The sequence below is a fragment of the Lynx rufus genome, unplaced genomic scaffold, assembly GCF_022079265.1.
Source record: "Lynx rufus isolate CCGP_SWC_20201006 ecotype Redwood Valley unplaced genomic scaffold, mLynRuf1.p SCAF_1, whole genome shotgun sequence".
Classification (NCBI taxonomy): domain Eukaryota; kingdom Metazoa; phylum Chordata; class Mammalia; order Carnivora; family Felidae; genus Lynx; species Lynx rufus.
This window is the reverse complement of record NW_025814823.1, coordinates 207,370,616-207,442,704: the sequence shown is the minus strand read 5'-3', so window position 1 is coordinate 207,442,704 and position 72,089 is coordinate 207,370,616. Positions and strand designations below refer to the sequence as shown.

Below are 72,089 nucleotides of genomic sequence, written 5' to 3'. Positions count from 1 at the left end.
GGCTCTGATTTCTTTCTTTACACTCTCAAACGTGAGCTCCAAAGTATTCGTATTTTCCACAAACCCAGCCCAGAAAAAAAAAAATAATATTAGAGGTTCATGAATGCCCTGGCCCATAGAATAGGGAGTAATGTTTTAAAAAATCTTTCAGGGCTTAAAATGCCTTATCAATATTTCTTTGCTGTTTGTACTACCCACCTCCCACATTTGTGGCTGTAACTTTATTGTGGTATAAAGATAATGGAAAAAATCTTGAGAGGTTTCATTAAGTATTGGATCTTTGAGAGAAAAATATTTCCACGTTGACAGAGAAAATATAGAGTTCAAAAATAGCATTTCTCTAATTGTCACTACAATGGCCATGTTTGCGGTCTGGTAAATACCATGGAAACACATAAAGCTTAGGCAGTGCCTGGAACATGCTAAATTAACTTAGCCCCTTTCTGTACTTGAAATTTTGTCTCCATTTATTTGCAACTTCTTGTCTTTGTGCTTCAGATTCCCTAGTGTCTAAGAGATTTTTATAAATGCTTCATTTATTCCTGAGACAGAGCATTTCACTATGGATGCAGGGTACCCAGCGTATCCAGAACGTCCCTCTTTACCATCTTATTGAGTCATATCTCTTCAACTAAGCAGCAATATGTTGAAAAGTCTGCTGCCTTAGAGATAGTGCCAACCTCAGTGGGTCAGAACATAAATACAGCTTTCAAAACTAGTCTTAACCCAGAGTTCAGTTTTGCCAATCACGCATCATTCTTTTAGTCCGCCTGGTTCTTGCAAGTCTAAGCTGGGCTACAATGAGGGCCTGATGGTCAGTAGGAGTGATACCTTCCTCTGAGAAAGGTTTTGTGATTATTATTTTTTAATTTATGTATTTATTTTGAGAGAGAAAGAGAGAGAGCAGGGAGGAGCAGAGAGAATCCTAAGCAGACTCCAGTAGAGCCACCCAGGCATCCCTGATTATTATTAATATTGATTGAAAACTTATAAAGTAACAATAAGAGGTTAATATTTATTTCAATCCCCATAATGATCTTTGAGGTAGGTGTTATGATTATGGCCATTTGATAGATGAGAAAATGAAGGTTTGTCCAAAGTCATACAGCCACTAAACACCAGTTAATAGAATTCGATTTCTGATGTGTCTGGCTCCAGAGTTCATGATCCTCATTTTTCTACTCCTCTCCTTCCCTCTGCATGGGAAGGAACAGATTCAGGCTCATTTTTCTTAGTGCCTCTGCTTTTCTAGAAGAGATGAAAGAGAGACACTCTGGCATTGCCGGAGCTTTTCTGGTTTACTCTTTGTTTAATAATGTTAAAGAAAAATTATATACCAGACACGTGTTACAAATGTCAAGGAAGACGTTGCTCAAGACAATGACAATAAAGTTCAAAACTATTGTAATAATGGATAGAGATTGAATTAAACTCTGAATACAGTAGAGACCAGTGCAGATTCATAGCCAGGGGACAGGGTGAAGGAGAAGATGGAAAATGAGTAAAGGGAACTTGGTTAGACATCAAAGATGGACAAAGAGGAGCCTGACAGAGAGTCCTCGTCAAAGAACAACATGCAACAGAAGGCTTCTTAACTTCTTGATCAGTTCACTACTTGTCTCTGCGAGGAAAACAAAATGTAAGATATCAGTACTAACTTAAAAATAAGAGAAGGGACACAGTAATGGTATTCCTTTATAGTAATTCATCTGGACTTGAATAGAAGGCCTGAGCCATATTCACTGTGATTAAACTCTAAACTCTCTGAGCTTCACTTTCCTTCAAAGGAAACACCCATATAGAAGGTAACTCCTGCCCCTGGTCTTTTCCATTCCTTCCTTAAACTTAAAAAATAGAGGCTCAAAGGGGGAAAAGGATCCCAAAGATTATCATCCAACCTTCTTGTTTTATAGATCATATAGATATCATGGGTCCCAGAGCCATGCCCAGTGCATTGTTCCTTCTCTAGCAGGAAATATTTGAAGACAAAGATTTTTCCCTTAATCATGGTTTATTCTGAACATTATTTAAATAACATTATTGACCTTTACAAATGCTTTCTTAGATATGTCAGAATCATTATTATTTTTATAGAAATATTTTTAATAATATCATATTTCAATTCCCTACATTTTAGTTTAGTCCTGTTTCTCATTATCAATATTGCTAAGGGCTCCTTCAACTGTTTAAGCAGCACAAATCTAAAATAATTTGTGTCCAAGTCTATAATGCAACTCTATTTTGAACAATCTGAACATTGGGAAAACAAAAGGAAATAAACATCTTAAGAGTAACTTGAGTTTACCTTAGCCCAATTTTCCAAGAAAGTTACATGTATATTTCTCTAAGGATTAATTAGACTTCATGAGTTTTTACATTTGTTTTTTACTTTGTTACTAAATGTCAAAAAAATATGTGATTAAATCTCATTATCTCAGGGGTAAAATCCATAATTTTAAGGTTGGCAGTCAATTTATAATTTAAAAAAAGGAAAATAAATCTTATTGGATACAGAAACAAATTTAAGTAAAATATTCCAATGCAAAAAAAAAAGTGCCAATTCAGAGGAAAAACTCTTAACAAAATTTTGATTTTTTCCAAATGTCCCAAACATGAGAAAAAAATTTGAGTCTGGATATTTGACTTTGGCCCTATTACTACCTCCTCATACAACCTCAACCTATATGTCTTTGTCACTCTTTATTTTTGTATTATTCTTCGTGACTCTCCTTCCCAAACCCTGGTGTTCTTCTTAGGATCAGCCAGAGAACAAGGAAGTGCCTTGAAGGGGAGGTAAGTCTTTCATACCCAAATACTTGACAAATAGTTCTGTATATTCATATGGTTACCCACTTTCTATTAGATTCAAATAGCTGCCTCAGGATGACTATGATGGATGAAATGGCTTGAAGAGGTATGCTGGTTCTTTCTGGAGAATTTTAACTCACTTCTGTGCAGATAATACATGTTTATTATTTCTTCACTTTTCCCCTATTCTATTTTGTCCTGTCTCTTCCTTTCAACTTTCTTTTTGTGCCTACCCTTCACCTCTCTTCCTTGATTAAAGAACATGTGGAGAGGGGTGAGACTTTCAGCTGTGAACTTTGGCCCCTTCCTGTTCCCTGTCTGGCCATGGCTTATGTGTGGAGAGTGGGGCCAGAATCTCAGGCAGGGGCCCAGTGATTAAAACATGGACCTGCCGCTCTTGGCACCTGCCAATGGTACTGTGGTACAATCATTATGTTTGGATTACTTTGAGTCCAGTGGTGCTTGGACCTCATGAAGTTCTATAATTATAAAATGCGCTAAAGAAGTGTCCAAGGACAGTTAGAGACTTCAATAAAGTACCATTATTTAAAATCAGTTTATCCTCCACTTTGTTCTATTGCCAACTCTCAGGGCTGGGCTGGTTGCTTTGTTTAAAACTGACAGAAGAAAGCTTAGACTCTGGCTCAGGCCCTGGGCATGGTTCTGGAATTCATGGTTGTAAACTGAGTCAAGTACTATAGTTAAAAAGAATTCCTTTAAAAATTCTACCTCAGTCTGACTAAAACCTTTGAAACTTTCACCATCATAGTAAGATCTGTGGTCCCAAATCTCTAAGTCAAATTTTCTAAAGGTAGAAACGTATGTTTTCTTATTGCACACTCCCCCCCCCCCCCATCCTGCCCCGGGGCATGTTTCTCCATTGATACGTCAACTTTAAATACTTCACTTAATTTTAAGATCTAACCCAACCACATAATTACAGGGAATAAGACATGCAGCATTCCTACAAATATCAAAATGTAGGCCAAATTTGATTTCAAAATAGCATTTTTGTAATTGAATCTTTATTTTTGTCACATTGCCCAAACTATTCATGAGGGAGAGATTAAGAAGTCCTAATTTCTTGTGAGAGTTTATATTTTTCTTCAAACTCTTGTCTACAATGTTATCAAATATTTTAGAATTTATAATTTTAATACTACATGTGTACCAAGAGACTAAAATAGGGGATTGGTGACTTTTATTTAAGGCCATTATTTTTCTAACTGCACTTCCTCAGCAGAAGATTTGTCATGTCGGGTTATATTGGCATGTCTTACCTACACCTGCCACCTGGAAGCCCAGTATAGAAGATGCAAAATCATATAAACTCTTTCACTTCTCCAAGTTAAATGCCCTTATGGCCAGTTCCACAAAACAATGATTTAGTTAAAGACGAAGACATTATTCAGAGGGTTTAAGTGAAAGGGCTGTCCTCTCTCTCAGGCTTAATAGTCTATTAGTTTGTGGAAATGAAAGAAGTTCTTCACTGAATTTTTTTGGTTCGTGTATTTATGAGTGTATGTGTACATGAGATCTTGCATATAATTTATATTTTCCTAATTTAAAGGCTTTTAAATATTTCCATCAAATATATGATAGAAATTTGATATTGAAATTCATTCATAAATGCCAGTATCAAATCTTTATGAATAGTCATCATTTATCCAACATATATGAATGTCTGAGCCAGCACAGTTCTCTTAGCACTTTAAATCCATCTATAGTGGAAACCAATGACATCTTTTCCATGGAACTTATATTCTAGCAGGCAGAAAGCATAAATAAGCAATGAACATGATACATACATTAAATAGTATGTTAGAATTCAGTGACTACTATAAAGCTAGAGCAACTTAAAAGTGTGGAGAATGCTGAGGGGCATAGAAATGTAATTTGAATAACATGGTCATCGAAGGTCCCAGTGAGAAGAGGACATTTGCAAAACACTTGAAGAAGGTGAGAGAGTGAGCCACGTACATGTATGAAGGAAGGTCAGTTCACACAGAGGGCAAACTACATACAAAACCCTAATGTTGGAAATTCCCTCTAGTGTTCCAGAAACAAAAAGAAGGAAAGGGGGTCTGGAAAGGAGTGATCAAAGGACAAAGATAATGGGGTGGCTGGTAATAGGGGCTGTTCTCTGAGCCCTCTGTATTCTCTGACTCTGTATTCTCTTACAGTGGCTTGTAGGCGATTTTAATGAATGGAATGAGGAGCCATTGAAAGGATCTGAGCAGGGGAGTTCCATGATTTGACTTAGCTATTGAAAGGATCACTTAGTAACAAGACTAAGTGTGGCAGGCAAAGATAAAAGCAGGGAGATAGGAGGACTGTTTAGACTCCATATGATGATGGCTCAGGTAACTGATGATGGCAGCAATGGAGATGGTGAGAAGTGGCTTAAGTAGGCTTAGTGGTAGTTTATCAATCAGAAGGCTGAGCCTGTGGGGACAGATGGCAGTTAGAGGGTAGATATGGTTTGCTTCAATTTTCTCAGGTAGGTAAGAAGAAAAACCATCAGCTGAGAGTGAGAATAGGGGAAAAGGTCTTGGGAGTTTCTAGAGAAATGAGAGGATATGAAATAGTCCTTGAAGAGAATAAGATATTGACATGATTAGGGGACACTAAAATGATTTTGTGAAAATATTAAGGGCTCACTGTGAGTTTCATGCTCATGAATGTCAAGTGGAACAAGCTTATCATGGTTGTATATTTTTCCACAAGAATAAGCTACACAGGGGCTGGCACAAGGGGGCTGAGAGTTGGACTGAACCAGGGTTTTGGTTTTGCCAAGTGTGTAAGGCAAAGACAAAGAGTAATCCTGGAGTCAAAAGTATGTGCCAGAGACTAATTATAGCGACTGACCATGGAACTTAAGCTTGCTAAGAAAAACAAGAGTGTATCAAGTGGATGAAGAATATTGAAACCGATAATATATCAATGAAGCATGCGAAGGGGTTGAAAAGTTTGAGGTAATAAGTTGAAAATTTAGGAGAAGGTTGTCAGAGTGTAGGATGAGTGAAATTGAAATTATAATTATAATGTGTTGTATTTATTGGTCATGACTGGCTTTAGAATATGACCAGAGGAGGGATTGTCTAAAATAGGGTGAAAGACAAGATTAAAGGATTGAGAGGAATTCAATCTGATGACAAGAGATTCAAACTGCTTTCTTTTGGTGGGTGGGTTGTGTTTTTTTTTTCTTTTGTATTTGTTGTCCATGTATATAGTGAAAAAGGAGAATGGCAAAAAATCATTATGAGGAGCAAGGGGGAGACTGAGCCCTCCTCCACGTAGAGTGGCATTGCTTTAAGTCTTAAGTGTGGCTCACTTTTGACCCTCTTTGGCAAAGGGATAAGTGGATTATCTTTTGACTTCTGTTGATAGAGCCAAGATTTACGGGGAAGCAAGATCTGGATCTCTTATATCACACCCAGTGCTTTGTTCTCCACAGAGCCTATCAGATGACTCCAGTTTTCCTATGGGAAATGATAATACATGTTTAAAACAGCCTTTGGATCATTAAAAAGTTGACAACAAACAAAATGTTGTTAAACCTTTATTTTAAAAGAGCATTTATTTAATACTAAATTCATGTCTATTTCATTTGTCGGGAAGACATTATTATAGCCAAAAATGTGATTCTGATTTAATTAATTTTGTTGAATGTCAATGTCGATAAGATATGTTTTTCTCAAGATTCTGGTTTAAACTGTTTTCATAACAAATGTGATAGCAATTTAGTGAGGCTAAAATCACCTTCTACTTGGACAGGAACAGATGAAGTTCTGGAAATCATCACTTACAAAATAGAAGCCACTAAGTAAGACTCACAGAAACATTAAAGACAGAACACCAGTGCAATTCCAACCTTGACTCCTTTTCCTAATTGTAGAAGGAACTAGCTTGCTTAAATGGCCAGTGCAAAAAGGGGAACTGTGTTTTTCAGCAGAATTGTGATACTTTGAGTTAAGATGTGGAGTATTAAAATGGCTAATTCAAGATAGAGTTTTTCCCCCCATAAACTAAAATACTTGAAGATCAGGAGAGTTTTTTCCTCCCAGAGGAATGAGAATTTTCTAGTGTTTACCTGTGAATTGCTTCTATTTTAGCTCAGCAAGTTCTACAGCTCATTTCTATAATTCACTGCACTCTGTGTGGAAGTTTTCTTTCACCTCCTGGTTATAAGTTGTATTTTGAGACATTCCCCTGAGCCAACACACCCACACAGACACATGTGCATCCATACTCCTACTTGCAAGGAAAGAAAAATAAATAAACTTTACATTTTAGTGCAGTCGGGCTAAAGGTTAAATGAAAAATTAATAGTATAAAAGAGAGAAAGATAAGAAAACAAAAAATTGAGAGAATCAAACTCATTAGCAAGTATGGTTTGCTTACAGGTTTACAGACACAATGTTTCTGTTCTTACTACTAAAAACCAGGTGGGAATAAAAGCCACTGAGGAGAAAGACAAGACTGGAGCTAGAGGGGAAATAAACTATAGCACAATCTGTTTTTCTCTTTTTTTAAAATTCTAATCTTTTTTGCAATATTCTCCTCTACCTTTCACATCCAGGGGCCACCAAGTTCTCTGCTAATTAATCAATCCATCTCTTGGGAAATATATGTCAATTATTAAAGAAGAATTTTTCTTAGATTTTTTAGTTCATTTGTTGTAATAATAAGGATATAGTTCCTCCAATACAATTAAATGATGTTTTGTTTATTGCCTAATTCACACATTGATTCTACAAATAATGTATATCACTGTAAGGATATGACACTTTAAAAATAGGAAAGTCCATATTAGCTAGTATAATAACTGATAGAATTTTTAATGTCTTCATGAAAAGTTCATTAAGTAGGAATTTGGATGAAGAAGAACATAGCAATGACCTGCTATATTTTGAGCCCTTGAACTCAAGAAGAAAAATAACTGATAAATTAATTTACTATAAGGTTATTTAATTAGTAAGAAATTATACGATGTTTACGATGTAGCTGGCATTATTTTAGAAACATTAACTGATTTAAACCTCATAACAATTGTATAAGAGAGGGTCTGTTATTTTTACTTAATTAAAAAGAAGACAGGGGCGCTGTGTGGCTCAGTCAGTGAAACATATGACTCTTGGGTTTCGGTTCAGGTCATGATCTCGTGGTTTCATGAGATGGAGCCCACCTCAGGCTCTGTGCTGACAGTGTGGAGCCTGCTTGGAATTCTCTCTCTCCCTCTCTGTCCCTCCCCTGCTCTAAACAAACAAACAAACAAACAAACAAACAAACATTAAAAAAAGAAGACAATACTGAGACATCTCAGGGTTAAGGAACTTACTCAAAGAGCACCTGGGTGGCTCAGTTGGTTAAGCATCCAACTCTTGATTTCAGCCCAGGTCATGATCTCACAGTTGATGAGTTCAAGCCCCACATTGGGCTCTGGGCTGTCTGTGCAGAGCCTGCTTGGGATTTTCTCTCTCCTTCTTTTTCTGCCCCTCCCCAGCTCATTCTCTCTCTCTCCCCCACCCCTCTCTCTCTCAATATAAATAAATAAACATTTATAAAGAAAAAAAGAAGAAACCAACTCAAGATCACAAAGCTTGGTGCTGACAGTCTTTGAGGCCATGATCTTGACCCCTGTGCTATATACATCCTTGAGATAAGTCTAAAATAGGGTTTCAGGTGATTTCAAAATTCTTGAAATCCCCTGAATTTGTACAAAGAATCATGTACAACTACACCTATAAATATTTGATTAGAATAAGATTGGGATTTGGTAGTGATGAGCCATAGCTTTGATCAGTTTTATAGAAAAATCTAGACCAATAAAATTCACAATCCCTAATAAAGATTTTTCTTATCTTCAATCAAGAAAACAGTATAATAACCAACCTTACTTTGTGTTTTTTACCCTAGAAAATGGAAGCCAAAACCATTTTGTAACTATTGTTTTCTCAATTCATTTATTTTAATCCAGAGAATGGCCAACTCTGGGATTGACCACCCACATGCATTTTTAGCAATTATATGCAGCATGTCATTGACCAAGAGTTATCATACAGGAAATAGTTGAGAAATCAGGCTTGACCACATAGAAGCCCAGGGAATTATTCCAAAGTCTCCTGCCTGATGCAGTCATTGAATCTTTATGTGTTTATTCAAATTGGCTGCCCTGCATAAGGAAGAAAGGTAAGGTCTTAAGGAAATGTTTTTATTATAATCTGATTTGTCAGAGTGGATGAACTGATATTAGATATACAATTTAAAGCAACACAAAAAATTAAGAAGTGGAAGAATCCGGGGAAAATTGAAACCTACATTAAGGTGAGAAATAGTAGGAGAAAGGAGAGAAGGGAAGGTAACTTTGTTGGAGCTACCAGATAAGAATGAAAGTGTTCTCACAGTGGAGGAGTCCAGCCTTCTGAACTTAAAGAATACAGAAATCTAACATTCTATGGGGCAATGCCGGGGAGAGAGATGAGAATGAAAACCAGATGTATTGTATGATATGTTAAAGAATATGTCATACAGGAGAGATATGTGTAATCCACACGTCTCAAACCACCCCATGGGCATGCACCTCTCTCCACTCATATGAAGACAGTGCAGAATTTCTGGGGAAGAATCATAGAGAACTAATAAAGATCTTGATAGTGGGTACTGGATATGAAAGGCAAAGTATGAGGGATAACAGAGCCAATCAAGAATGTGCTATGACTGAGATGGCTAATGGTCTGCCCATGTTCATGCTCTCCCTTCCACAGTATAGAGTTGTCACTGGCAAGCAGCTGTCTACTCTCGAACTGTATTTACCAAGCCTTTATCTGTGGCCATAGGGCTAGTTCATACCACCAGAATCTGAGGATAAATTATATGTGTCACTCCCAGGTTAGGTTCATTAAAAACTCCTATGCATTATATCCCCAGTACTCCCTTCTATTGAGGTCTATTGAGGACTTCAAGGCCTTACTGACTGACAGAGCTCCAGGGGGAAGGAACTGGGGTCCCTGAATTACCATATGGAGGACAGTTATTTGCCAATCAGGAACAATCATACTGTATTATTTGCTAGTGAGATATAAAATTCTAAAGTTGAGACAATAAAAATTTGAGGGTTATCTATTACAAAAACTAGTGTTACCCCCTCTCCACACACACATATATACAAAAATACCAGGAATAAAAAAATAGAAGGTGACAGTAAGTAGATTGTCAATTAATTAAAACTTCTGTGTGCTACCCTTTACTTCTTATTTGAGGACTCATGATTGAAACCTTCCAAAAATAAATGATTAAGGTCAGGAAGGTTATTAAGAGCATCTAAACTTTTTTTTAAGTTTATTTATTTATTTATTTTGAGAGAGAGCACGAGTAGGGGAGGGGCAGAATGAGAGGGAGAGAGAGAATCCCAAACAGGCTCCGTGCTGTCAGCGAGGAACCCAACTTGGGGCTCAATCTCATGAACTGTGAGATTATGACCTGAACCCAAATCAAGAATCAGATGCTTAACTGACTCAGCCACCCAGGTTCCTCAAAAGCTTCTGAACTGTTGGAAGAAAAAGAAATGGAAAAATGGAAAGGAATGATAAAAATGTTATTTTTATTTTTCACTAAATATTAGTACTTTAACAAGAAAGGGGAATGGATTACAAGAGAAATAAATGGATAGCCAAATGGAAAACTGAAGCCCAAAGCCCTTCTTAGGACTGAGATCTCTCGAGCTCTGGGAGAAAGTCATTTGCCCAAATGAAGCTTTAAAATAAATGCAAGGGAGAGAGAAGGCTCCCAAAGTTGGGAAGCAAGTGACCGTGGAAAACATGTTACTACAGGAACAAAGGGCTGTGAGGGAGGCGCCAAGGGTTTCTAATAAGAACACTGTTAGGTAAAAAAAAAAAAAAACCAAAAAACATACAAATAAACAAAAAGTGATACCAGCATGGTAGGCAGAATAATGGACTCCCAAAGATATACCCGTGTTCTAATTTCCAGAACCTGTGTTTAAGTTATGTTTTGTGGCAAGAGAGGATTAAGGTTCCAGATGGAATTAAGGTTGATAATCAGTTGACCTCAAGATAAAGACATTATCCTGAAGTATCCAGTGGGCCCAGTGTAATTATAGAGTCTTTTGAATGTGGATGAAGGAGGCAGAGGAGCAGAGTCAAAGAGAGATTTGGAGATGCTATCCTGCTGGCATTAAAGATGGATGAGAGAAGAAGAACTGTGAACTACAGATGGCCAGCAGAAGCCAGAAGAGACAAGGCAAAGGATTCTCCTCTAAAGACTCCAAGAAGGAATACAGCCCTGCAGAAACACTGATTTTAATCCAGTAAGACCCATTTCAGATTTTTAACCTCCAGAACTAAAAGATTACAAATTTGTATTGTTTTTTTAGCCGCTCAGTTTGTGGTAATTTATTACAACAGCAGTAGGAAACTAAAGCAAGTGGTTTCTTGCATATCTCCATATGCTACTAAACAGGGTAGGAATAATAAACAAGGTACATTGGAGATTAGAACACATTTTAGTAACTGTAACTCCATGGATACAATGCAAACTTGAAGAGATGAGTCTAATAATGGGAATAAGGTGATGGATGAGAGTTCTGGATCAAAAAAAAGACATGTTAAGAGGCAATTGTGCAATATTTCATGTAGACATACACCTGTGTGGATCAAGACATTGAGCATGGAAGCGTTTTGAAGACCATCTGAGAAAAATGCAAAGAAAAAAAGGGTATGTGATATTATTACTGATAGTATACATTCACAATGCTTCACATTTGTTAGGTTTTAAGAAAGGATGTTGCCATACATTCTCCCCCACCCCACAAGGTTGTTGGGGTTGTCAGGGAAACAAGTTAGGAAATGAGGACTTTGAAAATCATAATGGGGCACCTGGGTGGCTCAGTTGGTTGAGCGTCCGACTTCATATCAGGTCATGATCTCTCTGTCTGTGAGTTGGAGCCCTGCGTCGGGCTCTGTGCTGACAGATCGGAGCCTGGAGCATGTGTCTCCCTCTCCCTCTGCCCCTCCCCCACTGATGCTCTCTCTCTCTCTCTCTCTCTCTCTCTCTCTCTCTCTCTCAATAATAAATAAACACTAAAAAAAAAAAATTAAAAAAAAAAAAAGACAATCATGGCTCAAGAGACAAAGATGGGGCTAGAATGAGCATCTTTTGTCCAGTTCACTTTCCACAATATTGACTGCAGAGAAAGAAAATCATTATGTTCACAAAATGTATAAAAACAACAAATAATAGTAATGAAGGATTTAAACCATCATAACATCTTCTAAAAGTCCTGTATGAAAAATTAAGTACAAATATATCCTCCCTCAAAGATTTTCATGGCTTTTCTCTTATTTCACCAGGTAAATTTTACAGTTCCTTTCTCTTGCCTTCCTGTTCCATATATATGCAACCAAAATGGTATCTATAATCCTTAAACATACTTATTTACACATCTGCCTCTTGTTAAGACCACTGAGGGCAGAAATTATGACATATTTATTTAACCATCAAGCTTGGGAATTTTTCTAGACCTTTTTAGGTACTCACAAATGCTTTTTGAATCTAAAATTAATGAAATAAAATGCCCCTAGGCAGAGGTCAAAAGTGAAACAAAATTTAGATGCAATGAACAATTATTAAGGAGAATTGTTTTTAAGTGTTATATTTAGACAAAAAGGAATACCTGTGTTATTAAGCCAGAAATTTTTATTTTCTATTTTTCCTCAACATCTCTTAGTGAAAGAAATGGTATTTACACAAACCCAAAACACAGTGTAATTTAAAAGCTTGTAAAAACCATAATAAGATACCACTTTGGAAAAGGTCTGGCAGTTTATTGTAAAAGTAAACTTACATTGTTCCTATGAACCACTAATTCTAGTTCTAGATAGTTACTCAAAAGAAATGAAAACAAATGTCCACAAAAAGATGTGTGCAAGAATATTTATAGCAGCTTCATTAATAACAGTCAAAAATTGAAATAATCAAAAAACAGATATATAAATGGTGTATTCATACAATGGAATACCTCAATAAAAATGAGCAGACTACTAATGTACAACAAATTAATAAATCTGAAGCCATCACAAGTGAAAAAAGCCTGACTCACAAAGGACATATTGCATGAGTCCATCTAAACTAGAGAAAATCATAAAGAATCAGAATAGTAAGGGTTGTAGGTCAAAATCCACTGGAAAGGAGCATAGAAAAATTTTCTGAGACAATATATTATTGGGATATAAATATCAAACTTATCTAATGTTATACTTAAAAGTCATATTTCACTGTATATAGATTTTACACCAACAGAACAAGGTAACCATAAAAAAATTTTTACTCAAGTTAATGGTATATTATAAAAATAATAGAAACTGATGGATAGGTAGGGGGAAAGGATAGATCATAAAGCAAATATAATAAAATATTAATTGTAGAAAATAGGTAGTGAGTGAATATATGGGTGTTCACTATGAAACCCTTTCAAACTGTTCTCATAGCAAACTTTTTTAAAGCATGTAGGAAAGAATTTTGCCTGCTGCAAATAAGTTTGAATCTCCTAGAAAATTTTATTTATCATTATTGAGTTCTTTTTTGTAAACTTTAAAGAATTTTAGAGAATGGAAGCAGTATTAGAAGACTGGAGGTCGGTAAACACAGTTTTGACATCCAAAAGTGGTGGAAAATACTTGCTGATTTCACGCATGATCCCAGACTGACTGGTGCAAATTTCAAATTTCACAGGTCACAGATTAATAAAATTGGATGTGAAAAAGTATCCATAAATGTCCTTAGCTATAAAAAAAAAAAAAAAGATGAGATCTTGCCATTTGTGACAACAACATGGATGGACCTACAGGGTATTATGCTAAGTGAAATAAGACAGAGAGAGAAAGGCAAATACCATATCATTTCTCTTACATGTGGAATCTAAAACAAAAACAAAAACAAAAACCACACACACACACACACACACACACACACACACAGACAACAAAAAAAGCAGAAACAGACCTATAAATACACAGAACAAACTTACAGTTGCCAGGGTGTGGAGAGGGGATGAACAAAATGGGTGAAGGGGAATGGGAGATATAGGTGACAGTTATAGAATGAATACGTGATGGGAGTAAAAGGAAAAGCACAGGGAATATAGTGAATAATACTGTTGTAGCATTGTATGCTGACACTACACTTGTGGTGAGCTGTATGGTATAGTACACCATACAGACTTGTAGAATCACCATTCTGCACACCTGAAACGAATGTAGCATTGTGTGTCTATACTTCAACAGACAAATAAAAATGAAATAAGGTAGTCCACAAATGTATACATTTTACTAAGTGGCAATATTATTTCAATCATTATCCTTGATAATTCCAGAATTTTCCTATTGACAGTTTTCTCCTTTCCCATTTTTCACTCGGGGTGCATCCAAGTTCAGGGTACCTGATACAGAGATAGGGCATCAATGACAAGAATTCTTCTGGTTCTCTATCATAATGATCTACCCAAATTGGCAACCTATGACATGTCTCCATTCTATCAGGTTTCTCTCTATATTCTAGATCCCAAAGAAAGGAATTTACCACCACCACCCCTACTTTATCATCTCTGTCCAAAAATACATGGCATCTGTGTCTCCATGTACTATTTTGTGAACTTGTGTCCACAGCCAGGCACTTTTAAGGTCTTTGCCTCTTTACACCCATTTTGGAATGGTCTTTGCTATCCATAAGCCCCCAAACCATTTTAGGAGTGGTCTCATAAGTGTGCTTCAGCCACATATTTTGAAAATCAAAGCAAAAAATCAACTTCTTTGCCTTTTTCCTTTTAATTCCTGAACAACTGAGTTCTAAGGCAATGGATTTTTTAGCCTCAAGGTCTGGTTTTAATGGAGAACATGTCCTAGGGTAAAAAGGAATTTCCAGGTATAAAAGTGCTAATATTTCAAAGTATTATCTTGCTACAGAATGAATGCGTAGGTGATTTGTAAGCAGCTAAGAGAAAACACATCATGCTGATTCCTAATGACTATTAAGAGCCAGGGATCCTTCAACTTAAGAGCAAACACATCTTTATTAATAACATTACTAATTCAAGAAAATTCAGTACAAATAAAGAACATAGACTTTAGCAAGGTATTTGGAAAGAGCTCTCAATATATTATCGCAGCCCCATATTACAATAAATTGCAATGGAGGTTGGTAGAATTAGTGTAGGCTGTGAGCTAATGAGGGTTTTGTTTTAAGCCAGTAAATTTGTGGTAATTTGTTACTTGGCAATAAAAAAAACTAATGCATAGAGTGTGCGTGTATTTGTTTTAGTAGATGCTGCTAACAGTTCTTCAAAATACTTTATATTCTTAGCAGCAGTGTATGAGAGTTTCAGATGCTCCATAAAATCAATACATGTTGCTTTTAGTCTAGTCACGGAATATAAAGCATCTAGCAGAAATTTGCCTATTTCACCATTTGCCTATTTCATTCATACATTAATCAAATGTAGCATTTGTAATGTAAAACAAAGACAATGTTAATAAATTATAATACCACTCCTCAAATCTGCCCAAACACATGTGCAGCTCAAATTTTAACAATTGGTCATTCAAGGGAACTAGTAATTATTTATTATTTAATGTGACTGGATGATGGTAAAAAAATGACAGCAGTTGTCTTTTTCATAAATTAAATAGCTATAATAGGAAAATTTAAAAATTCTACAGTTATTTCACTCAATCTGTTTCACTGCTCTTTGCTGTGTGTGTGTGTGTGTGTGTGTGTGTGTGTGTGTTCAACACAACATCCCTAAAGAGATATTGGATAATCTCTCTTTAAATATCAAGGATAGGGGCACCTGGGTGGCTCAGTTGTTAAGTGTCCGACTTCAGCTCAGGTCACGATCTCATAGTTTGTGAGGTCAAACCCTGCGTCGGCCTCGGTGCTGATAGCTCAGAGCCTGGAGCCTGCTTTGGATTCTGTGTCTCCTTTTCTCCCTGCCCCTCTCCTGCCTGCACTCCGTCTCTCTCTCTCTGTCTCTCTCAAAAATAAACAATGGGGCGCCTGGGTGGCGCAGTCGGTTAAGCGTCCGACTTCAGCCAGGTCACGATCTCGCGGTCCGTGAGTTCGAGCCCCGCGTCGGGCTCTGGGCTGATGGTTCAGAGCCTGGAGCCTGTTTCCGATTCTGTGTCTCCCTCTCTCTCTGCCCCTCCCCCGTTCATGCTCTGCCTCTCTCTGTCCCAAAAATAAATAAACGTTGAAAAAAAAATAAAAAAAATAAAAAAATAAACATTAAAAAAATTTAAATATCAAGGGTATATTATGGAAAACATCCACAGGGACTCTGAGGAAAGACTATATTTTTTCTAAATTTAAAATCATTTGACCATTGGTGTTTTTATCTTCTCTTTTAATACTCTTCTTATTCAGTGTTCTAAATATCACTCTCCTAGCCATTTTGACGCTATATAATTATATAATTGTTTAGAGTTTACTCTAAGAATGACAAATATATACTTATTTTTCTCAGTTTGTTTAGAATCAATATTTTACCACTTAATTGGAATATGGAAATGTTACCACTAAAATTTCTCTCCTTTATGCTTCAGCTGTTTTCTGTATTACCTCTACGTACACTAAAACTCCCATCAGAGAATGGTCTATTTTGTACTTTCAACAAACCCGAACATATTTTACAAACTTCAAGAGGAGAAAAACAAAGTATTATATACACCTAGATATTTTCCCTTTGTTTCTCTTTCTTCACTCCTGATGTTCCAAGTTTCCTCCTGGTATCATTTCCCTTGGATGTGAAGAACTTCCGTTAGCAATCTTCTGAAGCGGGGCTACTGCCAAGAACTACTTTCAGTTTCCTTTCATCTGAGAAAGTGTCTAATTCCCCTTAAGTGCTGAAGGACATTTCACTGATACAAGATTCCAAGTTGACGCTTCATTTCTGATGCCACTTCCTTCCGGTAAGGCACAGATTGGGGGTGAGCCCAGGATGTCACAAATGGCTTGACAGTGTGGTCTTCCTGAGTGCCTCCTCTTTATTATCTCCCAAGAACTTTCCAGTTCCAGCTCTTTGCAAACTTCCAACCAGAAAACTGCCCTCTCCCACCCTGTCCTGGGTTACACACATCAGGGCAGAGAGAAAAGGAAAACAGCACAGCAGGTCTGATGACACCTTCTTGAAGCCACAGCTGGATTGAAGGAGACGACACTTCCCGGCCCTCTAGGTTTTGACTGGTTTCTGCCTAGCCAGTTGTACTTTATGGGGCTTATTTTAGGATTCCAAATACTGTATTGTACATAGGAAGCATGCTACCTTCTTATTCGTATGTTTACCATATACTTCAATATTTGTAGTGTTGTGTACTGCAAGGGCCACTTGTATTTCCAGGACAAGTTACAGTATATGCAAACTTTGTTTTTCCCCTTCAAGGAAAGAATGTTTTTCTCCAAAGAAAACTTAATAGCAATTAAAAAACAAAGGGGAGGAAAATCTCTTGCCACTACAACTCCTCCAAAAGTAATAGAGGAAAAGAAGGGGAAAGAATCCAAGAAGTCTCCCCAACTGTCTCTGAGTTTTAGGAATTTCTTTTTCAGTTTCTTGAGTTAGAACATTTGTCTTCTTCACACTGCTTATTCTGGATTGTGCGATGTGCTGAGTCCTGGCTGGGGCACACCTGGGCAGAAGGAAATGGCAAACACACAGCTGGCTCAGTGGTACTTTGAATTTTGGTTCTTCCCCAATCTGTCTTCTTATATTTACTTCTTAGAGTTCTCAAATAGCTGGCCATGCATTCTGTCCAGGTTACAATTGAGTTCAGTGGAAGATAAAGGGATGTTGACGCCATTGTACGCAGGACCAAAAGTCTGTAACTTAAATTTTAATTCTACTGATGGTATCTTTCGCTGTAAAAACCGTCTTTTGTTTTTACATTTTAAGCAAATAAGTCTTAAGCAAGTAAGTCTATCTTCTTTATGTCTTCTGAATATGCTATTAATGTACGTTTCCATCACAATTTTAAAACATGTTCTCTTTTATTTTCTCCTAATTCATTCATAGATTTACAATACATGTCTTTAATCTATCCAGACTATATTATTTTTTTCCCTTTCATAGGTAGTAAGTTGCAGTAATAGATTTTCTAATGTTGAACCATGTTTGTATTTTGGGCGATGAACTCACTGTGTCCATGATAAATTATTCATTCAACACATTATTGTTTAATTATTATATATAATATATGAGTGAGGTAGGTTTATAATTTCCCTTTTGTTTATGCTATTATCTTGTTTTTTTAATAAGAATTATGCTAGACTTTTAGAGTGGTTTAGAAAACAGACCATTTTTTGTTATATTAAGAATTCTGGGCATTTTAAACATTGGATGTGTCCTTATTGATCCTTCTCCTCCAACATAAAATACAATGTATGGAATATAGTAACTATTCAAGAAATATATGTTCACAGACAAAAGAAAGGATGAGTGTAAGAATAAATGAATCCACTTATTTTTAAATTACCTTGGAAATTATATCCATTGGAAATACAGCCATCTTGCCAGGTTCATAGAACTATCAAGTACTATGCATGGTATTAGATTCCAGAGAAATAAAAGACATTTCTGACCCTTCAAAGAGTTTCAGTGGCTTCTTAAAGATCCTAAAAATTTGCTCCCTAACTACTTATGTGCCCCTATAAAACAATAAACTAATTAATGCAATAGATACAATAACTAAATAAAAATATATTCCCAAATCATAATAGATTACTTATAAATATTTTTCATGCATTTTATTTCTTAAATTTCATCTATCCACTGACTTTTATTATGTAAGCTGTATTATGTTGGACAATAAGCTTCATTCTCAAATAGGCTGATATAAAAATTAGGAATATAGAATACTCTTGATAAAATATAAAAGAAAAATAATTATCTGTTAAAATATCAATTATACCATTCTAATTATAACTAATAAATTTAATCAGCTAAACATTTTTCTTTAATCCTATATTGCCAAATAGAAAATAAATAAATAGGAATAACATAAAAATAATATGAGACACTAGTAATTAATGAGTTTCTTTTTTTTTTTTCAACGTTTATTTATTTTTGGGACAGAGAGAGACAGAGCATGAACGGGGGAGGGGCAGAGAGAGAGGGAGACACAGAATCAGAAACAGGCTCCAGGCTCTGAGCCATCAGCCCAGAGCCTGACGCGGGGCTCGAACTCCCGGACCGCGAGATCGTGACCTGGCTGAAGTCGGACGCTTAACCGACTGCGCCACCCAGGCGCCCCAATTAATGAGTTTCTTATGTGAGAATAATTTTATAGCTATGATGCAGGTAATAATACCAAGAAAAATCATTATAAGCATTCTCCAAAATTCATATTAAACCTGAAAAGCTATGGCAGCTTACTCAAATCTTTAATATTTTTTAAAAAGCTAATTGAATATTTTTCTTCTGTGTGTTCTTTTCATAAACTCTTTGGTTTCTTCCTGGAAAATGAATTCTGACAGGGAAAAATCAAACACTCTCTTCATAGCCAGGCAAACAGAAACAAATGAATTAAATGGAGTCAGTTACACAGAAGTTAACTTTATAATGTCCTATAATAGCTACCGAAAGTACCAAACAGGGCATGAATGGGCAGTTTCTTCTCTAATCTCTGAACTTTCCTTGAAAAAGAGCTGGGCAGGATACAATGTGTGTGGTGTGGTAGAGTGTCTTGCCTCAATGTAGCTGTCAATGTAACTTCCTTCAGAGGTATGTCTCAAAAAGAATAGTGTACCATCAGTGCTTGCAAAATAAAGTTGAACAGATCCTCTGATAAAAGCCGTTAGTTGAGATGATTGAGACAGACTCATACAGCTATCCAGCTGCCAAGGCCTCAGAGTCCTGTGGGAAAAATAAATACCAGAAACTTCAGAGAGGGGATGCTGGAAATGATTGTTCATGAGCCTCCCTTGGGAGCGGCAGGTAGTAGTCTGGCCAAAGAGCCATTACTGCTTAGAATTCTCTGGCTTTCTCTGCTCTAGGAGAATGAATCATCTTTGACATCTTGGGCAAAGGTACAGATTGTAGATATTCCTTCTGGCACTCACTGAAATCACTGTTTCCCATGAGGAAATGGATAGGGTTAGAGACACAGTTCTGGAAGCTACTAAAGTTTAAAGGCCATAACTTCTAAACCTGTTCTGGTCTTCATATTTCTAGACAATGTCCCCCTTCTCCACCAAGGAGAATTTATGGGGCCATCTGAACTTCTTCAGTCTCCAGCACCCAACTGGTCATAAGAGGTCCACCCTAGATCTTCCTTTAGTGTGTGTGTGTGTGTGTGTGTGTGTGTGTGTGTGTATGTGTTTTATGGTATTTCTGAAGCAAGCCAGCTGAAAGTGCAACTGTGGAACCTGGGAAAAAATGTGTTTGGTTTTAGCTATACACCCCAGGTACAGCATCTGCACAGATAATTTTGACTCTAACAAGAAAACTATGACTGCCACATACTTGATTCTTAACATATACAATATCTTGTGATGATTCTTGTATTTCCACCTTAAATGGACTTTATGAAAAAGCCATTTTGGAGAATGCAATCTTTGAGATTAGTAAGATTTAACTAAATAAATATCAACAGTTAAAACCATTTTTGATCAAAATCCATTCAAATAAATTCACACATAGGGGATGTAGTAAGCCTCTTCTTGACAATTCTGGTAATAGTTATGCCCATATATTTCTGAACTGTGCTCTAAAAATTGACTTTGCATAACCATTGGGAGGCTAAGGGGCAATTTTGCATATGATTCCTGTGAGCATTTAAGTCTTTAATTATTCTGCCTATTACCTCATTGTGAAGTAGTCTACTTTTATTCCTTGATATCCTTAAAGTCCTTGCATGTAGATGGCCGTCCACTCTCTAATTAGTTGCTTTTAATCTGTGAAGGGTTGGGATAAGATATGACCAAAGTTGTTCAGATTGTATGTAAACTAAGAATAACTGAGTTCTGAGTGAAATCTGAGAAGGTATCCGAGACACAAAATATATCTGTTTAAGTGCTTAATATTTGGCATTTAATTTGGTTATTTTTTTCTTGTTTGTTCTTAGCAAACAAGCAATTTTATCTACCCAGATAAGAAAATTTCCAGGAACTGTAAAGTATCACTGAATTGGATTATTCTACTTGTATTTGATTTTTATGTATATTTTTCTAATCTACCATTTATGTTTAGATCCCTAGAGCTGGAAGGGTTTTTTTCTTGCATCTTTGATAGTTTATTCCCAGTAGTTGAACTCCTAATAAGCTCTATAAGTTTAGTGAATATGTGAAAATAAAATAAAATAAAAACAAAAAATCTCTGAGTTCCATCTGTAGAAAATAAAGCTTTGTTTTAAACATTCATGATGCAGGATGACTACTTAAATGCTATCATAGTGATTAGTCAGCAGTGTGTTCAGAAGTAATCTCGTCTGAGTTTCATTCTTGTCTCAGGCAGAAGTGAAAATGTCTTGGACCAATGGTGAGTCAGCCTGACTTATCCCTCTTCCCTCAGCCCGCACACTCACATATGAGCAGGTGCTGATTAAGTCATTTTCTAAAGTTTTGAAAGAATAAAATCAATTACTAATTTGTCAAATTGAGATGATGAATTGCAACTCGGTTTTATAAGTCGTTTGCTAATTGCCCACCTAACATTCAACTTCAAACCATTTTTGAGAAAGTTTTGTCATCTACTGAAAGCAAATTTCAAATGTGCCTTTCTTTAATGCTGAAGCTCTAAGCTCTAAAATCTAATGTAAAATGTCTAGGTCTCTTCATTTTCTTTTTCTTCTAAGACAAACAAGTTGTCTTAGGTGATCTCTTCCTCCTTAGATTGTGTTTCCTTATCCCCTTAAACAGTCAGGAGGAGAGTGAGAAATTCAGTTCATCTTGTGAGCCAGAAATGTATACATGCATAATAAAACAATAACTTACATTTTTTTCAAAGCAGACTTTATCCTTTAAATTGTTACCATGAGTTTTCAGAAAAACAATGACTAGATGGAAGCCAGAATTTTTACTTCTTTGACTTGTTGATTCATCTGCCTCCATGACACAGGCCAAATATCTGACCCAAATATTCCTTCATTTTTATCACCCAGGGAATTTTAGAGCAAGAAGTAAACTAATGATGGAGATCATAGCATGGAGAAACCCATAAAAATTCAAGTTCCCTGTGGAACATCCACACCTGAAGTTATATGGCTGTATACAGGGACACTAAATGTTGAGGTGTAATATGATTCTTTAACCTGCCTCTAACAAGAATTCTGCAGCCTCTTTCTTGGGCTTTCTTCATGCTCACCTGTGTTTAGAAACATGTAGAGATGCTGGGGCACCTGGGTGGCTCAGTCGGTTAAGCATCCGACTCTTGGTTTTGACTCAGGTCATGATGTCACAGTTTGAGCATGCAGCCAGCCCCACATTGGGCTCCATGCTGATGGTGCAGAGCCTGCTTGGGATTCTCTCTCTCCCTCTCTCTCTCTCTGCCCCTCCCCCAATCACTCTCTCTGTCTCTCTCTCAAAAATAAATAAATAAACTTAAAAAAAAAGAAAAGAAACATGTAGAGATGCTGTATTGAATAAGTCAGAGGAGTTAAAACAACTCCTGTGAGAAAGAGAGACAGCCCCTGGGGAAGAATAAAATACATTTGGAGGGACGAGAAAATAACAAGGTAGGGAAGATTTTTAAAAATCCATGCAGATTGTGTTTAGGGAGAGAAAAAGAATAAGAATGAACAGATTGACATGTAACTTTTATTCTGTGTGACTTTTTTTTTTAGAGTAAGATAGTGAAGGAGAGTGTTAGAAATTTTATTTGTATTATAAATATAAACATTATTGTCTTTTGGAACCTTACTGCCATTCAGACTTCCTTAGAATTAGTTGCAAACAGGAGAATGGTGTGATATTTAAAGCACAGGCTCTGAAACCAGATTGTCTTGTATAAACCCTGGTTCTCCTATTCTGTCTAAATTTGAGCAAGTTTCTTAACCTCGCTTCCTCAGTCAGTGCATCTGTAAAATAGAGGTAATAATAGTATGCACCTTATAAGGTTTGAGTAATACATGAGCTAATATATGAAATATATGAAATATAGAGTACCCTTTGGTGTGTGTGTGTATGTGTGTGTGTGTGTGTGTGTTTAGAGATCAAAACAATATTAGTTTTTAAAAATATATAAATTTGCATTTATATATATTTTTTTAAATCTGATACTGTGTGAAATGGATAGTTAGGTAGAATCAAGTCTCATATAAGTTATAAATAATGCCAAAATATATTCTTTAGAATACTTAAAAGCTACTGAAATAGTTATCTATTGGATTTTTTTCTTTATCAGTACAACTCCAGAAATACTTTTTAAACCAACTTTCTTAGAAAAAAACAAAACAAAACAAAAAACCAAAAGATCTTTTAAATCCCAGTTATTCATGATATTCACTTATTTGAAAGTCACTATAACCATGGCCCAAACTGGTGAATTTCTATGTGAAGTGTTAGCAATTCAACCCCTTAAAATGAAAGGGCTCCAAGTACCACTGAGCTTCTTATTTTTTAGTGAGAAATTGGAGACCAAAGAGAGTAAGAGACTTGTACAAGTTCAAATAGCTAACTTGTCAGAACAGCATGTAACAATTGACTCTGGAGATAGGCCAAGAAACTAGACTCACAGGACAAAAATTAGGAATCTAGAGGGTCCTTAGATTAAGCAAACACTCAAAATTCAGGAATACTCAAGAGAATAGGGAGAAACAATGAAAAAAATCCAAATAGAAACCATAGGGACATGAGTGGCAAGGGGAACTTGAAATTGGCGCAGCTGTGACTCAGCTAGGAAGCTCTTAAGGTGGTCAAAGTGAGTGAGGTATTGTCCACAGAAAGGACCAGTCCTGACAAGGTAGGCACTACAGGGAAATGGGAAGGGGTGTGGGATAGGATGGGTGGCTGAGTAGCTGAACAAGGGCCTGAAACTGTAGGTATTTTTCTGGGAAATTCTTGGTGATAAATCAATATTTGGAAACTCTGAGGAAAACTGTGTTGCATGAACACTATTATTCACAACTGAACCAGTTCCTTCTCTTACCTACTTATCACACAACAAATGTAACCACTTGTTTACCCATTTGAATGTAATCTAGATTATCAGGGCCAAAATAATAACTTCCTTCTAATAGAGGTCCATGTGAGAAGAGAGGTGTTAATTCAAATGCAGCATATTAGAATAGAGTACGCTAAATTTATTCTTTTTACAGACAGTGCTTATCAGAAGTCATAAGACTCAAGAGACATAACAGAATCTCTAAAGCTCTAATACATGCCCAAATAAGAGCAGTAAAACTCTTAGTCTTTGTTGGGTCTTTAGAGATGATGAACTCTTGAACTCTCAAAACTTATTTTTGACAAGAATTTTTAACTGATGCTCAGATCACCCTAGAGTGCAATGGGAAAGAGAAAAACCACAAGAGCTTTCCTTTTCTCATGAGGCACATGATGTACACTTCAGGCTACCACAGGGCAGTGGGCTATCACTAAACACTCAGGACTCGGATGAGAATTGTACTAACCTTTCCAATTTTAGTGGACCTTAATGGGCTATTTGCACAATAATTTACTGCTGAAGATAATTCACAGCCCACACAATTCTACTTAAAGCCCATCCTTCAGTGTCTGAAGAATTATGACTTTGTTCTTTAGCTTTAATTAGCTGGCAAGGCAGGAAGGTTAATGACATTGGTACACATTATTTGCAGTTATAACTATTTTGTTCTGACAGAAGATGTACAAAAAGAAAATTCATCATATCTCAGTGAAAACACTTAGCCAAAAGCATGGAGGAGATGTTCTCTAAGTGTTAGATAGGTTGGAGATTGGATTAAAATACTTAATGAAATTATGCATCGTTAATCTTTTGTTGTGGTTTTCTGAGAGACGGTGATAAATTTGTCTAACCCTTTAAAATTGTAACCATAACAGTAATAACCCCAGTTTTCTGATCCATGAGTAGCAAGTTTATGCATATACCTGGACTTATGTGACTGTATGCAGGGATGGAGAATTTGAATATTCCCCACTCTTGCATGCCAGGTACAGCCTGACACAAGGTCCCTACTCTGGCATTCTCTAGTTGGCACTGCTTAGGACAAGACCTAGGGACATTTATATTCTTCTCAAAGGGCTTGTCCTATAAGTTGCCTATTTCTATGAAAAAGAGACTGGAAAATGTCAGAATCTACAGCAATGGAAAAGAATGCAGAAAATGGCAAAGAAAACCTTCTCTCTCTTTGACCTTGGAGAGAGTGTGTACTCCAAATATAAAGAAGAAATAAGTACAGAATACCACTAAATATGTTTTTATTTAGCATCCTGGAATTACTGCCTAAAATATGGCCAAATTCTGGAGGCTTACTGAGTCTTTTTTGCAACTGTTTTTGGTAGTAAGTATGTAGTCTTGATAAGACTAACATTATGCAAACTATGTCAAAATTGCTATACTATACATTCCTTGGGAAAGGGATAACATTACTTTTTTGACTTCTTCAATCTTTAATCCTTAGCAAGTACCTGTTAACATAGTCATACCCAATGTATGTATGTGTGTGTGCACATACATAAATATAAATGTAAATACAAATAGTAGCTGATTTATTTATTTACAACATTCAGATTAGAGAACTGATGTAGTACTTTACATTTTACAAAGTGCTTTTCATGCATACTTAAATTTATGCTTCATTGGAAAACTGCTATAGAGCACACCTATTCCCTGAAACCTCAAGAGACCCAATGACACAGTAAGAAATAGAACTTACAGGTACTTAACTACGGCTTAGCAAGAATTTCCTTATTGGAAATAGGGTGGATGCTTGAATAATGAAGTTACACACCTCCATCATCCACATCCATCCCCACCATCTTCGGTTCAAGTGCATCTTGAAGTTTACATCTGCAGTGTACATAAACTACAGCTGGGAATCCTCTGAACTGACAGATTTTCAATCTACCTGATGAGCCCACCAAACTTTGGGCAGGTTTTTGGTAGGAATAAGGGGAGATGACAGAGAGCATGGCCACTCATTTGTAGCTTTGATCTGGTATATATCTTTGATTATATGTTTTTGGTTTGGTTGTAAACCAAAGAGGAAATGACCCTGTATCTGAGTGATCATTCCACCCAGTCCTCAAACCTAAATTAGCTTTTGTGGTCTGTTCTGGTTCAAATGCCCAAAGTATTCTAACGTGAATGGTTTCTGTTTTGACTTAACTTACAAAACTTCTTTTTTTTTTTTTTATTTTTAAAAAAAAATTTTTTTTTTCAACGTTTATTTATTTTTGGGACAGAGAGAGACAGAGCATGAACGGGGGAGGGGCAGAGAGAGAGGGAGACACAGAATCAGAAACAGGCTCCAGGCTCTGAGCCATCAGCCCAGAGCCTGACGCGGGGCTCGAACTCCCGGACCGCGAGATCGTGACCTGGCTGAAGTCGGACGCTTAACCGACTGCGCCACCCAGGCGCCCCACAAAACTACTTCTTTATGGCATCTTTAGGTAAACAAAGTTTTATTTTGTGTATTTGATGGAGAGAGTTCTTGAATTATTATTATTGAGGATTTATGGAACATCTCTTACAACCAAGTCAATTCCTGTGAAGAATTTTCTGTGAAGAGAATTTTCTGTGAAGAAGATTTCTGTGAATTTTCTGTGAAGAAGATTTCAATTTTCTGTGAAGAAGAGAAATGAGAAATGTAGTTGTTATGGGCTGAATTTGGCCCCTCATCTCCAGAATTCATATATTAAGGTCCTAACTGAGCCCCAATACCTCAGAATGTGATTATGGTTTGGAAATAAGATCTTTGCAGAGGTAAATAAGTTAAAATGAGATCACTAGAGTGGGCTCTAATCCAATATGACTGGTGTTCTTATGAGATTTGGACATAGAAGATTTGAACATAGACACAGACAGAGGGAAGACAATGTGAAAACATCCATCTACAAGGACATAAAGAGGCCTAGAACAGATCCTCCTTTCATGACCCTCAGAAGAAGCCAACCCTCTGATACCCTAATCTTGAACTTCTAGCTTTCAGAACTGTGAGAAAATAAATTTCTGTTGTTAAAGCCACCCAGTCTGTGGCTTTAGCAACCTTAGCAAGGTTTAGTTATAGCAACCTTAGCAAGTAATACCACTTCACATATGATTCTAATTCACTAAGATCTTGCATTTATTTCTATATCCATGGATATGAGATGAAAAGAAATAAATTTAGGCTACTTAGCATTTTAAATACATATATAATGAAACAGCTTCCATTTTTAATAGCATCCTTCTGCTATTGGAGAGGAGTGGGGGAGTTTGTTTTGTTTTGTTTTGTTTTCTGTTACCAATCAGAAGATGATTTCCAGAATGATTTTATTTTTACATGCAAAACATACTTAACACAATTTTTGGACCACATAATTCAGTAAGCACTGTTCCCTTTCTGCTCTGTTTCTCTACTACATGGTTTTCCAAAACGTCAATACATAGGTAGAACCTGGGAAGAATCAACCAGCTAATATAATTTATCTTGAAGCTTTTGTTAATTTTACCTTTCAGTGACCCTGTCCATCATTTTGGTAAGCTCTGTCCAAATTACTAATGCTCTTAGATTTAGTTACGAAGGTATGGCTCTGGCTACTGAGATATTGTCAGTTCCAAGTCACATTGTTCTTGACCTTTCACTTGTCTGCCAAAAGTTACACGTCCTAGTGCCCATTTTTTCAGGGGTATCTTATGGGGTAAATTTGCTATCCTATAAAATGTATGTTTGCTTCTGCATGTTTATTTCTTCATTCCGTAGATAATTATAACTTAATGCATACTGTAATTTTCATGTAATAAAAAAAAAAGATTCCTTATTCTAGTTCTACCCATAATGGCAAAAAAAGGATATTTTGGAATTAATGGATTTTTTGTTAGTTATAATATCACATTCATATTTGGTTAAAAGTTTTCTGAATACCCATTATGTATTAGACATAGAATTTTAATACCCATATCATATATGTGTTACAATCCCTATTTTACAAGAGGGTAGAAAAAGGTTTAAAGGGAGGTAGTAATCTGTCCTAAACCACAGAGTTGATAAACAGTGAAACTGATATTCAAACCCAAATTCTGACCAGGTTTTATTATTATTATTATTATTGTTGTTGTTGTTGTTAATTTGCTGCGGTTTCCCACTTTGATATCCCAATGTGTTTATCAATGTTAATAGAAAGAAACCAGGGGAAAGAATGGAGAAAATATTAAAACCAAGTATGAATTTTCTTTTCTATATTCCATCCCCTGTTCTGTCCTTGAATCTCTGGGGAGAAACACAAAAATTGGTTTGAAGCCTAAGAATAGGCAATAATATTTTGGCAAGAAATAGCAGGCATCAGAAGGCTCTAGTTGTAAACAGGAGGTCCCGGGTGCTTCCACAGGATAAATGCTGTTTAAAGTACACATCAGTGTAATATCTGGACAGCATTCTAAAAACAGAGCCACCTATTTAAACTCCCTCAGTCAAACAAATATTTCATCTCAACACTTTGCTTACTTGAAAGAATATGCAAACTTACTTGAAGAGGCTACATGTTCTAAAAAATAAAAGAAAACATGTACACAGAATTTCCCTTTGAGCACATCATTGATTTTTCTAGATGTCATCCTGAAGGAAGTAAAAAGTATTACAACTCACGGGCAAAAGCATACTTGACAAATGTTAAGCTTCTAGTTTGAGGTTGGGAAAACTCTATCTTACCACATCTGAACTGCATAAAAGGACAAGTCAGCAAGACTAACCTGTTTTTTACTTATTTTTTATGCTTATTTATTTATTTTGAGAGACAGAGAGAGAGAGAAAGCATGAATGGGGAGGGGCAGAGACACAGGGAGAGAGAGAATCCCAAGCAGGCTCCATGTTTTCAGCACAGAGCCTGATGTGAGGCTTGATGTCACAAACTGTGAGATCATGACCTAAGCTGAAATCAAAAGTCAAATGCCCAACTGACTGAGTCACCCAGGCACCCCCAAAGTTACCTTTAAAAATACACACACACACACACATCCTTTCAGAGATTTCTAATTAGATATATTTTTCCTAGAAGAGGTTTATATATATATAATGTATAAATACCAGCTAATCTAGGAGAGAGCAGGATAAAAAAAATGGGTGTTCTGGTTTAGGCTTAGTAGCTGTATGCCTGGGACATCAGAGTGATCATCTATATTTTCAGTGGGACTGACAAAATAACCAATTTTAAGAATGTTTCTAGCAATCAAACCATTTTTTTAAAGTTTTTATTTTTATTTATTTTGAGAGGGGGGGGGGTAAGGGGCAGAGAGAGAGGAAGAGAGGGAGAATCCCAGGCAGGCTCCACACTGTCAGCGCAGAGCCCCACATAGGGGTCAAACTCATGAACTCTGAGATCATGTCCTGAGCCAAAACCAAGAGTCAGATCTTAACCAACTAAGCCACCCAGATACCCCAGTAAAACCATTTTAATACCCCAGAAAACCTACATGGATTTCTATAAATATATAAAATGTGTATGATAACATACAATATATATCTTTTTAAATTTCATATATATATATATATATATATATATATATATATTCATTTTATATAGATGCAGAGTTGCTTTGTCTGAGTTGAACTGCAGGTGTGAGGCCTGATTGCTTCACTGTCTTCTCAGGCTCCCAAGAGATTATTGATGACCACAGTTTGGAAACCTCTCAACCTTGATCATTCCTTGATCTCTTCTAGGTATGGAAATTACCTTTGCATTCCTCAAATGTGTAGCCAGCCAGTATATTAGCAAATAAATGAACTTTAGTAAGAAGACCACTGTATACATCAGACATGGCAAGAACATTTAATTCCAGGGATAATTCTTTCTAATCAATGGGTTAAGAATAATGAGAATGCTATGACAAATTTATTGTATTCTGCTATGCATCTACGAGTTGAAGTTGTACACATCTGTGTACACATTTGCAATTCCCAGCATAGTCACTTGTATACATTATATTCAAAAACTCCCATGAATAGAAAAATGTGGTGATAGTAATATTGCAAAATAATAACTGAATGTTTTTCTCTTCTGTTTTTTTTTAACATTTATTCATTTTCGAGAAACAGAGTATGAGTGGGAGAGAAGCAGAGAGAGAGGGAGACACAGAATCTGAAGCAGACTCCAGACTGAGCTGTCAGCACAGAGCCCAATGCAGGGCTCGAACCCACGGACCACGACCTGAGCTGAAGTCAGACACTTAACTTACTGAGCCACCCAGGTGCCCATTTTGTCTTCTGTTCTATCAGCAAAAGTATATTTATAAAAACTCATGACTTTGGATGAATAAGTTCTAATTGTTCTGTTTTTTTCCTGGAAGGACAGCATAGTTTAAAGAAGTCTGATAAATGGTATGAGAAAGGAGTCCAGTGTTAGAGACCAAAGGGATGCAGCCACAAGAAAAAACAAATGTGGGCTCTAGAGCTTCAACTATGTAACTCAGTCACAGCACCGGATAATTCATTGATGACTGCACCTCTCTTGGGGAAAGTATTTTCAATGATACCCCTTGAAAGAGACAAGAAATCCTTACAGAAAGATGACAAACCTGGATTGAAATTCCATCTTGGTTATTTGCTACAAATGTACTGTGATTCTCAATTTCTTTATAATAAAATGATGAGTGTATCAACTATCTAGTTGGATTGTTGAGAGTATCAAAAATAATGCAAGGAAAATGCTTGCCACATGGTAGGTGAATGGTAGCCAACATCATTGGTCTTACTTTACACAGTCTTGGAAAGTGCTGAACAGAAATCTATTTCAATTGATAAATGGTAAATTTGAAAATGAGAGTGAATGGAGGTAAGCATTTCTTGTGTAATATTCATTGCCTATTGAATCCATTCCTTATGTTAGCACTTACAACTCTGCCCCCCACCCCCCGTCCCTCTTACCTTCACTGATCTAAACCTCCCCATTCCCAGATATGAAAGATTTGGGGAAAAGGAGGGCCTAAAAAACAAAAGAAAACAGAGTTTTTTCTTTCAAAATAAGCCAGGTCCTGTGAAGTAAACTGCTGAGAAATATCGACTTTATGCTCTATCTTATTTCTTACACCATGCTTTAAAAAGTAATAAATTGTTTATTGTGAAATTTGTTTCCTGGATGAAAGAGAACGATCTCTGCTCTCAGCGTGCATAAATTTAGGATTGGGAACTACATGCGAAATCTTTAATGTTCTTGTGAAATAGCTCATCACCACACTTGACAATTAAAAAGTTACCTCAGATTGGGGGATGGGTGGGAAGGCAATACAATCCTTGTCATGAGTTATCAGTGCTACTTAGATAGTTCTTTATCAGTCCCACATTTAGATAACTGATTTGAGTCAAATTTCCCAGATGTGCAATTTAGAGTCATTCCTGAAATCTCATATGGAGTGAGGGGAGGGGGCTAGACATTTTAGAAAAAAATAAAACTGAAACTGAGCTGAGCAATGTAGGGTACTCTCAAGCTTGTAGATTCATGTCCTTCCCCAAAGAAGTGCTTCTGCTCCCCCAGGATGTATCCCCATAGAAATCCTTGGGCTCACTTCATACATCATAGGACCCCCTGGAAGAAGATCTGAGTAGATGCTCTTTTGGGCATCCTGTTTCTGATTAAGAACATTCGTCTGATTCCTTACTCTTTTGATTACATTCTATCTCCTACAAATTCCACCTTTCTGCTCAGAATATTCAGTGGAAAACTGGGAAGAGTCGCTTAGAACGTATGAATCCATAGTTCAGAAATATCCTTTCACATGGGATTTTCATGCACTTTCCATTGTCCCTCAAATGTATGAAGGGGCAGTACTCATGGCTATCAGTGTGGACACGATGTCCCAGAATGTGTGGGTCCAGCCACTGCTGGAAGATACCATAGCTGTGTATTCTTGTGCCCTCATTTCACACAGAACATCAACCCATTTCCAGCTGCTTAGAAGAAACTGTTACCACCACTCATCACTGCCTACTTCTTTGTTATCAGTCACCTAAACTGGAATTTCAGAGAAATCTTCCAAAAAAAAAAATACTGCAAAATTGTTCTCCAATAAAAGTTTTCTATTGACTATCCAGAAACTGGATGGTTTCATCAGTTCTGCTAAGGGTCTCACCATCTCTCCGATTTTGAAAACTTTCCTAAAAAGAGGGGTGTTGGGAAACAATGCAAATTAGCCAATCAATCTTAAACTTGGGAGGTTAGCTATTGCTTTTTTTTAAGGTTAGAAAAAGTAGTGGCTTTTATTTACCATTGCACTTATCAAGATTACAATAAAAACACTAGTGATACCATCTGAAAAAAAAAACAATGATTTGTTGGTAATTGCAATGAATGGAATATTGATAGTCTCTGAGGACAATCAAGAAATTATCCAGGAGCTATAGACCTGATAGCAATATGGTCTTCGGGTGTCTTTTGTGGCTTATTTTTTTCCAACTACTGGCTTAAAGTCATTCATATTTGTTGCCTGGAGTCCAGTACCAATAAATGTAAGATATGGAATGACTGTTTCTTTATCTTGATTGTACTGAACAACTACAGCTACATTGTGAAGATTAATAATAATGCAGTAGGACAATGCTATCATCTTTAATATTATCCTCTGTTAGTTCCAGAGCTTGAGTTGATCACTTCTTTCTGCTTCTTCAAAATCCATAGATTGAAGTAGATTGATAAAAATTTTTACATATTGGGGCACCAGAGTGGCTCAGTTGGTTAAGCTTCCATCTTCAGCTTAGGTCATGATCTAGCAGTTTGTGAGTTCAAGCCCCGCGTCGGGCTCTGTGCTGACAGCTCAGAGCCTGGAGCCTGCTTCAGATTCTGTGTCTCCCTCTCATTCTCTTCCTCTTCCCCACTTGTGCTTTCTCTCTCTCTCTCTCTCTCTCTCTCTCTCTCTCTCTCTCTCTTCAGAAATAATAAATGAATAAACTTTAAAAATTAAAAAAATTTTTTGCATATTTAGGACCCTGACCATTACATGCCCCTTGCAATTTCATTGAATAGAGTTTAACAAGTTGCTTAAATGCTACAGTAATAAGTAGCTGTTCTTCACAATCAGATTCCAAGAAGGTCATGCCTTTTCAGAAACAGTTGTCCAACTCATACTCTTTGCTTTCATTAAGGCATGTGCAGCATATTAGAAGGCATTAAATCTATATAGCCTTTTGAAAGATCTGTGTCCTGTTTTTCTAAGTACTGCTTGATTTTTTTTTCTTCTAATCCCACAGCATCACCTCCTTGATATTGGTCAATTCTCCTTTTATTTTGAAAACACAGAAACGTTGGTGTTGCTGATATATTGCATTTGCAGCTGTTCCCTGACATTGATGCACATCGACTTCCAAGAAAACTGCTTGCGTATACTTGTTAACTCCTAGAACTGAATGCCGCACCCTCACATGGTGAACCTGACCGGGGTGAGTCTGGAACCTGTGCCATGCAGTTCAGGCTGGAAATCTGGGTAGCTGCCCACTGGCTCCTCTGAAATATTTCCCAGAGAGCTCAGCAGGGCAGCTACCAAAAGCTGAAGACCCAGGAGAGGGAACAGGCTCTGGAAGGCTGAGACCTGTACAGAAGACGTGATGACCGAGGAGTCTTTCTCTGGACTCAATGCAGTCTGCCAGGGAGCAGAACTGCCAAGAGGGTGGGCATGGGGGAGGACAGGGAAAGGGGAGGGAAAGAAAGGCATGTAGCCAGGGTTTACTCAGGATACGGCAAGAGTGTGGTAGGCAGAATAATGGTCCCCCAAAGATGGCCCCATCCTAATCCTTGAAACCTGTGGATATGGCACCTTACATAGAAAGAGACATTGCATGGGAATGCAAGCTGGTGCAGCCACTCTGGAAAACAGTCTGGAGGTTCCTCAAAAAACTAAAAATAGAACTATCCTATGACCCAGCAATTGCACTACAAGGCATTTATCCACAGGATACAGGTGTGCTGTTTCAAAGGGACACATGCACCCCAATGTTTATAACAGCACTATCAACAATAGCCAAAGTATGGAAAGAGCCCAAATGTCCATCAATGGATGAATGGATAAAGAAGATGTGGTATATATACAATGGAGTATTACTTGACAATCAAAAAGAATGAAATCTTTCCATTTGCAACTACGTGGATGGAACTGGAGGGTATGATGCTAAGTGAAATTAGTCAGTCAGAGAAAGACAAATATCTTATGACTTCACTCATATGGGGACTTTAAGAGACCAAACAGATGAACAGAAGGGAAGGGAAACAAAAATAATATAAAAACAGGGAGGGGGACAAAACAGAAGAGACTCATAAATATGGAGAATAAACAGAGGGGTACTGGAGGGGGTGTGGGAGGGGGGATGGCCTACATGGGTAAGGGGCATTAAGGAATCCACTCCTGAAATCATCATTGCACCATATGCTAACTAATTTGGATGTAAATTTTTAAAAAATAAAATTAAAAAAAAAGTAAAACTTAAAAAATTAAAAAGATACACTGTAAAAAATTAAAATAAAAGCAATGATCTCAGATTGGATTTTGGAGATAGAAACTGAAGCAGCTCATTCAAGATGTCACAGCCAACGCTATAAAATGTGAAATGGCTCAGAGCTGTGGCGTGAGTGACATGAATCATTTATGTACCAAATATATGTAGCATGTTTGTATATGGCAGGGATTTTCTAGGTACTGGAAATAAAATGATCTGATTCAGGAAGTTAATTGAATAAATAAGCAAATTTTATAGCAATGTGTGTGTAAGAAAGTGATAATGAGTGACATAGAGGAAAAGGGTAAAGAGACGAGAGAGTTCCAATGGGCTACAGGAGTCAGCTTGGGAGAAACTGCAGTGTTAAATGGGGAAGTAAGACAGTAATATACAATACACATTTGTTCTGGTTTTTCTGTTTAACATTTTTTCAAGCCTGGTGATTTTTAAAGTATATGCTCATTGTAAACATAAATTATAAGCCCCCTACTTTCATTGCATATTCCCACCCTCACCCACGTGTTTTAGTCTGTATATGAAGCTATTATTAAGAATTTATTTTGGGGGGTACCTGGGTGGCTCAGTTGGTTAAGCATCCAACTTCGGCTTGGGTCACAATCCTGCAGTTCGTGGGTTCGGGCCTCTCGTTGGGTTCTGTGCTGACAGGTCAGAGCCTAGAGCCTGCTTTAGATTCTGTGTCTCCTTCTCTCTACCTCTCTCCCACTCACTCTCTCTCTCTCTCTCTTTCTCTCTCTCAAAAATAAATAAACTTTAAAAAAAATTAAAAGGGCGCCCGGGTGTCTCAGTCAGTTGAGCATCCAATTTCGACTCAAGTCATGATCTCACAGTTTGTCAGTTCGAGCCCCACGTCGGGCTCTGTGTTGATAGCTCGAAGCCTGGAGCCTGCTTTGGATTCTGTGTTTCCCTCTTTCTCTGCCCCTCCCCCATTTGTGCTCTGTCTCTCTGTCTCTCAAAAATGAATAAACGTAAAAAAAATTTTTTTTAATTAAAAAAAAATTTACTTTTGTCTTTTCATAATTTCTTGTGATAAAATTACGCTACTTTTCTTGTGTTCAATTGCAATATATCTTGGAATCTCCCCATTTCAGAACATATATTTTTTTCTCGTTTTACACTGTAATATGAGAATTGTATAACATTAATGAATTTTATTAAACCAGTTTCATACTCATAGGCATTTAAATCATTCCACTTTTATTTTTTTTTAAATTTTTTTTTCAACGTTTATTTATTTTTGGGACAGAGAGAGACAGAGCACGAACGGGGGAGGGGCAGAGAGAGAGGGAGACACAGAATCAGAAACAGGCTCCAGGCTCTGAGCTATCAGCCCAGAGCCTGACGCGGGGCTCGAACTCACGGACCGCGAGATCGTGACCTGGCTGAAGTCGGACGCTTAACTGACGGCGCCACCCAGGCGCCCCAAATCATTCCACTTTTAAAACATACTTCAAATAAAATTGCAAGGAAAAACCTATAACATACCTTTGGAAAATTATGTGTCATGTATTTACGGAGTAGAATTGAAAGGTAAAGTGATTTATATTACAAAAAAAAAATTTTGATGGATAATCCCAACGATAGTACTGATTACATGTTCTCCCAAATGACAGTACAATTACATGTTAACCAATAGTATGTGAGGGTATTGGCTTCTTAAATGTATATATTGATTTTTTAAAGTTTGTTTATTTATTTTGAGAGACAGAGAGAGTAAGCAGGGAGGGGCAAAGAGAGGTGAGTGGAGGGGGGAATTCCAAGCAGGCTCTGTACTTTCTTGGGCCCACGAGCTCTGAGATCATGCCTGAGCCAAAACGAAGAGTCAGACATTTAACCTAATGAGTTCCAGGAGTCCCTGACTTCTTAACTTTAACTGATACTTGCTATAACATTCTGACAGTCACTTAGATGTTATAATGTTCCAATATGATTAAAATTGTATCATCATTTTTATTTACATATCTTGAATTATAAGAGAGGTTAATCTTTTTTTTCATGGTTACTGGTCATTGGTATTCTATTTCTGATAAATCCTTTTTTTCCTATACTGTGATATCTCTTTATTAAGGAAATCAGCCTTTTTCAAATGTGTTGAAAATATTTCCCCGAATTTTCATCTTCCTTTTGCTATCTGTGGTATCTTATATTAAAGGGATAGTCTAGTTTGGGCATAGTCCAAATAGCCAATATTTTCTTGTATGGCTTCTTGGTTTTGAAACCTGATGGGTTTTGTTTTAAAAGGTCTTCCCATTCCAAGTTTACAAAAGATTCATTAACCATTCTTTATTACATGATTTAATTTTTAATGTTTTAATTATTTTGTCTATGGAACTTTGAGTTTTAAAAATTAAGTAGAGGCATTCTTATTTTTCTCCAAGTGCTAACCAGTTATTACAGAAATCTTGTTAAATAACCTATCCATTTCTTAGTAATTTAAAATACTTACAATTTTTAACACATAACAAATTCCAAACGTAATTACAATAATATTTCAGAATATAATATATTGCATTTATCTGTCTGGGTATTCTTACCTAAGATCATATTTTAATACATGTAGTTTTATGCTGGTTCTTTAAAAATAAAAAAATGGCAAAAAGACTTTCATTTTATTTTTTATAGTGGCTCTGATATTTTTGCATGTTGTAGGGTTTTTTTCCAAATCAAATAAATGATGCTTTCGTTATTTTTAATGGAATGATGCTAAGCTAATATATTACAGAAATAATAAACGTCTTGATAATAGTTTTAAGTTTTCTTCATAAAAGCTTTCCATATTTATATTCATCAAAGTTTGTTTTATATTTTTACTGCTATTATAAATAGAATATTCTATATTATTTTATTATTTTAAAAAGTACCATTGTTAAGATATGTATAGATTATGTATATCATCTATTTTATAGACACCCTAGTCAGTTCCATTTTTTCTAAAAGTAACAAAATACCTCCTTATCTAATAAAAACTACAAAATTATTTAAAAAAAAGAGAGAAAGAGACATTGCGATGTGATTAAGTTAAGGATTCTGAGATAGGGAGATTATTCTGGATTATCCAGATAGGACTATGTAATCATAAGTGTTCTTATAAGTAAAAGAGGTAAAGGGGGAAAGTCAGTCAGAGAAGCAGAGGTCTTACATATGATTGCTGGATTTGAAGATGGAAGGGGCTTATAAGCCAAGGAATACAGGCAGCTTCCAGAAGCTGAAAAAGACAAAGAGTGAATTCTCTCTTAGAGCCTACAGAAGGAATACAGTTCCCCCCTGCATCTTGTATTTTCCAAGTCATTCCTAGTACCTCATCCTAGTGCCTAGCAAAGACCCTGGTTAGAGCCTATAATTATCTGTGAATGAATAAAGAAGTTATATCCCCAACACTCCTCACTAGTATCTTCATTCAACAAGGTGCATATTTTGAGCCATCTATGAACGCAGAACCCAATATGTGTGTCAAAATTTCTGCCTTCCATCTTACCCTTTCACCACTTGAATCTAGTCCTATCCCTCATTCCGTCTACAGCACTGATCACTGTGCCATGAGGAGAGCAATACACATATTTCATTATCCATGGTGATAACAACAGAAATTATATAATAAGTAAAAGGCAGTGTGATTTTATCAATCATCTGGTAAAGAAAGTAGAAATGGAATGTACTAGTCAAGATCAACCAGAAAAAGATAATCATTCCAAGTATTTAAAATAGAAATTGTGGGGGATAAGTTTAGGAATTCCCTGAGCTTGCACCAATGGGTTAACAAGGCTTAGGACGAAAGCATCCAGAATAGGTAAACAGGGCGAAAACCTTCCCAGTATAGAACAAGAGCATAAGAGTGGGAAGCTGCTTCTGCTGGACAGAAGTGTCCAGAATAGGTAAACAGGTAGACAGGGTGATAGACTGTCACAGCAGACTATTTGCTAATTGCCTGGAGCTAATTAGCAAAAGAAAGGTGCCTTGTTGACCGTGAGGTAGCATGCTCTGTGTATTATCCCCTACGCAAGTTAAGATAAACAGACATGGTGCCTGGTGCCTGCCATAAACAGCCATCAGCTCAGTGTCAGGATTTTGTTTTGTATTCACACAAACCCCTAACACCGCATATCTTCAAAATCCCCTTTCTCTCACACAGAAAGAAAGTTAGTGATCACTGTCTCATTGTCCCTTTCTGCATGCCCATCATGTCTGTAAGCCTTCTGATCCTAATAAATATGGAACAAGGACCGTTGCTTGAGGCTCTTGTCTCCTCCTCGACATTAGCCTCTCTCGCATTTAATTCTGCATATGCTCTCTTGCTGGACAAGAGATAACTCCAGACTCAAAGTCTGCAACAGAAGTGACATTGATTTAACAGATAGAGTTGAGACTCCAAGCGAGAGGAAAATGTGGTAACCCTGAGATTAGAAACAGCAGAAGCTACCATTACACACAGGCTGGGACAGACGTAATAAATGAGTTACTGGATCCCAGAAGAGTTTGGCTCACCTGGAGGAAGCTAGGAGGACCTGTTTGGTGGAGCTGGAGGCAGGGAGAACACAGGAAAGGATGGATATTTGTTTGACACAAACAGAGAGGTGAAGAAATGTCTTGGGCTGTAACATTGCATGCCAACTTTACTTTAATAACAAAAATTAAAAACATATACGCACACAAAAATAATTAAAACTGAAAAAAAACACAGGAAGGAAGGAATGAAGAAAGGAAAGAAAGGAAAGGAGGGAGGGAGGGAGAAAGAAAAAAGAAAGAAGGAATGGAAGAAAAGGCAAGTTTTGGACTCTTCTTTCTCTCACCTCCAATCTCCTGATAGTGCCTGCTGCTGGCCAAACCCATCCAGATGCTATCTAACACATGAATGAAGAAGATCATCTTGGACCCCCTTAAAAGACAAAAGCAGGGCATGGGGTGGGGAGTCAGAGGGGAGGTAAAATAAGGAATGGCTCTGAGTTCAAACACGCCAAGGAGCAGCATTCAGAAGAAAGGGATTTCAACTTCTTATATGAAAACATAAATCTTCTTATATGAAAACATAAATCTAAGTACCTAAAATCTAATTATCTCTTAATTGGTTTGCAATACACTTTTAGTAAAACATTTAGAATAATCTTAACTACGATCATCTATAACAAAGGCTGAAAAAAAAACTATAATAAATCAAGGTAAATCCTGGCTCCACGGCATACCTCATACACTATTCAAAGCAATCAACATAATCTGTTATAAAATAATGCCAAATGGATACTAGTTTAAAATGCTCTGTACTCCTAGTTTGCTTTGTGTGCTAGGACATATATCTCCTAAGATAAACATGAGAAAAGCGCCAATCAGGCCAAGTCAGAAAAAAAGAAAAAGAAAGAAACTCAGCCAACATCAATGGACAGACACGTATTTTCCAAGAGGTTTACCTAAAGTGTGGGCTGATTTTTCTGTTGAAGACAATATAAACTGTCATTTAGACCATGAAAAATTGGAAACAACACCTAGAGCTAAAAAGATAAAAAAAAATTAAGTAATGCCATGGAATGTGTATAGAACAAAGTGACATAAAGTACTTTGCCAATTGTCATGTTTTAAACTAACAGGAATTTTCCTATGAGCTTAGAATAGTAGATTACTGACATTAAAACATCTTAAGTGTTTTTCTATATTTTCTTTTTCTTTCCTGCTTATTATTGGGGGAGGAACCCATCATTTCATGATTCATGACCCAAATCTCAGAACTTCAACTCCAATGCCAGCTAGACAAAGGGATAAGTCATTTTGTTATGACTAATTAGCTATTTATCCATTGAAAACATTGGGCTTATGCTGGGTAGACTTAAATTATGTTAGGATTGAAATGTTTGTGACAGTTCATTGTTCAGAGTCGAAAGAACATTTTTTAAAAGGCAGTATGTTAGTCAATAAAATAATTTCAAGATTTGGGCTATGAAAACTATGCTGGTTTTTCTTTTTCAACTGCCTCCTGATAATTTCCCCATCCTTGATTTCCAAATTTTGGAACCAACCACTGAAATTATGCTTCTTTTCCCCCTTTATTCTTAAAGACCCAACTCTAACCTTGTGTCCTCAATGAAGTCACAACTTTTGGTCACCAAATCCCACAAGCGTTTTTTTTAGACCACAATGGAATTTGGTCTCTGTTAATCACTGCAGCACTTGCTAGCCCCTACACATTGATACAATTTTGTCCACATTTTATCCCTACAAATTCCCAGGCATTTGAACATATTTGTTCCTAAGTTAGTTATGAGTCCTTTGAAGGTATAGACAATGGCTTATTTTATCTGACATGGAAACCAATATATATTAGGTGACAACCTCTCCCAATATATATTTATCCTACCATGTTCTCTCCTGATTTCTTTCCTTGTGTTATTTTCCCCCCATTCATTTAAAATAGAAAAGTATGGGACACCTGGGTGGCTCAGTCAGTTGAGCATCCCACTTTGGCTTAGGTCATGATCTCACTGTTTGTGAGTTTGAGCCCCACATCCAGTTCTGTGGTGACAGCTCAGAGCCTGGAGCCCACTTTGGATTCTGTATCTTCCTCTCTCTCTGCCCCTCCCCTGCTTGCCCTCTGTCTGTCTGTCTCTCCCTCTCTCTCTCTCAAAAATAAATAAACATTAAAATAGAAAAGTATACCCCTTACCTATCTCTGAATATATGGCTAGATTTGGAATTTCTTTGTAAGAGTAATATAGTTGTAGGTAAGTCCCTCGGACACCTATCATTCCCAAACAAATATGTGAGAACAGATAAAACTTCTTTAAAAGCCACAAAACATCCTAGTCATATTTTTGAGCTTGTTCAGTTCTATATTTTTTTTAAATCAAAAGTGACAGATATAAGGTACACAAAGATAAGTATGACACGACTGCTGCCTTCATTTTCAGTGGGAAAGAGATCAAGTGGACAAATAAAATAGGCTTGGTGTTATGGACTGAGTTGTGTGCCATGCCCCAAATTCATATGTTGAAGTCCTGACCCCCTAAGACCCAACTGGGTCTTTAAAAAGTGATTTAAAAGACGGTTAAGGCGATCCCTAGTACAACCTCATTTGTATCATTACAAAAGGAGAAAACTTGGACACACAGAGAGACACCAGGGATGCATGAACACAGAGAAGATGCTATGTGAGGACACAGCAAGATGACCATCTACAAAGCCAAAGGCTTCGGTGGAATCCAAACCTCCCAACACCTTGGTCTTGGTCTCCCAATCTCTGGAACTGTTGTTGAAGCACCACGTGTATGGTATTTTTTTTTTCATAGCAGCCCTAGGTAACTAATACATTTGGTGAGCACCACAATGGTTGTCAGCATAAGATACCATAAGAGCAAACGGAGGGGACTTTAACATAGTTTGCAGTGCAGTGCAAAGGCCATGAAGAAAACTTCCTCTGCAACATACTCCATGCTATCTGGGCACTCTCTGAGGAATATTACTGGATGTCAGTGGAACTTTATCTCTGCGTTTTTGTGTACAAATACACAAATATACTATAATTCAGACTGGCCATTTCCAAGATAATGAGCTAAATATAGCCAGGAAACAGAAAACTTAAGTAACTATTCAGTTTGGCTAACGGCATTCGGAATCTAAATGTATGACCAGGATTGCACAAATGGAAATGTAGAGAATAGATTAGTAATTGTAAGGTCTTAAGAAAAGCTGCACATGCTCGAAGATGAAATAATCATCTTAGAATCATTTTTGTTGATCAGTTCTATAACAAACAAGGCAGTTCTTTAAACAGCTGCCCCAGGAATGGTATTTTTCTGGCTGCTGCCTGATGTGCATTATAATTCCTCTAACACTTACCACTCAATTTACCTCCATTGAAATAAGGGATACAGATGGCAGATGAGGAGGTCCTTCAGGCTCAAGGTAGTTTGTCTTAGCCCCAGAACCCAGTTTTAGAGAGACCCTGAGACCCACAAGTACTTGTGCCTTCATGGGAAAGGAGCAGGGAGATGACAGAGACCTCATGCTGCCTCCTGGTAGAGCAAAGACTTTAGGGTGAGTGCCCAGGGCCATTAGAAAAAAAGTGAAACACACCATCAGCATTCTCTGTTCTCCCTTTGTCTGGCCCTTAAACTCTTTGGCATCTGCTTCCCAGGTGCCCAAACCCTAACTCTGCAGAACTCCTGTGCCTACTGCTACTCCCCGCCACCCCCTGTCAGGGGTCACCAACTCGAGGGAGGAGAGAAGTATGAAAGAACCAGGCAACTGGATGGGGACTGGTGAAGTAACAGTACTTCATCCAGATGGACTCAGTAGTTACTCATCTCTGTGTAATTATTGTCAGGCTAGACTGTGACCTACACCAGCCAAGTGTTGCAGTCTGTATTTTTTTTCTTATTCTTATCTCTCACTTTTAGTAGTAGAAACCATGTAGAATACTAAGTCTATGTGAACCAAACAAATATATGTACAGGCCAGATCGGCCTTATGGGCCACCATTAATCTATAATTGGAGGTATTTTAAGACAACTGTTTCTTCCAATGAAAATAACATCAGCCTTTATTTGCAGAGGTCAATGAGCATTTTGTACGAGGAGGATTAGGAAAGTGGGGTAGAGAAGTGAGAAGTCCAGAGAATTGATTCATAGTTTTCTATATTCCACTCACCAAATGTGTGGCACTGTGTAAGTTCCTTGTCCTTTCTGAATTTGAACTTTATTTTTTTATAAAATGATAGGTTTCTTGTGATCTTATGATTCCAATGAATGTCACTGTAAAATTTCTGTTCAAGATTGTTTGTGAGTTTTTGTTTCAATTTATAAAAGATGATCTAATAGGTTAAACCTTTAAAAAGTATTAAATATATCTTTATTTTGTTTAGATAGGTAAAGGATATAATCAGACTCAAAACCAAAATCATTATCTCAGTGGACCATTGTTAGAAGAGGTAGAAAGAGGATCTGGTGGGGGAGGAAACAAAGATTCCCAGTCAGATCACCCACCTAACACCTGCACCTGAAGGTGGCTGAGTAGAAACAACTGAAAAGCCAGTAGATGTGGAGAAATAGGTACAGAAATAAAGGGTTAAAAAGAAAGACCTGGAACAATCTTGCAAACTAAAATCCCATACTACCTGAGGCAAATCAAGGTCATGAAAGATAGGTTCTACATTTTACAAACAGAAAATTTACTCCTGAGAAATGAGAAATACCATGGAAGTCTAAAAACTATACATATGTGGTATATTAACAGAGACCTAAAAATGTCCTATATTTATTTGTAACAGAAAAAGCAGGAGGCTATGAATCAAAAACAATAAGAAGAAGAACCAATTTGAAATCCTGGGAATAAAAAATATTTTTGATGTTGAAATAAAAGAAGTCAATGGACAAAAAAATAAACTAGAGAGATAAAGAGATAATTAGTAAGCCAAATGATACTACTAAAAATAATACAGAGAGATATAAATGCTTGTTTAATATTTGAAAGCAGAGTTAAGACACAGACATGGAGGCCAGAATGAGAAGTGGCCACAAATGCCCAAGAGGAATTCTAGATTTTGAGAAAAGGAAAGTTGATAAGAAGGCAATATTAAAAGAAACATTTATTTAGTGTTTTTTGGAATTTTAAAATGATGTTTCCTCAGGTAGAATATGAGTATCAAATGCCAAGAAGCATAAACAGAATAAACTTACATCTAAACACAGTGACATTTCAGAACATCAAAGAAAAAACTAGTAAAGTTACCCCTGGACTAGTATTTCCCAACAAAGAAATTTTCACCTATAAAGAAAGGGCACTTAGACAGCAACAATAAATGCTGAGGGAAAACAGCTGTCAGCCTAGATTCCTACAACTAGTTCAAACTTCTCATGACAAAAATCAAGAAATTCCAGACATAAAGAGACTGAAGGATTTTGATGCCCAGAGAGCCCTACCAAAAAGAACCATTAGAGGAAGTACTTTGGCAAGAACCATGAACCCAAACAGAGAAAAATGCATGAAGCAAAGGTTAAGTGAAATAGTTTTTTTTTTATTTTTTTTAATGTTTATTTATTTCTGAGACAGAGACAGAGCATGAGTGGGGGAGGGGCAGAGAGAGAGAGGGAGACACAGAAGCCGAAGCAGGCTCCAGGCTCCGAGCTGTCAGCATACAGCCCCACTCAGGGCTCAAATCCACAAACGGTGAGATCATGACCTGAGCAGAAGTTGGTCGCTCAACCAACTTAGCCACCCAGGCGCCCCAAGGAAAATAGTTTTTAAAAAGCAATAGTTAATTAGCATGAAGCTAAAATTCTTTTTGCTTCTGTAAAATTAGAATTAATTTTCTAGACATGGAAGATGGGTTGGGAGAGTTCAGATGGCAGTTGCTAAGTTCCATGTCTTCTGGCAGAGGACAAAGACATGGAATATTCTAGACTTAGAAACAAAATGTTTAAAGAATAAGAAAACTTGTTTTCTGCAGTGGTCTAAACTAGTTTTTAAAGATGCTTCTAAACTTAATTTTTATGTATCTGTAAATAAAGACAGTTTAACGTACTTTAGTTGCATTATAAATTTGCCAAGAGGTCAATGATAACTGAAATTAATACCATTTTATTATACCAATAGTCAAGATGATAAAGACATGAACATTATTAGAGCAAGATACTTCTCTCACTGATTCAGAAAATACTCAGGAATAGGTGGACTCTGTATTCAAAGGTAATTATGTTCTTCCCCAACCCAAGCACCTGGGTGTCCACAGGAAAGTTTCTTCATCTTTCTGATGTTCAGATAGCTTACTGTCATAAGGAGTAGTAACATCTACTTGCACGGCTGCGGGGTGAAGATTTGAGGTAAAGTTTGCAAAGTGCCTGATACATGGTGAGCATTCAATAAATGGAAACAAATATTTTGTATTAATAAAAACCATAGGAAGCAAATAACATGGTGAATACATGGGACATGAGTGCAGTTATAACATCCATGTGCTCAGTGGACTACAGAGACAGAAAGGATGAGAATAAAATGCAAAATGAGCCAACAATACAAAAATAGTTCCTAACTTATATCTCAACTGCAGAATGAGAACATATTTGCAGAAAAAGTAATTAATACAGAAAGAGTAAATATGCTTCAGAGAAAAATACTTTATTTTTGTCCTTTTTAAGTCCTCAACCCAAATGGATTGGCAAATGTAATTTAAGATCACAATTTTTTAAGTCTGATTGGGGCCCATGGTAACTGAATCAGCAGAGCTGTAAACCCTTTAGAAATGGGTTTTTAAATGGAATTATTGACAGAGTTTTGCCTGTGGTCACATAACCTGATGTCCTTGCATTTGGCTCTAAGACATTCTCTTACCTCATAAACAATCCTTAGTTCTTGTCACAGAGACTTTTTACTCCCCCTGAGTTATTTTTGCTGATGTAAAGATTATAGAGAGAATTGTAGCAAGGCCTCTGAGGCAGTACTTGGAGGCAAGCATTCTTCACTAGCTTCATTATGTGCACAGAAAATATAAATCAGGTTGTAAATGGTATTTGAGGCAAAGGAGAGGGCCAATGGAAGTGTTAAAACAAATGGGAGTCTATAATGAAAAGAAAGATTTTATAGCTCAGAGCCATTAATATTTTAAGATGAAAGGTGTGTGCACTTTTTAATGCTTGCCTCAGGACCCTCAATTATGTCTTTCTACAATTTATCATGTGTATTCAAAGTTACTGGTTGTGACTTTATGGCTTTAAAAGTGATTAAAAAGCCATGCTTTTTCATTAACCTGATGTCTTTGTTATGTAAATGTGTCACATATATATTAGAGAATTGTGTTGAGGATTCAGTGGCATGGAAGTTAATTAGAGAAAGTTTTATATGGCACAGATGTTCATATGAGAGCATAGATAGGTTTTTTTCTTCTTAATGTAATCATAGAACAGAGTGGATAATCTAGTCAGGAATATGGTGATGAGGTTTCAATTGTAACTAGAATTTCTTATATAAGCAGACTATGGCTCATGACAAGATTGAATAATATTCAAATATTGAAAGTAATAGTTAGGGGCACCTGGGTGGCTCAGTCGGTTGTTTCCAATTCTTGATTTTGGCTCAGGTCATGATCTCACAGTCTGTGGAATCAAGCCCTGCATCAGGCTCTGTGCTGACCGTGTGAAGCCTGCTTGGGATTTTCTCTCTCTCTCTCTCTCTCTCTCTCTCTCTCTCTCTCTCTTTCTTTCCCCCCGTGCTCCCCCCACCTCAAAATAAATAAATAAACATTAAAAAAAAGAGAAAGTAAAATAGTAATGTTTAGATGAAATGATAACAGTCATTGGAGCAGAGGGAAGTAGGAATAGTTTCAGAGGAATTATTAGCTATTTTGATGCTGCTTAATGGATATATGGAGTTCACTTTACTATCCTATTTTGTGTATGTTTGAAATTTTTTTAATATAAAATTTTTAATGTGATGTTTAAAACATTTTTGATAGCATTAGAACATGTTTATTATATGGTAAACAAAAATACAAAGCAGGTCACAAAATGGTAAATGCAGTGCAAACAATATAGAAAATACGTAGAGTGCAGGCAATAAACAGTTGAGGATATTAATAACAATTGACTCTTGAAAGTGAAATGATGGGTGATTATTTTTTCTATTTAATGATTTCTAAATTTTATAAATTTAAGCTAAAAAAGTACAGGATATAATTGAAAGCACCGAAAAACTTCAGTGTCTCTTACTCATAAGAAGGAACTGGAAGAAAGTACCCACATACGGGTAGGAAAAGTCAATATTTAAAAACACACACAAAGCAGAAACTTCCTTAATCATGTTCCTGCCATACAGGAGAGCATACAAGACAATCTTTGTTCAAAACAGAGCTGCAAGGATCCAGGTTCCACTTTGTGGCTTGGTCCCAGAACCCTGGATTGAAGTCAGTCATTTTTAATCTTTTGACTTTGGGCAATTTATTTAGGCCAAGTTTTCATTTCCTCACAACTGTAAATATACAATTGTACAATTATGCCATTGTCCAAACAATAATAGAACATACCTCGTTGGGTGTTACGAAGAACAAGTGAGTTAATCCGGACAAAGCACTTAGAACAGTGTCTCACACATCATTCTTAAAAAGGTTACCTAATAGTGACATGGCCCTTCCAGTGGCTTCCTGGTGTTTCATTCATATAATTTTATGTCTTTGTATTTTACTTTCTTCTATGTAGAGTTAATCATTTTAACTGATGCTAAAATTATTTAATGTCTTTGGCGCTTTTATGTTGTCAAGAGGTATACTAACCATTGTTTGCAATGCAATTAATGATCAATCTGTTAAACTTTTTTATATAAAATAGTTTTCATGTAGAAAAATAATCTTTTAAGACATTCAAAAAATTTAGAAAGCATCTCTGGGGGGAAAGTTCATGTAGTTAATGTGGTAGATTAAAAATGATTGCAAATTATTTGCAGCTTACTTTATTGAGAGGCAGAGTATAATCTCTTTAAAAAGCTGGCAGTATCTACTAAAAACATCCTTTAAAAAACCTGAAAATTTAATTTCTCTTGAACACTTAAAATAGCAGGCAAAACATATATAAATACAATAATTAGATGAATTACCTTAAAAAAATTTTTTTAAGTGGGCTTCACATCCAGCGCAGAGCCCAGTGCGGGGCTTGAACTCGTGACCCCGAGATCAAGATGTGAGCTGAGATCAAGAGTTGGCTGCTTAACCCATGAGCTACCCAGGTGCCCCGAAATGCATTACTTTTTAAAGGTATCAATCGTGTGGGTTTATCTTTTATATAAGGATATATAAAATATAAGGATATTTCTATCCTTATCATTTTTAGGCTGCTTACAATAGTATTTTAATACTGTTCTGGATTATAACAATGTTACAAGACTTCCTCCAGTCCCCAACACACACACAATTATATTTTCTCAAACCTGCCAAGGGTATTTGATTTGTGTTATCAACCAATCAGCTGGAAGTCACCACATGGGATCACAATGATGCAAACCTTGAGTGGCTAATAACGAGTCTGCCCTCTAGTACCTTTCTTTGAAATCACATTTTCAAAGTTTTATTTGGTCAGTGTTGTAAAACCCACTTTCTTGCTATTTCCTTATATTGTTCCAATGCACTAGCATTATGGGAAACACGTCTAACTGGATATTAAAATGACATTGTGTCTGAGACCCAAAAACAATAGATTTCAATTGTTGAAATGAGATGGGAGACAGATTGGCATTCAGACATTTCCATAAAGGGTGGCGAAGAGCAACTTAAAGACCTTGTCCAGCTGAGGACATAAAAGTTATTCAGACTGAGGCCGGAAAAAAGATTGATGAGCTATGTGAGAAGGAGTTCTTGAAAGACAGCTGTGCTCTGACCAGAAAAGGAGGGGAGTTTGGTGTGCTTCCCCCTTGGCTGCAAGAGAGAAGGGTTTCAATGAGATTTCTCAGGGAACTTGCTATGTGCCCCCTGCAGTTAGGCGGTGTTGCAGCTTTTGTTAAACCTGTCATAAAAGTTAGCACAAGGAAGCAATGGTGGCTAGAAGCTCTAGCAGGAGAAGGAAAGGAGAGGTAGTTACACTGGGCAGTCCACAGTCCCCATATTTGTAAGGCAAGGATGCATGACTAATTTCCATAAACCAGATGTGGAGCCACCCAGCTGAGGATAAACCAGTCTGGAGCCAATTTAAATGCTGCCTAAGAGGGCACCTATAGTGACAATGGGACTCCGAGGAAAGAGCCTCTATTTATTGGGCCACCAGAAAAGCAGAGCTCAGGATAAGGAAAGATAAGGAAAGTAGCCAGCTAAAGGAAGATGGATAACCACTCCCCTCCCCCCCCCCCCACAATAGTTTAATGTTCTCACCATGGAACTTGGAAAAACTCACTAAAGTACCAATGAGGGAAACAAAACAGCTTTAAATACCAGGCATTCTCAGTAATTCTACAGCCATTGTATATAGTACCTGGCAAATAAAACTTTTCACAACCCTATTTACACAGCTAGAGATTCCAGCTACATGCTATAAATTGGTATATACTTAATAAAAGATACAAAACAGCTTTATTTGTTAAAACTCTTTTGCTCACTAAAAATAAGTTTTATATTAAACACACCCTGCTATAGTTACTTCTTCCTTTATATTACAAGAACCCTGCAACATGCTCTATAAATGTTTCTCTTTGGAGCATCATTATGATTCATATCACAACCTCAACTTTCCACTTAACTATAATTATTATTCTTATTACTGTATTATTTGGGGGATTTGATCATCACAAATTGACCTGGGAGCACTTTATACTAACCGTATTACCTTTTGTACTCTCTGAAATTTTCTGAAAGCACTCTTGATTATCAGCAAAAACAAGATTTTCAAACCCAGATTCATTTTTTCCTACCCTAAGATAAATCAGCTACTCTCCAAAGATACTTGTTTCCTATAAATGGAGAATAGATTTAGAAATAAATATGTAGGTCAAAGAATCTATAATTATTGTTCCCAATAAATACCAATGATGGTCAGGATGATACTATTAGTGGCCACATGATCACAACACTGAAAAAATAGTTTATTTTTAAAATCATGAGGGGCGCCTGGGTGGCTCAGTCGGTTGAGTGTCTGACTTTGGCTCAGGTCATGATCTCACAGTTTGTGAGTTCGAGCCCCGCGTCAGGCTCTGTGCTGACAGCTCAGAGCCTGGAGCCTGCTTGGGGTTCCATATCTTCCTCTCTCTTTGCACCCCCCTCAAAAGTAAACATTAAACAAAATTTTTAAAATGTTTTAAAATCATGAATTAAAACAAAGATGCAACTTAACACTAACATTAGTATATCTTTTTGCGTTGCTTTCCAATATAAAAACATACAATTTATTTTCTTTAACATTTTTAATTCATTTTCTTAAAATTTTCCTTAAAACATTTTTAATCTCTACCCCCAAACTATACTGCTCAGTTACAATCCATTTACACTCACTGATCTCCATCCTATGGTCATTTTATTGACATGTTCACATGGGACTGTTATAGTTTCTGAGACTGGAATCTAATTCTTCAACTCTGGAGCCTGACCTCTGATGTTCTATCTGGTAGAGATTAAATTCTTCCACCACAAGGAGCTTAAAATGAATAAGGAGAACAAAACAAATATTTCAAAACAATCCCCAAGTAACAAAATGCTTAAAAATGTGCTGTACGATGTAACACAATATGTGTGTTGGCTGTACCTACTGGTGAGCACTCATTTCCAGCCCAACCCCAAACTCAATCCTTTTTGCCCCCACTATGATTAGGGGCCATCCCAGTTGTTTTCTGAGAATCCTCTGTCCAAATCCTTTCCATTAGCAATTTGGCAAGAGTTTATACATGTGATTAGAATTGCTCCCCAAAGGTCTTCTACTACTCTTGTTGTCTTCTATTGGGAAAGTAGACAGGGAATCTGGTAGGTACAATAAAATAACAAAGAGAAGCCCAAAGTATTATGGATGCAGAGAAAAGGGCCAGCCATCGCATTTACAGATTACTGATCAAGGCTTCTCCCCCAAAGCTGAACCTTCAGAACAAGCGGAGGTTATCCCAAGGAAGAGAGATGGAGAGTGTTTATAAACCAGAGAACAGCATGGTCAGTGGCCTGGAGGAAGTCATAGGATGTAACAGGTTTAATTGTAATGACAGGTAGGAGATAAGGAAATGCTGGGTGGATAGAAGAGAAAGGGCTGAGAAGTGAGAAGGGGCAAGTTCAAGAAGGCCTCCATGAAGACCTTTCAGAAGCATTACTCTGGGCATGTAAAAATGGGTTTGGGGAGTGACAAGACTCAAGGCAGGGAATCTGGAGCTAGGTAACTATTGTAGCAATCTGAGAAAACAATAAAGGCAAAATTAAGGTGGTGGTGTGGTAACTGAAAAAAGCAGAGCAATTTGAAGGCTTATGAAGGAACACAATGGACAGAACTTGATGGAATGATTCAGGATCAGAATTCAGAATAGCTTTCAGGCTGTTGGTTTGGGAAAGTGGGCATAAGAATTGTGTCATTTACCATTGGACAAACTCAGAGGCGGAACACATTGGGATTGAATGTGGGTATCTGCAACACATCCAATGAGAGATTTTTACATGTAGTTGAAGATAGATGGATCTAGGGAGTGGATTCTGAGCTAGAGATATGGATGAGGTCATCATGAACATATAGCCCATGACAGTAGGATTGCCAAGAGATAGTGTACACGGGGGGTGGGGGAGTGGGAGGGAGACGGGGAGTAAAGCAGAGGAAAGGGGAGGAGAGAAGATTCTAAAACAAAATTCTGAGTAATGCTGTTATTTAAGGGGCTGTCACATATAAAACAAACAACAAAGTTTAACCAAGGAAGTCAAGGGAAAACTCACAGTATGAAGCAACCAGAGGCAATAAAAAATTGCCTTCATTGAAGGAAGAAGTGACCAACAATGTCTAATATTTTTACAAATTAAACTTCAGAAAGACCTCACTATAAATTAGGTACCAAACTGGGTGCCTTGTCAGCGGCAAGTATGGGGGTTTTATAATTAGTAGAGATGAGAGAAAGAGTGTTAAGCTGCGGTATATATTCTAAACGTAACATTTAATGTCTAGGCACAATTACCACTTTTTATTGTTTTTAAAATTTTTTGTTTGTTTATTTGGGGGGAGGGTGGCAAAGAGAGAGGGAAGAGAGAATCCCAAGCAGGCTCCTAGCTGTCAGTGCAAACCCTGATGTGGAGCTCAAACTCACAAACTGTGAGATCATGACCTGAATTAAAACCAAGATTCGGATGCCTAATCAACTGAGCCACCCAGGCGCCCCTCCACTTTTTTACTGTTAAAGGAGGTAATGTTTTCAACACAAGTGGCTTAAAATACAACAATATGTTTTGTAATCACCGGAAATCTTCCTGCTTCACATGTTGGTTGGTAAGTGACACAGCACATCCCAAAGGAATATGGAGTTCTTTTTATTGGCAAGACTTTCCATGATGCCTGAAACCATTTTATTAAACAGGAATTAGGTTTACTCAACTGTGTCTAAGGTTACGCACCATTTAAACCCTTCTCACAAGCCCACAATCTACATTGTTCCTCTCTATATAAAATGCAGATGAAAAGAACCATTTAGAGTTAAAATTTCTAATACTTTTCACATTATCCCACATTTAAACATGTATGTTCCGAATTTCTGTGAAGAATGACACATTTGGACCACATTGCTCACCTGTGTAGAGTGACTGTGCGGTAGGGGCAGGTGACAATAATCAATGTTACAAAGGCATGAAAGCAAGGGCGTCAGGTGCAACATAAATAGGAAGGTATCAAATGCATCTACCTACATTTTTGACACCACCTTATGGCCACATCAATTGTTCCAAAAGTTATTTGTCTAAAAACAAGTCCATTTCAAGACAAAAATGTCAAAGAACAAGTAACCAATACAACAAAAAGTTATGAAAATGCTGGTTCTTTACTACTTCACACTTTATTGAACAACCAATAACGTTTTCTAAACTCTCCATAAAAATTAGTCATGAGAAACCCCAAGAAACAAAACCATTAATCTCCTGAAAGGATGATTTTCAACAATTGAGTGTCCACGTGAAAAGGTAACACAGATAATTCCTTGAAAATTTGTAGTTTCTTGGAAATTTATAATCAGCTTTTGTTGGTATGTATGCTATAGAAGTCCCACTGTAAATTCTTCTTTTTTTTAATGTTTTTTTAAATGTATTATTAAGAGAAAAGGAGAGACAGAGCATGAGCATGGGAGGGGCAGAGAGACAGGGAGACACAGAATCCGAAGCAGGCTCCAGGCTTTGAGTTGTCAGCACAGAGCCCGATGCCGGGCTCGAACTCACAAACCGTGAGATCATGACCTGAGCTGAAGTCAGACGCTCAACCGACTGAGCCACCCAGGTGTCCCCCACTGTAAATTCTTCTTAAGAAAATACACTTAGGGGGTGTCTGGGTGGCCCAGTCAGTTGAGCTTCCAATTCTTGGTTTTGGCTCAGGTCATGATCTCACAGTTCGTGAGACAGAATCCCACACTGGGCTCTATGCTGACAGTGTGGAGCCTGCTTGAGATTCTCTCTCTTCTTCTCCCTCTCTCTCCTCCCTTTCTTGTGCTCATGCATTCTCTCTCTCTCTTTCTCTCTCTAATATTAAATAAATAAACGTTTATTAAAAAAGAAGACACACTTAGAATTTTCTGAAAAATTTTTTTGCCTACCTAGTAAATTTGGTAGATACCATTGAAAGCACTTAGCACAAAGAAATCCTGGGATTAATCATAAGCACCACGTAACTGATAGTGTTGTGGAATATGCAATTTTCCTAAATTTAATGAACAAAGAAGGAATCACAACTTCAGGTGCCTGCAGGGAAACAGGAAGTTAGTTATTGATAACAAAGAGGATCAAGTGCTTCTATGCAAAAATGATGATCTATAGTAACAGGGCTCAGTACTGAGGATCTATATTATAAGCAGTGGTGGAGATTAAGTAAACTAAAGTCATTTCACTAATCTATACATATAATAGTTTAATGCAATAGATTGTTTAGAAACTAAAAGTTAGGCAAAACAAACCACAATGAACAAAATATCAGAAGGTTTAATGAAGACAGAATCAGTGATCATGACCTGCCGAGTCATATAAAGCCTGAGGCAAAAGGAAAAATCAGTTAACACTGATCTTGTCATCAGGAATATTTGCTACCCATAAATTATTATAGCAGAATCAATTGTGTGCATATATGTGTATGCATATTTACAGAGCTATACTAATTTTATAAGTATATATGCTTATTTACCTTGCATTTCAATGGGTTTTTTTTCCTTTTAGTGGAACTATTTCCATTTTATTTTATTTTATTTTATTTTATTTTATTTTATTTTATTTTTTTTATATATATGAAATTTATTGACAAATTGGTTTCCATACAACACCCAGTGCTCATCCCAAAAGGTGCCCTCCTCAATACCCATCACCCACCCTCCCCTCCCTCCCACCCCCCATCAACCCTCAGTTTGTTCTCAGTTTTTAACAGTCTCTTATGCTTTGGCTCTCTCCCACTCTAACGTCCTTTTTTTTTTTTTTCCTTCCCCTCCCCCATGGGTTCCTATTAAGTTTCTCAGGATCCACATAAGAGTGAAACCATATGGTATCTGTCTTTCTCTGTATGGCTTATTTCACTTAGCATAACACTCTCCAGTTCCATCCACGTTGCTACAAAAGGCCATATTTCATTTTTTCTCATTGCCACGTAGTATTCCATTGTGTATATAAACCACAATTTCTTTATCCATTCATCTGTTGATGGACATTTAGGCTCTTTCCATAATTTGGCTATTGTTGACAGTGCTGCTATGAACATTGGGGTACAAGTGCCCCTATGCATCAGTACTCCTGTATCCCTTGGATAAATTCCTAGCAGTGCTATTGCTGGGTCATAGGGTAGGTCTATTTTTAATTTTCTGAGGAACCTCCACACTGCTTTCCAGAGCGGCTGCACCAATTTGCATTCCCACCAACAGTGCAAGAGGGTTCCCGTTTCTCCACATCCTCTCCAGCATCTATAGTCTCCTGATTTGTTCATTTTGGCCACTCTGACTGGCGTGAGGTGATACCTGAGTGTGGTTTTGATTTGTATTTCCCTGATAAGGAGCGATGCTGAACATCTTTTCATGTGCCTGTTGGCCATCCGGATGTCTTCTTTAGAGAAGTGTCTATTCATGTTTTCTGCCCATTTCTTCACTGGGTTATTTGTTTTTCGGGTGTGGAGTTTGGTGAGCTCTTTATAGATTTTAGATACTAGCCCTTTGTCCGATATGTCATTTGCAACTATCTTTTCCCATTCCATTGGTTGCCTTTTAGTTTTGTTGGTTGTTTCCTTTGCTGTGCAGAAGCTTTTTATCTTCATAAGGTCCCAGTAATTCACTTTTGCTTTTAATTCCCTTGCCTTTGGGGATGTGTCGAGTAAGAAATTGCTACGGCTGAGGTCAGAGAGGTCTTTTCCTGCTTTCTCCTCTAAGGTTTTGATGGTTTCCTGTCTCACATTTAGGTCCTTTATCCATTTTGAGTTTATTTTTGTAAATGGTGTGAGAAAGTGGTCTAGTTTCAACCTTCTGCATGTTGCTGTCCAGTTCTCCCAGCACCATTTGTTAAAGAGGCTGTCTTTTTTCCATTGGATGTTCTTTCCTGCTTTGTCAAAGATGAGTTGGCCATACGTTTGTGGGTCTAGTTCTGGGGTTTCTATTCTATTCCATTGGTCTGTGTGTCTGTTTTTGTGCCAATACCATGCTGTCTTGATGATTACAGCTTTGTAGTAGAGGCTGAAGTCTGGGATTGTGATGCCTCCTGCTTTGGTCTTCTTCTTCAAAATTCCTTTGGCTATTCGGGGCCTTTTGTGGTTCCATATGAATTTTAGGATTGCCTGTTCTAGTTTCGAGAAGAATGCTGGTGCAATTTTGATTGGGATTGCATTGAATGTGTAGATAGCTTTGGGTAGTATTGACATTTTGACAATATTTATTTTTCCAATCCATGAGCAGGGAATGTCTTTCCATTTCTTTAAATCTTCTTCAATTACCTTCATAAGTTTTCTATAGTTTTCAGCGTACAGATCCTTTACATTTTTGGTTAGATTTATTCCTAGGTATTTTATGCTTCTTGGTGCAATTGTGAATGGGATCAGTTTCTTTATTTGTCTTTCTGTTGCTTCGTTGTTAGTGTATAAGAATGCAACTGATTTCTGTACATTGATTTTGTATCCTGCAACTTTGCTGAATTCATGTATCAGTTGTAGCAGACTTTTGGTGGAGTCTGTTGGATTTTCCATGTATAATATCATGTCATCTGCAAAAAGCGAAAGCTTGACTTCATCTTTGCCAATTTTGATGCCTTTGATTTCCTTTTGTTGTCTGATTGCTGATGCTAGAACTTCCAGCACTATGTTAAACAACAGCGGTGAGAGTGGGCATCCCTGTCGTGTTCCTGATCTCAGGGAAAAAGCTCTCAGTTTTTCCCCGTTGAGGATGATGTTAGCTGTGGGCTTTTCATAAATGGCTTTTATGATCTTTAAGTATGTTCCTTCTATCCCGACTTTCTCAAGGGTTTTTATTAAGAAAGGGTGCTGGATTTTGTCAAAGGCCTTTTCTGCATCGATTGACAGGATCATATGGTTCTTCTCTTTTTTTTTGTTAATGTAATGTATCACGTTGATTGATTTGCGAATGTTGAACCAGCCCTGCATCCCAGGAATGAATCCCACTTGATCATGGTGAATAATTCTTTTTATATGCTGTTGAATTCGATTTGCTAGTATCTTATTGAGAATTTTTGCATCCATATTCCTCAGGGATATTGGCCTGTAGTTTTCTTTTTTTACTGGGTCTCTGTCTGGTTTAGGAATCAAAGTAATACTGGCTTCATAGAATGAGTCTGGAAGTTTTCCTTCCCTTTCTATTTCTTGGAATAGCTTGAGAAGGATAGGTATTATCTCTGCTTTAAACGTCTGGTAGAACTCCCCTGGGAAGCCATCTGGTCCTGGACTCTTATTTGTTGGGAGATTTTTGATAACCGATTCAAGTTCTTCGCTGGTTATGGGTCTGTTCAAGCTTTCTATTTCCTCCTGATTGAGTTTTGGAAGAGTGTGGGTGTTCAGGAATTTGTCCATTTCTTCCAGGTTGTCCAATTTGTTGGCATATAATTTTTCATAGTATTCCCTGATAATTGTTTGTATCTCTGAGGGATTGGTTGTAATAATTCCATTTTCATTCATGATTTTATCTATTTGGGTCATCTCCCTTTTCTTTTTGAGAAGCCTGGCTAGCGGTTTGTCAATTTTGTTTATTTTTTCAAAAAATCAACTCTTGGTTTCGTTGATCTGCTCTACAGTTTTTTTTAGATTCTATATTGTTTATTTCTGCTCTGATCTTTATTATCTCTCTTCTTCTGCTGGGTTTAGGCTGCCTTTGCTGTTCTGCTTCTATTTCCTTTAGGTGTGCTGTTAGATTTTGTATTTGGGATTTTTCTTGTTTCTTGAGATAGGCCTGGATTGCAATGTATTTTCCTCTCAGGACTGCCTTCGCTGCGTCCCAAAGCGTTTGGATTGTTGTATTTTCATTTTCGTTTGTTTCCATATATTTTTTAATTTCTTCTCTAATTGCCTGGTTGACCCACTCATTCGTTAGTAAGGTGTTCTTTAACCTCCATGCTTTTGGAGGTTTTCCAGACTTTTTCCTGTGGTTGATTTCAAGCTTCATAGCATTGTGGTCTGAAAGTATGCATGGTATAATTTCAATTCTTGTAAACTTATGAAGGGCTGTTTTGTGACAATGGGTTTTTTTTTCTAATGTCATGAGTGTTGATGATTTTCAAGGAAGAGCTAAAATGATATTTTCTTTGCTGTTATCAAATATAGGGAGTCTGAAAGGATATTCAATTCAACAAGTGCTCTTTGAAGTTGTTTAGTTATACAGTACAGTTCCTGTTTATTAAGATACATCATCTGCAATTCATTTTAAAGACTTGCATCTAAGAAATAACTAAATAAATGTACTGTTTTGTGCTACAGAACCACATGATATTTCTTCCCAAATAGGAAAAAAGTAATCATAGAACTTAATATTTTAATAATACAATTTAATTTAATAATACAATTTAATTTTAGAAGTATAAATTTAATAATTGAAACAGAGCTTTCTTTTCAGTTGAAGAGTATATCTTCTGTCATTGGTCAAATAAGGTTAAAAATTGGTAAATAATGGTGTAGAGAAGTCAGAACCAATTTCTATTTGTAGCTACATCACTTAAAATAAATGTTCATAACTCAAACTTTACCCTAATTTTGAAAATTCTGATTTTATTAAACCGTACTATCAAGTTCAAACTCAGCAGCAAGCAAAGTCTTAATCTTTCAAAATATCTCCAATTATATCCTTATAATACCAAAATATGAATTAATTGAAATTAAAAAAAAATTTTTTTAATGTTTATTTATTTTTGAGAGAGAGAGAGACAGAGCATGAATGAGCTTGGGAGGGGCAGAGAGGGAGGGTGACACAGAATCTGAAGCAGGCTCCAGGCTCTGAGCTGTCAGCAGAGAGCCAATGCGGGGGGCTTGAACTCCCAAACCGTGAGGATCATGACCTGAATGAAGTCGGATGCTTAACCAACTGAGCCACCCAGGTGCCCCTAATTGAAAATTTTTTTAACCATACATTTTTAGTTCACATAACTAAATATTTGATTCACTTGAGTTTTTTAACTAGCACTGTGATGGTGGTATAGAAATTAAAACCCTTTCTTGGTTCTAAAACTCCATATCAATGATTCTTCCCAGGAGTGAATCTTTTTTTTTTTTAATGTTTATTTATTTTTGAGAGAGAGAGAGAGAGACAGAGTGCTAGTGAGGGAGGGTCAGAGAGGGAGACACAGAATGTGAAGCAGGCTCCAGGCTCTGACTTGTCAGCACAGAGCTCAACGCGGGGCTCCAACCCACGAACCATGAGATCCCGACCTGAGCTGAAGTCAGATGCTCAACCGACTGAGCCCCCAGGTGTCCCCCGCCCATGAGTGAATCTTAGACCTCAAGTGTCCTCAGGGACATAATATGTAATGAGACAGACAAAATCAATACACATTAAACATTTAAATAATTATAAACTGTAATATAAAACTGCTAAATTTGATGTAATCAATTATCAGGTTATATACAGGATAGTCAACAAGTCCTGTGTCGATAGCTTAAGTTTTTGCTATCTCTATATATTAACTCATTTTATCCTTATAATCCCATAGTAAAAAGAGTATGCACTTTTTCTGTTGCTCAATGAGGTAAATTAAATTCTGGAAGTATAAGTGACCTGCCCAAGGCTGCTTGACAGCTAACACCAGGGGGTTGTAAACAAGGATCCAAGCACATATGGTGTGTGTGTGTGTGGCTATTTGTGTGTGTGTGTGTATATATATATATATATATATATATATATATATACAGTGGCAAATATAATGAAACATATAAAGACCATATTGAAAAAATGAAGATGTTTACAATTCTTAGCCACACAGGACTAGAAAATCAAACAATTTTATATTTACTATTGCCACCTTTAATGAAAAATCATCACTGTTCTACAGCTGAAAATGTTCAAGGAGAAAAGGGGATTTACTAATGTGAGATTAGAAAATTTAATAACTTCTGGGTGAATAGCTGCCATTCCATATAATATCATTTCTTGTTTTTAGCCATTTTCCCCATTGAATAAATCTTACATGCAAATTCAACTAGAAAAATAGTATCGGATTCTGATTTAAGTTAACATTCACGAAGCCCTACAAACCTCTTGTATTGTCATAAGAAGCGTGCTTAGGAAAGAAACTGTTGTCTTGAAAAGTTAAGGAAGAGACTAAGTTGTACTTGATGCTTAGGAGGGGCTACCATATGCAAACCTCCAGGAGCTGCCACTTACATTGTTTTATTTGTGTGTCCCAGATGGTATCTATTAAAAAAAATACATTGATCAAGCATATAACTTAATTTCTCTATGAATTTGAATTCTCTTTGAGATGAAAGATAACTATGAGGGTTGCCTGAGAAGTAAATGAAGTAACATACAAAATAGTTATGGTGCTTGACACAAAGAATGCACCCCAAAACTGGCTCCTTTCCTCTCCACTCATTCCTATGCAGTGTCTGCAATTATGGAGAAAATCATATTACTTTTGCTACCAGATGCAATTCAAATAACTTGGAATATTTGGTTCATTTCAGCCATTGGAGCTCAGCCAGTCACTGGACTATTTTTGACTAAGTTAGTAAGAAAGAAATTCTGTTCACTCATAGTAGAGGAAGCCAATGAAGGTTGTATTTCCATTAAGAAGATAATATGCATTTAGGTAATCATATCACTCCTACTTCAAAAGCATATCTATTCAAACATCCTTTATTTTCTTAATTTATCATGTTAGAATTATGCTTTATCTGCAGGTTAATTGTGCCAACAATGGGAAACTGTCCAGAATGTGGTGTTCTTGTTACTTCTGACATGAATAAATACTGGACTAATTAGAACATATGTTTCTATCAGAATCCCAAATACTTCCTTAAACACCATTAAAACCATATTATAAACCTTCATGGTTTTATGTATATATATTTTTCTCACTGTAATTATATGAGAATAAACATAGTAAAAGCATTTTTAGAAATATTGTCTACCTCAGAAAACTACCTCTTGTATTTACATTTTTATTGCATTTATAATTTAATTTTCACAATGATTTGAGCATTTCACTGCTAAAATGATATAAGTAGATAATGCCAAATAATAGATGACTTTAGTCAATTCAGTGGGGATGAAAGTTCAGTTCATCTTAATGATGTTCATTAAGATCATAATACTGGTTGTTGGGATAGATTGAAGTATTGTTACAGTGTAATGTAAAAATATCCTGAAGAAAAAAAATGAATAAAATAAAGACACATATTACCAATTCCTGCAGGGTTCTACTTCTAAATAAGAGTATGCAAATCAGAGCTAAGCCAATAATTTTTTACACTGGTATGAATTAAAATTAAATAGTATATATTAAACAACCAGGATGTCAAGTTTCATGTGGCAGTGACTTTCATATAAGAATAATATGTAATAGAGAAGCTAGGGCTGAGATCATTTGTTAGAAAGACAAAAGCTTCACTGGGATAAAAGTACCAAAATAAATTGGAAATAACTCCTTGGACAGAAAAAGAAAAATGACAGAAAGAAAATTGTGGGTGATTATAAGTAAGCAAAAAAAAAAAATCAAATTTCTCTCTTCTTCATTTTTCTCTCTCCTCCTATTTCCTTCCTGAATAATTCATTTTTAGTGCTCTGAAGTCATGCAGACAAGTAAGTTAGGCATCTAGGCTGAGGCAGAGCCTGGTGGGGAAGCAGCTACATGTCATGAGTGAGCAGTGTAGGCTATCAAAGCCCAACAGGGGGAGAAAGGGAAAGTCTGGAGTGGGGAGTCAGAGTCTGAACAAGATGAGAAGGAAATAATCCATGTGAAGACGTGGCTTGGCTTGGGGTTCTAGAGGCTGAGGAAGATGAGGAGGGTATCTTTGAAAAGGGGCAGTTTGTCATTAGGTATCAGAGCCCAGTTGGAGTGATGAGGCTAACCATGCATGGGAAAAATTTGATGTAGGTTGACAAAGCCCAAATAGGAAGGGAGGTGTCCATATGGAGAGGAAGCCAGCTGTAAGTGGTGCAGTAGTGCAGTATAAAACAGTGTGAAGGGGGGGCATCTATGGAGGTAGCCTGGAATGGGGAGGAGTCACAGACTGAGCCCAGTGAAGAGAAAGTGCATATGTGTGTGTGTGGGGGGGGGGCATGTGAGAAATCAGCCAAAGCAGTGTGACTGGGGAATGGGGTGCAAGCATCAATGGAAAATTGGTTACATACAGGGGTACCGAGCAGATTAAATATATTAAGGACAAGGGAGACCAGATTGGTATTGCCAGAGAAGGGAGTTACAAGTACTAAATTAGAGAAAAGTAGAATGGTTTGGGGTTGGAATTGAAGATAGTGGTATGAAATGGGTGGTTTTCAATATACATTAATAGATTCAGATATAGATATAAAATGTGTATGGATGTACACACATATACTCTAAGTTCTATCTTCCAGGATAGCCTGCAAGGAATAATAGCCCAATAATAAGGGTACACCTTCCACTTAAATCTGGCTTCTAATTATCATTCTCCACCTGCAGGAACTAGGGTTCCTTGGAGAATTGAGCCAAGGGCTTGGGCAAGGAGAATAGAAGGTGAACCTGAAACATCATTATATGCCACAAAATAAGTACTCGAAGAATGACAGGGACATTGAAGAGTTCATAGAAGCTAGCTAGAAGGGTCTTCAGTGGACAAATCAAAGATAAACTGAGAATTAAAATAAATAATGATAGGGGTGCCTGGGTGGCTCAGTCGATTGAGTGTCCGACTTCGGCTCAGGTCATGATCTCACAGTTTGTGGGTTTGAGCCCCGTGTCGGGCTCTGTGCTGACAGCTCAGAGCCTGGAGCCTGCTTTGGATTCTGTGTCTCCCTCTCTCTCTGCCCCTCCCCCACTCATGCTCTGTCTCTTTCTCTCTGTCAAAAATAAATAAAACATTAAAATAAATAAGTAAATAAATAAATAAATAAATATAGTAATGTCTTATGACCCATTGAATAACATAGGAAACCATGAGTTCATATTGATACACCTAAAGTTACAAATGAAAACTATCATAAGGAATTGGATATTTACATAGATAAAAATATCTCTCCATGATACACTTACAAATTAAGGAGAGAAAAGGTAACTTTATAGTGGAAAAGCCTGGCAGATAACATCCTTAATCAAGTGATCTAAGTGTAATGGGAAACAATAAAATCATGTGACACATAACAGAGGAGGAGCCAAGATGGCGAACAACATGTAAGTTTTTTGTGTGTCTCATGTCCATGAAATACAGCCAGACCAACACTAAACCATCCTGAACACCTAGAAAACTGATCTGAGGATTAACACAGCAATCTGCACAACCTGAACCACAGAATTCAGCAGGTACGCGGCGCAGAGAGGTGAACTTGGGGAGAGAGCAGCCACGGAGGCCAGAGAACCGCTTTTGCGTGTGGAGAGAGAACAGAGACGGGGTGGGGGTGGGGAGGTGGGGGAGGAGAATACGGGAAAACCACCCTCCCCCCCAAAGCAGCTGGAGAGAAAGTGGAAAAGTGGAAACAGCCACAGGGACTGAACTAAAAAGGAAGAAAGAAGAAAGGAGAGGTTTTAAATTCCATTAAGACTGTAAACAGGGGGAGCACTGAGTCTGAAACTCCACAGCTCAATACCTGGTGGTGCTCTGGTGGGAAAGGCAAATCCCCAGGAACAGAGTGAAGTCTGTGGTCTTCAGGCCACACGGGGAGAGGCGGTTCACCTGCTAGGAAGACACTTGGTAGAGGCTGTGTGGGTCTCCCAAAGGCAAGGTCCCAGTGGACCCAGAATAACCACATTTGCTGGTGCTAGAACAAGGTCATTAAGGGTGAAGCGTGGTGCCAGATGTGTGTTGTAATTGTCCCTAATCCCTGAAACACTGCTGCTATGCTATCCCTTGAACTTTTTCTGGGGCAGGCTGGCCCCCAGCTGCAGTCCCTGGGCATCAGCAACAGTGCGGTCCCGCAAATGTTCCTGGGTGCAGCCAGCACCCAGCCATTGCTCAGTGAGACCCTCTGCAGAGGGGCAGAATGGGTCAAAGCCGCAGTCCCTCAGAAGTAAGGGGTCAGGAAAAACAGCCACACCTGAGACAAAACACAGGAGACAGGTGCTGCCTGAGGCTTGGTCATGGACCGTGCGGACGCGGGGAGTGGACGGAAGCCGAAGACAAAGGACAGGTGTGCAAATGCTGGTCAGGGAGAACAGAGTTCTGATACCAGACACTGGGTAGCTGGGTGACGCCATTTTCACTGCTCCTGCGCATGCACATACACACCTACAAATGCCACAATAATCCACCCAGTAAACTAAGCAGCGCCATCTACTGGAGAACGGAGCAGTTACACTAAGCCCCACCCAACTGAGTCAACCTGGCTCCTCAGGAACACAAGTCTCTCCCCCTGCTCAGTTTAGGGACTATAAAGCACTTCAGAGTTTGACTTCTAGGGGAAAACAAAGTAATTTCAGTCGTATTTCAGTCTGTTCACCAATCCATCTGTTCAATTTTCTTTTTTCTTTTTTTTTTACTTTTTCTTTTTTCTCTTTTTGTTTCTTTTCTTTTTCTTGAATACAGAAAGAGAAAAAATTCATTTTTATTTTCAATTTTTATTAAAAATATTTTTCTTTAATTTTTTTTGTACTATATTTTTTACTTTTGTGTAAATTGTTTCAAATTCTATTTTACTTCCATCATTTCATTTAGGTCTACTTCAGTGTATTTATTTTTTCAAATTTTCAAACAATTTACTTTTTTTTTTCTTTCCCCCCTTTTTCTCTTATCTATCAATCCCCTTTCAACACCCACACCAAAACACAGATGCTAGGATCTAGCATCATTTAATTTATTTTTTTGTATTTGTTTGTTTTTAATTTTTTTAATTTTAATTTAATTTTTTTTTACCTCATTAATTCCTTTTCTACCTTCAAAATGATGAAACAAAGGAATTCACCCCAAAAGAAAGAGCAGGAAGAAACGACAGCCAAGGACTTAACCAACACAAAAACAAGCAAGATGTTTGAACCGGAATTTAGAATCACAATAATAAGAATACTAGCTGGAGTCAAAAACAGATTAGAATCCCTTTCTGTGGAGATAAAAGAAGTAAAAGCTAGTCAGGATGAAATACAAAATGCTATAACTGAGCTGGATTCTCGAATGGATGCCATGGTGGCGAGGATGGATGAGGCAGAACAGAGAATCGGCGATATAGAAAACAAACTTATGGAAAATAAGGAAGCAGAAAAAAAAGAGGGAGATTAAGGCAAAAGAGCATGATTTAAGAATTAGAGAAATCAGTGACTCATTAAAAAGGAACAACATCAGACTCATAGGGGTCCCAGAAGAGGAAGAGAGAGAAATAAGGATAGAAGGGTTATGTGAGCAAATCATAGCGGAAAACTTTCTTAACCTGCAGAAAGACACAGACATCAAAATCCAGGAGCACAGAGGACTCCCATTAGATTCAACAAAAACCAACCATCAGCAAGGCATATCACAGTCAAATTTACAAAACAGGCAAAGAGAGAATCATGAAAGCAGCAAGGGAAAAAAAGTCCCTAACATACAAGGGAAGACAGATCAGGTTTGCAGCAGACCTATCCACAGAAATGTGGCAGGCCAGAAAGGAGTGGCAGGATATATTTAGTGTGCTGAATCAGAAAAATATGCAGCCAAGAATTCTTTATCCAGCAAGGTTGTCATTCAAAATAGAAGGAGAAATAAAAAGTTTCCCAGACAAACAAAACTTAAAGGAGTTTGTGACCACTAAACCAGCCCTGCAAGAAATTTTAAGGGGAGACTCTCTGAGGGGAGAAAAGAGGAAAACAAACAAACAAACAAACAAACAAATAATAATGACCAAAGCAACAAAGACTAGAAAGGACCAGAGAACAACACCAGAAACTCCAACTCTACAAGCAACATAATGGCAATAAATTCATCTTTCAGTACTCCCTCTAAACATCAATGGACTAAATGCCCCAATCAAAAGACACAGGGTAACAGAATGGATAAGAAAACAAGATTCATCTATATGCTGTTTATAAGAGACCCACTTTTTCTTTATATGTAATTTATTGTCAAATTGGTTTCCATACAACACCCAGTGCTCATTCCAACAGGTGCCCTCCTCAATGCCCATCACCCACTTTCCCCTCCCCCCCAGCCCCCATCAACCCTCAGTTTATTCTCAGTATTTAAGAGTCTCTTATGGTTTGCCTCCTTCCCTCTCTGTAACTTTTATTTCCCCCTTCTCCTCCCCCCCACCCCGGGTCTTCTGTTGAGTTTCTCAGGATCCACAAATGAGTGAAAACATATGGTATCTGTCTTTCTCTGTATGACTTATTTCACTTAGCATCACACTCTCCAGTTCCATCCACATTGCTACAAAGGGCCATATTTCATTCTTTCTCATTGCCACGTAGTACTCCATTGTGTATATAAACCACAATTTCTTTATCCATTCATCAGTTGGTGGACATTTAGGCTCTTTCCATAATTTGGCTATTGTTGAGAGTGCTGCTATAAACATTGGGGTACAAGTGCCCCTATGCATCAGTACTCCTGTATCCCTTGGGTAAATTCCTAGTAGTGCTATTGCTGGGTCATAGGGTAGATCATTTTTAATTTTTTGAGGAACCTCCACACTGTTTTCCAGAGTGGCTGCACCAGTTTGCATTCCCACCAACAGTGCAAGAGGGTTCCCGTTTCTCCACATCCTCGCCAACATCTATAATCTCCTGACTTGTTCATTTTAGCCATTCTGACTGGTGTGAGGTGGTATCTCAGTGTGGTTTTGATTTGTATTTCCCTGATGAGGAGCGATGTTGAGCATCTTTATTTGCCTGTTGGCCATCTGGATATCTTCTTTAAAGAAGTGTCTATTCATGTCTTCTGCCCATTTCTTCACTGGATTATTTGTTTTTCAGGTGTGGAGTTTGGTGAGCTCTTTATAGATTTTGGATACTAGCCCTTTGTCCGATATGTCGTTTGCAAATATCTTTTCCCATTCTGTCAGTTGCCTTTTAGTTTTGTTGACTGTTTCCTTTGCAGTGCAAATTGTTTTCATCTTCATGAGGTCCCAGTAGTTCACTTTTGCTTTTAATTCCCTTGCCTTTAGTGATGTCAAGTGAGAAATTGCTGCAGCGCAGGTCAAAGAGGGTTTTTCCTGCTTTCTCCTCTAGTGTTTTGATGGTTTCCTGTCTCACATTCAAGTCCTTTATCCATTTTGAGTTTATTTTTGTGAATAGTGTAAGAAAGTGGTCTAGTGTCATTCTTCTGCATGTTGCTGTCCAGTTCTCCCAGCACCATTTGTTAAAGAGACTGTCTTTTTTCCATTGGATATTCTTTCCTGCTTTGCCAAAGATTAGTTGGCCATACATTTGCGGGTCTAATGCTGGAGTCTCTATTTTATTCCATTGGTCTATGTGTCTGTTTTTGTGCCAATACCATGCAGTCTTGATGATTATAGCTTTGTAGTAGAGGCTAAAGTCTGGGATTGTGATGCCTCCCACTTTGGTTTTCTTCTTCAATATTACTTTGGCTATTTGGGGACAAGAGATCCACTTTAGACCTAGAGACACCTTCAGATTGAAAGTAAGGGGATGGAAAACCATCTATCATGCTAATGGTCACCAAAAGAAAGCTGGAGTAGCCATACTTATATCAGACAATCTAGACTTTAAAATAAAGACTGTATCAAGAGATGAAGAAGGGCCTTATGTCATAATTAACGGGTCTATCCAGCAAGAAGAACTAACAATTATAAACATTTATGTGCCAAATGTGGAAGCACCCAAATATATGAATCAGTTAATCACAAATACAAAGAAACTCATTGATAGTAATACCACAGTAGTAGGGGACTTCAACACCCCACTCACAGCAATGGACAGATCATGTAATCAAAATATCAACAAGGAAACAATGGCTTTGAATGACACACTGGAACAGATTGACTTAACAGATATATTCAGAACATTTCATATACTAAAGCAGCAGAATATACATTCTTCTCCAGTGCACGTGGAACATTCTCCAGGATAGACCATATACTGGAGCACAAAACACCCCTCAACAGGTACAAAAAGATCAAGATCATACCATGCATATTTTCATACCACAACACTACGAAATTCTAAATCAACCACAAGAAAAAATTTGGAAAGGTGACAAATACTTAGAGACTAAAGAATACCCTACTAAAGAATTAATGGGCTAACCAAGAAGTTAAAGAATAAATTAAAAAGTTCGTGGAAGCCAATGAAATTGATAACACCACAACCCAAAACCACTGGGACACAGCAAAGGTGGTCATAAGAGGGAAGTATATAGCAATCCAGGCCTTCCTAAAGAATGAAGAAATATTTCAGATACACAACCTAACCTTATGCCTTAAAGAGTTGGAAAAAGAACAGCAAATAAAACCCCAAACCAGCAGAAAACAGGAAATAATAAAGATTAGAGCAGAAATTAAAGCTATCAAAACAAAACAAAACAAAAAAAAAAAAACAGTAGAACAGGTCAATGAAGCCAGAAACTGGTTCTTTGAAAGAATTAACAAAACTGATAAACCACTATTCAGTTTAATCAAAAAGAAAAAGGAAAGTATCCAAATAAATAAAATCAAGAATGAAAGAGGAGAGATCACAACCAACAGGGCAGAAATAGAAACAATAATAAGAAAATATTATGAGCAATTATATGTCAATAAAATGGGCAATCTGAAAGAAATGGACAAATTCCTAGAAACATATACACCTCCAAAACTGAAACAGGAAGAAATAGAAAATTTGAACAGACCCATAACCAGTAAAGAAATAGAATTAGTAATCAAAAATCTCCCAAAAAAGCAAGAGTCCAAGGCCAGATAGCTTTCCAGGGGAATTCTACCAAACATTTAAGCAAGAATTAACACCTATTCTCTTGAAGCTGTTCTAAAAAATATAAATGGAAGGAAAACTTCCAAACTCTTTCTATGAAGCCAGCATTACCTTGATTCCAAAACCAGACAGAGACCCCACTAAAAATGAGAACTATAGACCAATTTCCCTGATGAACATGGATGCAAAAATCCTCAACAAGATATCAGCAAACCAGATCCAACAATACATTAAAAAAATTATTCACCACGACCATGTGGCATTTATACCTGGGATTCAGGGCTGGCTCAATATCTGCAAAAAATTAATGTGATTCATCACATCAATAAAAAAAAAACAAGAACCATATGATCTTCTTAATAGATGCAGAGAAAGCATTTGACAAAATACAGCATCTTTCTTGATAAAAACCCTCAAGAAAGTAGGGATAGAGGAATCATACCTAAAGTCATAAGAGCCATATACAAAAAAACCCAATGCTAATATCATCTTCAATGGGGAAAAACTGAGAGCTTTCCCCCTGAGATCAGGAACATGACAGGGATGTCCACTCTCACCGCTGTTGTTTAACATAGTGTTGGAAGTTCTAGCATCAGCAATCAGACAACAAAAGGAAATCAAAGGCATCAAAATTGGCAAAGATGAAGTCAAGCTTTCACTTTTGGCAGATGACATGATATTATACATGGAAAATCCAACAGACTCCACCAAAAGTCTGCTACAACTGATACATGAATTCAGCAAAGTTGCAGGATACAAAATCAATGTACAGAAATCAGTTGCATTCTTATACACTAACAACGAAGCAACAGAAAGACAAATAAAGAAACTGATCCCATTCACAATTGCACCAAGAAGCATAAAATACCTAGGAATAAATCTAACCAAAGATGTACAAGATCTGTATGCTGAAAACTATAGAAAGCTTATGAAGGAAATTGAAGAAGATATAAAGAAATATAAAGAAATGGAAAAACACTCCGTGCTCATGGGTTGGAAGAATAAATATTGTTAAAATGTCAATACTACCCAAAGCTATCTACACATTCAATGCAATCCCAATCAAAATTGCACCAGCATTCTTCTCGAAACTAGAACAGGCAATCCTAAAATTCATATGGAACCACAAAAGGCCCCGAATAGACAAAGTAGTTTTGAAGAAGAAGACCAAAGCAGGAGGCATCACAATCCCAGACTTTAGCCTCTACTACAAAGCTGTAATCATCAGGACTGCATGGTATTGGCACAAAAACAGACACATAGACCAAGGGAATAAAATAGAGACTCCAGAATTGGACCCACAAGCATGGCCAACTAATCTTTGACAAAGCAGGAAAGAATTTCCAATGGAAAAAAGACAGTCTCTCTAACAAATGGTGCTGGGAGAACTGGACAGCAACATGCAGAAGAATGACACTAGACCACTTTCTTACACCATTCACAAAAATAAACTCAAAATGGATAAAGGACCTGAATGTGAGACAGGAAACCATCAAAACACTAGAGGAGAAAGCAGGAAAAGACCTCTCTGACCTCAGCCGTAGCAATTTCTTACTTGACACATCCCCAAAGGCAAGGGAATTAAAAGCAAAAATGAACTATTGGGACCTCATGAAGATAAAAAGCTTCTGCACAGCAAAGGAAACAATCAACAAAACTAAAAGGCAACCAATGGAATGGGAAAAGATATTTGCAAATGACATATCGGACAAAGGGCTAGTATCCAAAATCTATAAAGAGCTCACCAAACTCCACACCCAAAAAACAAATAACCCAGTGAAGAAATGGGCAGAAAACATGAATAGACACTTCTCTAAAGAAGACATCTGGATGGCCAACAGGCACATGAAAAGATGCTCAACATCACTCCTCATCAGGGAAATACAAATCAAAACCACACTCAGATATCACCTCACGCCAGTCACAGTGGCCAAAATGAACAAATCAGGAGACTATAGATGCTGGCGAGGATGTGGAGAAACGGGAACCCTCTTGCACTGTTGGTGGGAATGCAAACTGGTGCAGCCACTCTGGAAAACAGTGTGGAGGTTCCTCAAAAAATTAAAAATAGACCTACCCTATGACCCAGCAGTAGCACTGCTAGGAATTTACCCAAGAGATACAGGAGTACTGATGCATAGGGGCACTTGTACCCCAATGTTTATAGCAGTACTCTCAACAATAGCCAAATTGTGGAAAAAGCCTAAGTGTCCATCAACTGATGAATGAATAAAGAAATTGTGGTTTATATACACAATGGAGTACTACGTAGCAATGAGAAAGAATGAAATCTGGCCATTTGTAGCAACGTGGATGGAACTGGAGAGTGTGATGCTGAGTGAAATAAGCCATACAGAGAAAGACAGATACCATATGTTTTCACTCTTATGTGGATCTTAAGAAACTTAACAGAAACCCATGGGGGAGGGGAAGGAAAAAAAAGAGGTTAGAGTGGGAGAGAGCTAAAGCATAAGAGACTCTTAAAAACTGAGAACAAACTGAGGGTTGATGGGGGGTGGGAGGGAGGGGAGGGTAGGTGATGGGCATTGAAGAGGGCATCTTTTGGGATGAGCACTGGGTGTTGTATGGAAACCAATTTGACAATAAATTTCATATATTAAAAAAAAAAGAATGAAATCTTGCCATTTGCAACTACGTGGATGGAACCAGACGGCACTATGCTAAGTGAAATTAGTCAGTCAGAGAAAGACAAATATCATATGACTTCACTCATATGAGGACTTTAAGACACAGAACAGATGAACATAAGGGAAGGGAAGCAAAAATAATGTAAAAACAGGGAGGGGAACAAAACATAAGCGACTCTTAAATATGGAGAACAAACAGAGGGTTACTGGAGGGATTGTGGGAGGGGGGATGGACTATATGGGTAAGGGGCATTAAGGAATCTACCCCTGAAGTCATTGTTGCACAATATGCTAACTAATTTGGATGTAAACTTTAAAAAATAAAAGCAAAAAAAATTATTTGACACATAACAAAATGCAGTAAGTAGAACATGGTATCACTTCTGTGATATTGCTCCCAAAGATGCATAACTTGAATTAAATCGTGATGAATCATCGAAAAAACCTGAACTGATAGTTTGCAAAGTAATGGAACTATGATCTTTGAAGTATCCTAGAGACTGAAGATACATGAAAACAGAATACAGCACATGATGCTGAACCAAAATCTTTGCTACAAAGGACAATATTGAGACAAATTGGAAAAATTGGAATGGGGTGTAACACTTAAATAGTAGAAATGTATGAGTGTCAATTTCCTGATGTTTGCTGGATTATAATTATGCAAGAGAAAGTCTTTGTAAGAAATACACACTAGAATATTTAGAGGTGATTGGACATCGGGTTGGCAACTTTTTCTCAAATGGTTCAGGGCAAAAGCTCTTATATTGTACTTGCGGCTCTTTTATAACCTTGATGTTGTTTCACAATTAAAATTTATTTTTAGTTTTATTTATTTTCAATTTAGAGAGAGAAGTATGAGCAGGGCGAGGGGTAGAGGGGAAGAAAGAGAGAATCGAAAACAGGTTCCACCCTCAGTGC

At 37.2% G+C, this 72,089-nt stretch overlaps 1 pseudogene; it reads right to left on the bottom strand.

The window, feature by feature from the left end:
• Window positions 1–32,377: 32,377 nt before the first annotated feature.
• LOC124510243 (thioredoxin-like protein 1) lies at window positions 32,378–33,643 on the bottom strand (annotated as a pseudogene).
• Window positions 33,644–72,089: the final 38,446 nt, after the last annotated feature.